Source organism: Papio anubis, chromosome 4 (genome assembly GCF_008728515.1).
Source record: "Papio anubis isolate 15944 chromosome 4, Panubis1.0, whole genome shotgun sequence".
NCBI lineage: Eukaryota > Metazoa > Chordata > Mammalia > Primates > Cercopithecidae > Papio > Papio anubis.
In genome coordinates this window covers 152475149-152547237 of record NC_044979.1, presented here as the reverse complement: position 1 = coordinate 152547237, position 72089 = coordinate 152475149, and the positions used below count along the sequence as shown (strand labels likewise).

Here is a 72089-nt window from a genome sequence, read left to right as displayed (position 1 = left end):
CAACACTGCAGTCTTGGCTCACTGCAACCTCCACTTTCCAGGTTCAAGCAATTCTTCAGCCTCAGCCTCCCAAGTAGCTGGGATTACAGGTGACCACCATACCTGGCTAATTTTTGTGTTTTTAGTAGAGATGGGATTTTACCATATTAGCCAGGCTGGTCTCGAACTCCTGACCTCAAGTGATCCACCCACCTTGGCCTCCCAAAGTGCTGGGATTACAGGCATGAGCCACCACACCCAGCCTTAAGTGTTTTTCTTGAGAGAGGATTTGTATTAGCTCCAGACAGGATCCTAGGGACACTCTTATTCCAGGAAAATGTTTAAAATACCCTATTGGTGCTACGTTATAGATTATGTTGTTCATGAGGAAGGACTTGTAGTTACCAATTCTTTTTTCTTTTTTTTTTTTTTTTTAGATGGAGTCTCGCTTTGTTGCCCAGGCTAGAGTGCAGTGGTGCTATCTTGGCTCATTGCAACCTCTGTCTCCCACGTTCAAGCAATTCTCCCACCTCAGCCTCCTGAGTAGCTACACCACTACACCCAGCTAAATTTTTGTATTTTTAGTAGAGATGGGGTCTTACCATGTTGGCCAGGCTGGTCTTGAACTCCTGACCTCAGATGATCCGCCCACCTCAGCCTTCCAAAGTGCTGGGATTACATGCATGAGCCACCACACCCGGCCTGTAGTTACCAATTCTTAGATGAGGTTCATGACTCTCTTCAATAGCCTTGTAAGTAGGGGAATACAACCCATGCAGTGTACATCAGCTGTATGGAGAAGTCAAACCACAGTTTCCTTTACTGATAATCCCCCAGGGTTGGTTGGTTTGTTTGTTTGCTTGTTTATTTATTTATTTGAGACAGAGTTTCACTTTGTCACCCAGGCTGGATTGCAGTGGCATGATCTTATCTCACTACAACCTCCGCCTCCCAGGTTCAAGCAATTCTCATGCCTCAGCCTCCCAAGTAGCTGGGCTTACAGGCACCTGCTACCATGTCCAGCTGATATTTTGTATTTTAGTAGAGACGGGGTTTCACCATGTTGGCCAGGCTGGTCTGGAACTCCTGAGCTCAGGCAATCCGCCCACCTAAGCCTCCCGAAGTGCTGGGATTACAGGTGTGAGCCACCGCGCCCGGCCCAGGTTCTGGTTTTACTAAGCTTGCTCCATTCAGTTTGTTGAATTACTTCATTAATATTGTATTCAGTTGCTTTTGTGGAATTCTGTAGTGTCAGGGTAGAATAAATAAATTGTCAAGGATGTCCTCAGCAAGTTTTCCTCAAAATATCTGAGATAGGGCATTTCCAAGGCCACATTCTGACTTTCAAGGGCCTTAAGTACTCTTATCTTTGTGAACCCCTCCCACTATTACAATTAATAATAATTGTTTTTACAACAGTGTTGGTATAAAGACAAATTTAATTCAAGCTGGATCATATCATTATTTCTTCTCATTTTAAAAGAAATTAAAACATTTTCATGGGCCCTGGATAAGTTGGCCCTGGGTTTTGAGTGTCTCACCCTCCCTTCATCTCTACTTAAGCTGTATTGGTGAAAGGAAAGAAAAGAGTGAACTACTGGGCACGGTGGCTCACTCCTGTAATTCTAGCACTTTGGGAGGTTGAGGTGGGTGAATCACCTGAGGTCAGGAGTTTGAGAACAGCCTGGCCGACATGGTGAAACCCCGTCTGTACTAAAAATACAAAAATTAGCCGGGATGGTGGCGTGTATCTTTAATCCCAGTTTCTCAGTAGGCTGAGGCAGGAGAATTGCTTGAACCCGGGAGGCAGAAGTTGCAGTGAGCCAAAATCGCACCACTGCACTCCAGCCTGGGCAACAGAGCAAGATTCCATCTTAAAATTAAAAAAAAAGAGGAATGAACCTATATAAATTTTCATCTCATCCCTGTTTCCATTTCACTTATTTTGCCAAAGTTCCCATTCTTATAGTATCCTCATCTCTAGTCCTTTTTCTCTACCTTTCTTCTTAGGCCAAAACATTTCACAAACTACCAAACCTGCCCTGTACTAAAAATAAGAAAAAGATAAGAAGTTTACCCAGGAATAAAAATCTATTGCTTGTTTTATTTAAGCTTTTCCTTATCTTTGTGATCATGTTTGTATTTTGGTGTAGAGATGCTTCTGGTTGCGTGTTTGAATGAAAAGAAAGAAGACTAACAGAATAACGACTAATTTGTATTCTTTTTCTGAGATTTTACACTAACTTTGGTGGTGTGCTTTAGGAAAAAAATTCAAAGAAAGAATTATAATGGCTGGTGTTTGTGACATACACACCCACAGGGCATTTTGAGATTAGATGGCTCAATGTTTGCATAGTGCTGTGGGCATTATAGATCAAAGATGCTGGGCTTCACCCAATGTTAAACCCATTTAATTTATACCCAGGTCATAACTTTAAATATTACGGAAGTGTATGGCACCTCATATACTTTATATTTTCCTGGTTTCTTGTTGGCTGGGGACAGCTTTTTGTCTGATACATAATAACAATGCTTTATGTTTATAGGCAGTATAACATCTTTTCATCCAAGGAGTTCAAAGAACTCAGCAATTATGACTCATTGTTCCTTAAAATACTTTTATAAAACCAGAGGTGACAAGCATTGAGGTAAACTTGTTATAAGTAGGGAAACTAGAGTCATGGAAACATTAAAGGACTAACCAGATATTTTGGGAATCAGAGATGGAATTCAGAATAAGTCCCCCTTCCTTTGATTAGAACGAAACGAGTGCACCCTCATTTCCTCCTCATGAAGGTATTGATTCAAGGACTTCAGTTGCATTTATGATAAAGATAATACTTAACTTTGAAGGGTTTACATTTACCTGCCTCTCTAAGTTCATCTCAATGTCCCTGTCCCCGCTGTGACTGTTTCCTTTGCAGATGCTGTTCCCTTTGCCTGGAATATTTGACCTTCTCAAGCGGGTATCTCCTAGTCATCCTTATTATTTCAGATCAAGCATCCTTTCCTAAGTGACCTCTCTGATTACATTTGATTTAATTTGTATTATAACTCTCTCTTCCTTTCTTCGCCATTGTGGTGTGTGCTTGACTCCACTTCTCGCCACGGTTTCTCACAACTTTCAGGATTAAGCGATTCCTGGCAAAGAAACAAAAGCAAAATTATCCCATTCCCCAGTAGATTCGGATGAAAATTGGAAATAAAATCAGGGACAACTCCAAAAGGAGACATTGGAGAAGAACCAAGCTGGGTCTGTAAGGAATTGCACTGAGATGGCACACATATTTATGCTGTCTCAAGGTCATGACCATGTTGCCATATCAAGCTGAAAATGTCACCACTATCTGAACAGTTGGTCATGTTTTATTGGGAATATTTTTTTTTTCTCTCTGAATCTATTATGAACGCGCTGGTTGACTTGGTCCAGTAATAAATATGTGAGACCTTTCATTCCAAAATATAAAAATAATAATAATTTGCAATATATTTCTCAAAGCACCGGGCACCTCCCCTTGAGAGCACTTTCTACAGTTGCAGTTTCAAACTTGAATATGTTATTTGTTTGATTGTTTGATTCGTGCCTATCCCACTCACCCAACTGTAGGCTCTGGGAGGGCAGGGAGCATGTGGGTTTTTCCTTACTGTTGTAGCTCCAGCATCTAGTTTAGTGTTTGGTGCTAAATATAGGCTCAAACATATTTGTTGACTGAATACATTTAGATTTTAGAAAAAGTGTTCTTTCTTTAAAAGAACAGAGAGAGAGAGAGAGAAAGGGACTTGCTTTGTTGCCCAGGCTGGTCTTGAACTGCTGGCCTCGAGTGATCCTCTCCCACCTCGGCCTCCCACAGTATTGAGATTACAAGCATGAGCCACCATGCCCGGCCAAAAGTGTTCTTTATTTCTTCCTTTCTTTCTTTCTTTCCTTTCCTTCCTTCCTTCCTTCCTTCCTTCCTTCCTTCCTTCCTTCCTTCCTTCCTTCCTTCCTTTCCCTCTCTCTCTCTTTCTTTCTCCCTCCCTCCCTTCCTTCCTCCCTTCCTTCCTTCCTTTCTTTCTCTCTCTCTCTCTCTCTCTTTCCCTTCCTTTCTTTCTTCCTTCCTTCCTTCAAGCTCTGCCACCCAGGTTCACACTATTCTCCTGCCTCAGCCTCCTGAGTAGCTGGAGCTACAGGCGCCCACCACCACGCCCGGCTAATTTCTTGTATTTTTAGTAGAGATGGGGTTTCACCGTGTTAGCCAGGATGGTCTCGATCTCTTGACCTCGTGATCCGCCCGCCTCGGCCTCCCAAAGTGCTGGGATTACAGGCATGAGCCACCATGCTGGCTTCTTTTTTTTTTTTCAAGATGGAGTCTCGCTCTGTCGCCCAGGCTGGAGTGCAGCGGCACAATCCCAGCTGACTGCAACCTCTGCTTCCTGGGTTCACCCCATTCTCCTGCCTCAGCCTCCTGAGTAGCTGGGATTACAGGCACCTGCCACCATGTGCGGCTAATTTTTGTATTTTTAGTAGAGACGGGGTTTCACCACATTGGCCAGGCTGGTCTTGAACTCCTGACCTGTGATCTGCCAGCCTCGGCCTCTCAAAGTGTTGGGATTACAGGCGTGAGCCACCGCGCCCAGCTGAGTGTTCTTTAAAAATTTGCACCCAAATTCTGCAACTTCAACTCAGAATTATAATTAGGGAGAAAATGATTGGCATTCTAAATTATTATTCTAAAAACTGCTTGAACAGCATAGAATGCCTTAGCAACTTAAAATATAGTAATTAAAACTTGAGTAAGATAAGAGACAAATTAGGAAGGCAGTGAGAGGGGAGAGCTCAGAAAAACTGTGATTAAGGGGATCTACCACAATTAATACAAAATTTGACTCTGGTTATTGGAAATCTGAGATTGGACAGGAAAGCCAAGGGATTATTTCTGTAGCAACAGTCCCCACTTGAATCCAAGAGGCAGACTCCTCTCCATGCATCTTTTTGGCTCCGGGTGAGGGGGTACTCACTAAAGATTTTTCTAGGGCACCTGAAGAGAGAGAAGACTGAATGCATAGGCTTCATTTGAATGAAGACTGACAGCTCTACTGTCTATTTCCTGGCCTCATTGAGGGGCTCACATCTGAGACTCCTGGAGAATTGCTGCCAGGCTGCCCGCAAATCCTTGTACTGCCCAGGTGCTCAAATGTGACAGAATGAGCAAGAATCCCTCTTCTGAAGTCAGGCTTTTTGATTTAGCAGAGAACAATCTAAAATTTGCTTTTTCTGTTTGTTTTTCTTTCCTTTTAAACAGGGGCCTATCATAATCCTATCTGTGTTTTGGAAAGAAAACTCTAGAGGCAGTGCCAAGGATGGATCTGAAGAGAGCAGAAAAAACAAAAGGGAAATTATTGAAGTTGTTTTCATAGTCACAGTAAAAACTGGTGGGGTCTGAACTCAGGTTGTTACAGTGATCTGAGAGGCTTAGGAGATATTTTGGAGGGATGACTAGCAAAATTTGAGCCCAGCTGGATATGGGCAGTGCGGAACAAGAAACAAAGCTGTTTCAGGTTTCTAGGTTTGGCAATCAATGTAAAAAGGTGCTACTAATTTAATAGGGATAGTGGACAAGCAGGTTTAGTGGAGTACAAATGTTGGGTTTTCAGTGCCTGAGAGACATCCATGTGAAGATGCCAGAAAGAGCCGACCTGGCTGGAGATCTAGATTTTGGAACCTAGATTGTACTCCTTTGAGGAATTTGTTTGTTTTTTTTATTTGGACATAAAACTAAGTGCATCTTCTCATAGCAGCTATGCTGTAAATGAATGTAGTTAATTTACCAAGGAAGCCTCCAAACACCCATTTAGCCTCCAGTGTTCTTGATAGAGCGTGGTGAAATATTTATAAGAATGTTTCCAGGGGGACTTGGACTCACCGGGCCAAGTCAGTACTCCAGTAAAGCATCTTTCCTTGCTCAGACAAGAATTAGGAGTGAAACCTTATTCTCCTTCCTAACAAAGGAGCATAGATGGTTTAAGGGCAAAGTGCAGATTCTTTGGTGTTGAACTAATACTGTTTGCAGTTTTAGGGAGATAGAGCTACATTTTCGTGTTGCAAAGTGAGAGAGAGAATTGGCAGATGTTTCAGGAAAGGATAAGTATCTAGCTTAGGTAGAGGCTGAGAGTAATGCAGTGGAAAGTTGGAGTGAATGAACAGCAGGAGTGGTAATTCAGCAAGAATAGGATGCCTGGGAACCACAGATCCCCAGCAGCCTTGGTGACCTTATTAATGAGTTTGGGAAGATACCAGCCACACATTCTACTAATCAGGAATGAAGAAGAGAAGGAAGGTGAGGTGGAGTGGGTATCCAGGAGCAATAGCAGTGGGCAGGGAAAAGTGGTTCTTTGGATACTAGATGACTCCCTGTTAGGACAGCCGTAGGTAGGTATGTTGATTTAATGTAGGATTGCTGGTAGCAAAAACATTATCTCAACTCACAACTCAAACTCTAAAGGACAAGGAAAATTACACATTTCTGATAAAGGAGAAACTCTACTATTATGCAAATGGACATGTTGTTCAGGTGATCTTACCTATCCCTACTTTTATAGCTTTAAAAGTCAGTTAAGCCAAGCTCAAAGATATGTGCCTTATGTCCCAGCTACTAGGGAGTCTGAGACAGAAGGATTCCTTGAGCCTAGGAGTGCAGTTCAAGTTCATCCTGTGCAACACAGCAAGACCCCATCTCTTTAAAAAAAAAAAAAAAAAGTCAGTTAAATGTTTCTTATTCAAAAACACTTGACAGATACAGTTAGATGGAATAAGTTGTAGTATCCAATAATAGAATAGGGAAATTATAGTTAACCATAATTTATTATATATTTCAAAATAGCTAGAAGAATTGTTATGTTCCCAACACAAAGAGAAGATATATATTTGAGGTGATGGATACCCCAATTACCCTAATTTGATCATTTCACATAGTATACATGTATCAAAATATCACATGTACCCCCAAAATAGGTACAACTATTATATATTATTTTTTAAAGGACTTGAAAGGCTTATGAAGTCTCTCATTATTAAAAAGCATTCTTGTTACCATTAGGCATTATGATTTCGCTTTCATGAAAACTTTATAAACATAAACGGTGGTTGATTTTGTCCTTTTTTGTTTGTTTCCATTTCCCTGGCAGTGCTATTGCTAAGCAATGAAGAAAAGGAAGGAATATAGGAGGTATCGCTAAAGAGAGACTGATTTCTGTGGGGTCAGTGAGTCACCCAAACTTCAGACATGGCAGGAGATGCTGGGTGCGGGTGGCAGTTGACCCTTTGTAGAAACTTAAGAAAAATGAGAAAAGAACACTTAAACATATTTGATATGTATTGATTCAAAAAATATTTAGGTAGTTGCAATTTATAGCATTTTCATTTTTATGTTATTCAGATGGAGATTAAATATTCTCTGGCTTGACCGAGTAGAAATGTATTCGGCGCATATGTTGGACTGTTAACATGATAGGAATTTTCCAGACTGTGTCTTGTAGATGTGTTAGGCCACATCTTTTTTGAGTTCCTTATTCTAGTATTATATATTTCCTGCTTCCTTGCCTAAGGAGAGAAATGGACTTTGTGTGAATAATCTCGGAGTCTCCCCTATGGGTCTCAACACATGGCTTCTGGTTTCCTGAAATTCTTTTTGTGTAGTTGCTCTATCATGCGAGAAAATTGCTTAATGGACAGGAGAAAAATCCAATGGACAAACATTGGCAACTCAAACAGAAACTCAGATGACAACTCAAAATGGATAATTAGGTTTGGTCTGTAGAACTGCAGAAATCCATCTGCTAAACAACATGCCTGCGGTCCCCAGAGTCCAGCTCCGAAAACCCAAATAGTCTTTTAAGAAGGATGAGTGCCAAATAAAGGGAGAAAGAAGGAAAGCTCTCAAACCAAAACAAACAAACAAACAACAAATAAACCAAATCAGATTGTAATCTTCAACAAAACAGTTAGTGAAACGTTTAGCCTCCATGAGACCCAGGTCAGCTCCTTTTTCATTCATTTTATTTTCCCCCAAGGCCTCGAAGAGCTCCTGAGATTTTTTTAAAGAAACTATGCTGGGCCCAAAAACCTAAAATCGTAGGAAGAGTAATGTATTTTCTTTATAAGCTACCTCTAGTGTGGTGCAGAGTATAGTGAGTTTAAATACAAAGTAGGGGCCAGGCGCGGTGGCTCAAGCCTGTAATCCCAGCACTTTGGGAGGCCGAGACGGGCGGATCACAAGGTCAGGAGATCGAGACCATCCTGGCTAACACGGCGAAACCCCGTCTCTACTAAAAACACAAAAAATTAGCCGAGCGAGGTGGCGGCGCCTGTGGTCCCAGCTACTCAGGAGGCTGAGGCAGGAGAATGGCGGGAACCCGGGAGGCGGAGCTTGCAGTGAGCTGAGATCTGGCCACTGTACTCCAGCCTGGGCGACAGAGCGAGACTCCGTCTCAAAAAAAAAAAAAAAAAAAAAAAAATACAAAGTAGGGTCTGATTTACCATTAAAGAAGGGATCAGTGAAATACAGGTAGATTTCCAAAGATGGATATAAAACTGGTCTCACTTAGCAGATATTGTGAATTTAGTATTGATTGAATACAGATGAACCAATTGATAGCCAGAATGGATAATCTATAAGAGAACCAATAGGATAGTCATTTTTTTTTTTTTTTTTAATTTTTATTTTTTGAGACGGAGTCTCGCGCTGTGTCACCCAGGCTGGAGTGCAGTGGCGCGATCTCGGCTCACTGCAAGCTCCGCCTCCCAGGTTCAGGCCATTCTCCTGCCTCAGCCTCCGAGTAGCTGGGACTACAGGCGCCCGCCACCACGCCCGGCTAGTTTTTTGTATTTTTAGTAGAGACGGGGTTTCACCATGTTAGCCAGGATGGTCTCGATCTCCTGACCTCGTGATCCGCCCGCCTCGGCCTCCCAAAGTGCTGGGATTACAGGCTTGAGCCACCGCGCCCGGCCTAGGATAGTCATTTAACTTGGGCTGAGAACTTTCCCCAGAAGGTGACCCTAAGGTACAGATTTGGGTGCAGAGTAGAAGGTGATCTCAAGCACAAGTAGGAGGATAGGGAAGTAAAACAACCAGGAAAAAAGCCAATAGAGGGTATGTTGATGGCAGGTTGATCCTGTGGATATTGGGTCAATCCCAATGGGAGATCCTGAAAGATGATATAGAGTAGGTCTTGGAGTTGTCCCATCTGAGGGGTGAGGAGCTGGGGTGTTTATTCACCAACTTCCGTCTGTCAATGGTTGAAGGCTTTTCCTGGAGGTATTAACTCCCAAATTTTCTCCATCTGTCTCTTAGGGGTCTAGTGCACTCCTGCAGCTAAAGAAAGTCCTCAGGCAGTCAGTCATTGGTGCTTGCCCACAGGAAATATGGACATAGTAAAAGCAGAATGGATATGGACTAGGCACTGCTGCATGGAATCTGCTATATGGTTAAGTGTTTTTTTGGTGGCTATCAGTCACTTGGAGAATTTGATTAAAGTTAAAGATCCTTAGGCAGCCATTGATTGGAAAAAAATGATAAAGCTGAGAATCTTCTCACTAGGAAAAGTAAGTGCACATACGTTGTTGTTGCTATTGTTGTTGTCTTGTTTTGTTTTTTTTGAGACAGAGTCTCACTCTGTTACCTGGGCTGGAGTGCAGTGGCATGATTTTGGCTCACTACAGCCTTGACCTCCTGGTCTCAGGTGATCCTCCCACTTCAGCCTCCTGAGTAGCCAGGACTATAGGCACACGCCACCATACCCAACTAATTTTTGTATTTTTTGTAGAAATGAGGTTTCGCCCTGTTTCCCAGGCTAGTCTCAAACTCCTGGGCCCAAGTGATCTGCCCACCTCAGCCCCCCAAAGTGCTGGGATTACAGCCATGAGCCACTGCACCCAGCCTATAAATGCTTATGTGTACATGATTTTGTGTTCAATTTACTGGGATTTCCACCTGAAGTGATGAAGAGTCTGTGTCTTTGAGGATTTATGCTGATCTATGGAAAAATTTTACTTTGTCTTAGCATATTACAAGGTGATATGGTTTGGATGTCTGTCTCCTCCAAATCTCATGTTCATGTTGAGATGTAATCGTCTGTGTTGAAGGTGGGGCCTGGTGGGAGGTGATTTGATCCTCGGGGAAGATCCCTCATGAATGGCTTAACACCCTTCCCTTGGTGATAAGTGAATTCTCACTCAGTTCAAGTGAGAGCTGGTTGTTTAAAGGAGCCTGGTTCCTCCTCTCTCTCTTTCTCCCTCTCTCACCATGTGGTGTGCCTTCACCTTTGGCCATAATTGTAAGCTTCCTGGGGCCCTCACCTGACATACCTGCTGGCACCATGCTTCCTGAATAGCCTGCAGAGCCATAAGCCAAAGTAAACCACTTTTCTTTATAAATTACCCAGCCTCAGGTCTTTATAGCAATGCAAAAACTGGCTAATACAGAATGTGAGTACAGGGTGTTTGGGACCAGCCAGGAAATTATCAAACTTGGACAGAAGGTATTATGAGATTCAGATGATAGACTCCATGGTTATATTGAAACACTGTTTTTGATGGAAGAATGGATGATGTTTTTGGCAGGACCCAGAGGTGTGAAGGAGAGAGACCCAGGTGTTCATTCGTGTGGCAGGTGGTAGAAAACTAAAATATCACTGGAAAAGTTTTGTGCCAGAGAAAGACCTAGAGACTGAAGAATAGTATCTTTCCAAATTGTGTAAATTGTGAACCCTGCTTTGATACTGGTAAGGCCATCTAAAATTTCTGTAGGAATAGCACGAATTCTGTGTTATTTTAGTTTATTTCTTTTTTGAGTAGGTGATGCAATTATGTAGCTCCAACTTCAGTAGATGTAAAAGGATTTAAAAGTAAAAAATTGGCCGGGCGCGGTGGCTCAAGCCTGTAATCTCAGCACTTTGGGAGGCCGAGACGGGTGGATCACGAGGTCAGGAGATTGAGACCATCCTGGCTAACACGGTGAAACCCCGTCTCTACTAAAAAATACAAAAAACTAGCCGGGCGAGGTGGCGGGCGCCTGTAGTCCCAGCTACTCAGGAGGCTGAGGCAGGAGAATGGTGGGAACCCGGGAGGCGGAGCTTGCAGTGAGCTTAGATCCGGCCACTGCACTCCAGCCTGGGCGACAGAGCGAGACTCCGTCTCAAAAAAAAAAAAAAAAAAAAAGTAAAAAATTTTAGCTGAGCACAGTGACTGATGCCTGTAATCCCAGCACTTTGGGAGGCCAAGGCAGGTGAATCACTTGAGGCCAGGAGTTCCAGACCAGTCAAGGTAACATGGCAAAACCCTGTCTCTAAAGAAAAAATAAAAAAGGAAAAAATTTTTTCTTATGCCTGACTGCCAGTCACCTAGACTTTCTCTAGAAGCAATAACAGTTATCAGCTTGTAGCATAGAAGTATGATGGCCATGGGAGGAAGATTCCCAGTACCTAGTAAAATGAACCATTATTGAAACAATACCTGCAAGTGCTATGATGTCATCATGACCTTGGGACAAAGGCAGCATCATAAAACCAGTAAATACAGTCCACCGTACCTGCCCAGGTAAAGCAGGAGTCTTTTTGGTTTACTGGTAAGATTTCTGGGCTGGCATATGCCTTGCCTGTTGCAGCATGCAGATGTTCTCTATCTGGTGGCTCAGGAATTCCTGGATATCGTTTGTGGCTTGGCTGTATCTTAACACCTAATGACCCACTGGTGGAGATTACGGTACCAGGTCCCTGGGTCCTGGTATAACCTCATGGGCTAGACAGGCAGGAGTCTGGTTCAACTGCTTAGGTAAAACCTTTTTTAAATCAGGAGCTGTCTAAGGGAGATATCATAAAACAACCTTTGAAGATATAAGAATTCTGTGTTTTTGTTTCTCAAGAGGACCTGCTAATCCTCTTGGAGATCAATTAGTGGTGAATAAGTGAAGGAGAATTCCTCACTCTCTTGAAGGAGAATTCCTAACTCTCTTGAAGGAGAATTCCTCACTCTCTTAAAGGAATATAAGTGGTGGCAAAGTGTTTGGCCTACATTGTTCCCATGTGGTGCCTGAGTCACCAGAGGTGAGCAGTGGGAAATAGGAGCTATGGCTTATGCACCAGAAGTCCTAATTTGAGGGTTCGAGGAATCTAGGTGTTTCAGAAAATTAAGCTGGAAAATACTTGAAATTGTTTATATTTCTTGACTGATTAAATAAATTACAGTAAAAAAAAAAAAAAAACCACGCCCACACAGGAATCAGGAGGAATAACTGTCCATGATTCAGCTCCTTATAACTGTCCGTGATTCAGCTTCTTGATAATCTGCCAGTGCTTGTGGTTCCTGGTAAGTCTGTTTTAACCACAGCCTGACTTCCCCTGACTACCAGCACCAAGTCCCTAAGGCCGACCTGATGGCCAAGGAGTTTTAGCCTTTGGTTAGGAACATGAGTGTGTGTGTGTGCTTGTGTGTGTGTAACAAGTTGGATAGTTCTGAGTTATTTAGGAAGAAGTGTACACACCGGAATAGAAAGAGAGACTATGAACAAATTTTAGTTCAGGACTTTCTAGAAACTGATGTCAAGATAGGATTTGAAGTGTGAGAAATTTCTTGGAGAAAACACTTGTGAAGGAAAATTGAGCGGAAAAAAGGAGGGTTGAGAGAGCTTCAGACGCAACACTGATCTCATCCCTGGGAAGGAGAGAGGGGAGGAAGGAAGAGTGAGTAGGAAGAGTCTTAGACTGCCATGCAGTTCTAAGAAAGTTTTGTCCAGGTTGACGGGGAGTCCTCAAGCCATAGTCACCAGGTAAAAAATGGGTCTGCCTTTGTTTCTCTGCCACACTTGGCCACCGGCCATGAGCAGCCCATGAGAAGCTTAATCTCAGTACCCACGCATAGGGGATACAGAACATAACACCTGGGGTCGTCCCACGGGGTCTGCGCAGACAAGGTGCTTTTACAATTTTGCATATCTGCAATCAATTTTTGTAGGAGTTTGGAGTATTTTAGGAGGTAGAGGAGGTGAAATGAAATTGCAATAACAACAGCCACAATACTCTGCATGTATACATGCACCAAGCCTTTCCTAAGAACTACACATGTATGAAATGATGTCATGCTTACAGTAGCATTGGGAAATGATACTTTACGCAGGGCTTTCTCAATTCCAAATGACAGAAACTCAGCTAAAATTAACTTGAGTAAAAAAAAAATGTATAGAAATTATCTGCTCGTGGAATAACCAAAATGTCTCAGAGCTAGGATTAGAGGGAGGCCAAATAAGGTAAACTCATGCAAGTGCAGACTAAGATCCTGTTTTCATTTAAAAATTAGCTGGGCGCAGTGGCTCATGCCTGTAATCCCAGCACTTTGGGAGGCCAAGGTGGGCGGATCACGAGGTCAGGAGTTCAAGACCAGCCTGGCCAACACAGTGAAATCCCGTCTCTACTAAAAATAGAGAAACGTAGCCGGGCGTGGTGACAGGCGTCTCTACTAAAAATAGAAAAACTTAGCCGGGCGTGGTGGCAGCCTCCCAGCTACTTGGGAGGCTGAGGCAGCAGAACTGCTTGAACCCAGGAGGCAGAGGTTGCAGTGAGCTGATATTGCACATTGCACAGCCTGGGCGAGACTCCATCTCCAAAAAAAAATGCGAGACTCCATCTCCAAAAAAAAAAAAAACTGGCCGGGCGCGGTGGCTCAAGCCTGTAATCCCAGCACTTTGGGAGGCCGAGATGGGCGGATCACGAGGTCAGGAGATCGAGACCATCCTGGCTAACACGGTGAAACCCCGTCTCTACTAAGAAATACAAAAAATAGCCGGGCGAGGTGGCAGCGCCTGTAGTCCCAGCTACTCGGGAGGCTGAGGCCGGAGAATGGCGTGAACCCGGGAGACGGAGCTTGCAGTGAGCTGAGATCCGGCCACTGCACTCCAGCCTGGGCGACAGCGCGAGACTCCGTCTCAAAAAAAAAAAAAAAAAAAAAAAAAAAAATTAGTATTTTACCATTTGACCCAGCAATCCCATTACTGAGTATATACCCAAAGGAATATAAATCATTCAATTATAAAGATACAGGCATGCGTATATTCATTGCAGCACTATCCACAATAGCAAAGACTGGGAACCAACCCAAATGCCCATCAATGATAGACTGGATAAGGAAAATGTGGTACATACGCATCATGGAATACTATGCAGCCATGAAAAGGAACGAGATCATGTCCTTTGCAGGAATGTGGGCGAATCTGGAAGCCTCCTCCTCAGCAAATTAACACAGAAACAGAAAACCAAACACTGCATGTTCTCACTTATAAGTGGGAGCTGAACAATGAGAACACATGGATACAGGGAGGAGAACCACACACACTGGGGCTTGTCAAGGGAGGGTGAGTTTTGGGAGAGAACATTAGGGAAAAGAGCTAATGCATCCTGGGCTTAATACCTAGGTGATGAGTTATTAGGTGCAGAAAACCACCATGGCACACATTTACCTATGTAACAAACCTGTGCATGTGCCCCGGAACTTAAAAAAATAATAATAACATGTATTTTTTAAATTAGTACTTTTGGGCCAGGCATGGTGGTTCACGCCTGTAATCCTAGCACTTTGGGAGGCTGAGGCAGACAGATCACCTGAGGTCAGGAGTTCGAGACCAGCCTGGTCAACATGGCAAAACCCTGTCTCTACTAAAAATACAGAAAAATTAGCCGGGCATGGTGGCGCATGCCTGTAATCCCAGCTACTCTGGAGTCTGAGGCATGAGAATCACTTGAACCCAGGCAGCGGAGGTTACAATGTGCCGAAATCGCACCACTGCACTCCAGCCTGGGTGACAGAGACGCAGGACTCTGTCTAAAAAAAAATTAAAATAGGCCGGGCGCGGTGGCTCAAGCCTGTAATCCCAGCACTTTGGGAGGCTGAGACGGGCAGATCACGAGGTCAGGAGATCGAGACCATCCTGGCTAATACAATGAAACCCCGTCTCTACTAAAAAATACAAAAAAACTAGCTGGGCGAGGTGGCGGGCGCCTGTAGTCCCAGCTACTCGGGAGGCTGAGGCAGGAGAATGGCCTGAACCCGGGAGGCGGAGCTTGCAGTGAGCTGATATCGCCCCACCACCCCCAACCAGGGAGAAAAGAGTGACACCCCATCTCAAAAAAAAAAAAAAAAAAATTAAAATTAAATAAATAAATAATAGTATTTTTTTCCTCGTGGATTTTTTTGGGCATTAATTTTGATTCTTAAAAGTATTATTGGAAATATCTTCTATGTTCATGTTCTGACAAATAAGAGGGAATAATATGTTTTATTGAATTAAAGAATTAAAATATTTTTATTATAAGAAAGAAAATATTACATTTTCTTTTATTACTGAGGTTTCTCTGCATCCCTTTAAAATTTGCCCCTTAAATTAATGCCTCACTTACTTCACCCTAGTCCCGGCCCTGCTTCAGGCCTAGCTGAATCCAGAGGTTCAAAGGATCACATCGTGACTCAGCTCCTTTGGCTCTGCTTTTATTTGGTTTGGCTGTATGTTAGGCAGGTGCTTTCTACATGTGGCTTTTAATACTCGCAGTCTTAGATGGAGAGAGGCTGTTTCTCTTCCAAGCGTGCCGCTTATTGATCTTTAAAAAATATTCTGCTTGAATCCATCTGAAACCTACGATACTCTAGAGGAATTTTTGAATGATAGGGTACCCTCTCATCCAGGAAGATGTGGAGTTTCTGGATTAATCCTCATTCCTTTATTTTTGGAAACTCAAAATTTTTTTTTAAGCGAGCCTCCATCTCAAAAAAAAAAAAATTTTTTTTAAATCGTGTTTATAGTTTTTAAAATTCTCATTAGAAGGTAGAAATAGTTTTATCAATAACTAGGTTTTCATATTGACTAGGCGAAAAATACAAAATGTCCTTCATTGAGGCAGCTTTTTATGAAATGTTAACATTTTTCTCTTTGTGAAATGATACATCAAGAACATCTTGTTAAATGGGAAAAAAGCAAGATACAAAACTGTTTATCATATAACACAATTTGTGTGAAATATGTGTTTGTGTGTATGTATGTTAAAATTCATTTTTTTTTTCTGGAAAGATATAGAAAGAAACTGATAACAGTGATTGCTTCTGAGGAAGAGAGTTGTGTGGCTGGGAGATGAGGAGACAAGAACTAAATTTTCACTGTATATCCTTTTCTATCTTTTGAATTTGTATATGCATGCATTGCCTGTTTAAAAAATAAATAACTTTTTATGTAGTTACTCTGTTTTTCACAACAAATATGTGATGGACACTATTATAGATATGAGGGAACAAGCAAGTTTTTTGTGCTCCTGGAGTAAATCACCAGGCCTTAATTTAATCGATTTAGTAGAAAATGAAATTCATTCCAAGATCCCTAGTGTGTAATATAGTCAAATAGCATGGCTACGTTTGAATGATCAGTATTGACATGGAAGGTGGTTTTCATTTTTTCACTTCTGACTTCCTTTATTCAAAATGAGACCCAGCAGAGGTACAGAGTCAGGCATGCTGGAGTTTTGACAAATGTGCTGAGATTAAAGAGACAGCAAGTAGTGTTGGTTGATAATGGCAGTCTCTCCCCAGTAGTAAATGCAAAGTAGAATTCATTACTGACCTCTGCCCCTAACAATAAATGCGGGTTGTTTAATCAACAATGTTAAGGACTGTTCATACATTGGTATCCAAAATTTCTGGGAGTACACAGATTTTTATGAACACCTATTTTCTGGGGACCAAAGAGTTAACCAAGTGCCTCTGGTTGTCATTTAGGAGTGACTCTCATAGTTCTGAGGAAGCCTAAGTGCCTCCATACATTTGCAGGATCCTTAGCTACTACTCCAGGAGGCAGTAGGTGGTCAGGAGGATGGTAACAGGTCACAGAATGCTAGGCAAGATGACAGCAATGTATGCTCCTCCAATTAGGAGACATGGAGAAGCAGCAGAAAGAACAGTGGCTCCGTGACAGTGAGTAGCATTACCTCCTGTTTGTTCCTGTGCTAAACCCCAGAGTCTGAAGAGCTTCCGTGTCAATATTAGTAGCCGATGGAAGGATTTATGGATGCACAGGAACCGTGGGGCCAAATAGTTATCCCACTACCAGAGGTAGGAGAAGGAACCCATCCGTAAAATAAGAAACTGTTCTGCCGCTAATGTGGCTAGATTTGGTTCTGATAATTTCTTCCCTAGACTATGTATCTTAGAAGTCTGGAAGAAACAGCTTCTCTACTTCCGTTTTTATCTTTTTCAATATCTTGGGCTTTACTAGTATGAAAACAATTACCGTTGGTAGGTTGGTTATTCAAGTCTTTCTGGACTAGTTAGGTAAAATGCTTGATTAGTATATTTACATCAGTGTTTTCTACTCTTTATTTTTATGGTTTTAAATCACCATCGGTGGTTTTCTAATATCTATGATTCTAAGTCGTAGAAGTTAAAAAGAGAGAAGAGCCAAAAGACCAATCTTTCTCATTTGTTTTGCAAATAACACTAAAATTAAGGGGGTAAAAAGAGCTACTAATCTATCCTTATTGAAAGACAAATGATTTTGCTAAAATTAGTTGACAGTTTGGAAAAATAAATTTATTTGGTTCATGTTACAACAGCATAACCAAATAGATTAAAGAACTTAAAAAGAACTTAAAAAATGAAGTAATAGAATAACTAGAAGAATCTGTATGTGTGTGTGTATTTGACATTTGATCATATTTATATGACCAAATGTGAAGGTTTGAGTGTATGCTGCTGCCAATGTCAGAAAAATATGTTGCTTCCAAGTGCAGGGGAGGACTCTGTAGGGCAGGAATGCCTATAGGTCAAAAAGAAAGGACAAATGGTTACACACACACACACACACACACACACACACACACACAGCCAGAAAAAACCTTTACTATTTTTCCTTTGTAATTGTGTTTGACATGTTTGACATACAGATGTTTTAAATTGTTTGTGCTGTTAAACTTATCAATCATTTCCTTTATGTTTTCTTCCTTTTGTTTTATGGGTAAAAGTGCCTATACGGGTACTTGCGGAAAATTTATCCACACTTATGATTTGTGTACATTTCCACAAGTATGTTATATTTCAATAAAATTTCAGCACTTAAAAATAATTTTGGGCTGGGCATGGTGGCTCACGCCTGTAATCCTAGCACTTTGGGAGGCCGAGGTGGGTGGATCACCTGAGGTTGGGAGTTCGAAACCAGCCTGACCAACATGGAGAAACCCCGTCTCTACTAAAAATACAAAATTAGCCGGGCGTGGTGGCTCATTCCTGTAATTCCAGCTAGTCGGGAGGCTGAGGCAGGAGAATCACTTGAACCCGGGTGGCAGGGGTTACAGTGAGCTGAGATCGTGCCATTGCACTCCAGCTTGGGCAACAAGAAGGAAACTCCATCTCTAATAATAATAACAATAATAATAATAATAATTTTGATTTGAAATTGTGATATTCCTTAATTCTCATTTGTAGTTTTCAAAAAATAACATTTTTAAAAAATATAAAAATTGTTCATGTTTTGATTTTTCATGTTCCATTAATTTCCATTTTTTGATGAAAGTAATAATCAAATTTTGTATACTTTGTACACATTCATCATCAAATTTTGTACACTTTGAATATAATTACATTTTATTATTTATGTATTTATTTTGTTTTTTTGAGACAAGGTCTCACTATGTCTCCCAGGCTGCTCTCAAATTCCTGGGCTCAAGCAATCCTCCTGCCTCGCCCTCCCAAAGTGCTAGAATTACAGGCATTAACCACCACACCCAGCCACATTTTATTTTTTAATTCCAATTTCTTTACTGTCTATAGATCGCAAATTATCAGAAAATCGTAAAGGCAACAATGAAATTTGTGTTTAATTGCAATGAGGATCAATGAGGATGATAAAAATTAATTGCTATAAATAATAACATTTATAAATTAAACATCTCTGTTTTTGAAACAGCAGACAGAGGATGGTACCCTGTTTTTCTCCCTTTCTCTTCCTCTAGTTTGTTGTATGCATAGGGAAAAAATAGGATAATGAGGAAATAATCTCTTTAATTTCAAACAATATCAGCTTTGCCCTCATCAACCAGAACTTTTAAATTGAATTAATTTTAAGAGCTTGATTTACCAAAAATATAATCCCCCACTTCACTTATTTACATTCCTCTTTCTAAAATGAATACTATAGAAAAGAATGAAAAGGAAGCTTAGTGGGGGCCAATTCAAATAACACCTGTAAGGAGGCATGTATGATATACAAACAACAGGAAGTGGATTATACATAGGTCACATTTTGGTGCATTATTTTTCTTAGCATTCTTGGAACCCACTGTAATCCACATCTACATAAATCTGTCAACGATACTCCTGGTAGGAATGTAATTTGGGAAGGGTTTATGGAAAATATGCAAGGTATATTCAGAGCATTGTAAGTAATAAGGGTAGCAATTGGGTAGCTAATTTATAATGAGTTCTTCTTTCCTGTTGTCACTACTGTTTTATTTAAATTATTTCATTTAATCCTTTTTTTTTTTCCTTTTTTTTTTGAGACGGAGTCTCGCTCTGTTGCCCAGGCTGGAGTGCAGTGGCACAATCTCGGCTCACTGCAAACTCCGCCTCCTGGGTTCATGCCATTCTCCTGCCTCAGCCTCCCGAGTAGCAGGGATTACAGGTGTGCGCCGCCATACCCAACTAATTTTTGTATTTTTAGTAGAGACGGGGTTTCACCATGTTGGCCAGGCCAGTCTTGAACTCCTGACCTTGTGATCTGCCTGCCTCGGCGTCCCGAAGTGCTGGGATTACAGGCATGAACCACCGAGCCTGGCATTATTTCATTTAATTCTTACTCTAGGGAAAGGTACTATTATTTTCTCCAGTTTAGAGAAAACCAAAGCCAAAGATACTAAGTATTTTGTATCGAGTTTCACAGCTAGTAAATGGAGGTGAGGTTCAAACCCAAACAATCTTATTGTGAAACTTTCACTTTTGAGGATTAAATTAGGCCCTAGGGTCTGGCCTTGCTTCCGATGCTGCCTCTGACATTTATTAATTGTGTGACTTCAGGAAATGATACTTTCTCAGCCTAGATTTTCTCATTTGTAAAATGACAGTAGCATCTTAGGTTTACGTGATCATTAAAAGAGATAATGTAGGTAAAGTTCTTTGTAAAATATCTAGTACTAGAGTAAGTGCTCAATAAATGTTACTTATAACTATATTATTATTTTAAACTGCTTTTTATACTACTTTAAACATATTCATGCTCATTGATCTAGTAAATCAACATTTTGGAATCTATTCTGAGGAAATAATCAAACATGGATATGCAGACAAATGTATGTACAAGGATGTTCTCTGAATTTCTATAAAAATGAGATTTTAGAAAAAAATTAACTATGTAGCAAGGGGGAAATAATTAAATAAATGACTCCATATGATGGACTGTTAGCTGACATGAGTCCATGCAAGGTGGTCCATGCCTATAATTCCAGCACTTTGGGAGGCCGAGATGGGAGGATCACTTGAGCCTAGGAGTTTGAGACCAGCCTGGGTGATATAGCATGACCCTATCGCTACAGAAAATTTAAAAATTAGCCGGGTGTGGTGGTGCTCATCTGTAGTCCTAGCTACTAGGGAGGCTGAGGCAGGAGGATCCCTTGAGCCCAGGAGTTCAAGGCTGTAGTGAGCCACGATTGTGCCACTATACTCCAGCCTTGGCCCCAGAATGAGACCCTCTCTCAAAAAAATAAATAAATAAATAACTTCTCTATAAATGGATTCATAATATACATTCTATTTCTACAATTATAATTTAAATTTACAATATGGCCAGGTGTGGTGGTTCACACCTGTAATCCCAGCACTTTGGGAGGCTGAAGTGGGCGGATCACCTGAGGTCGGGAGTTCGAGACCAGCCTGGCCAACATGGAGAAACCCTGTCTCTACTAGAAATACAAAATTAGCCAGGCATGTCAGCATGCACCTATAGTCCCAGCTACTCAGGAGGCTGAGGCAGGAGAATCACTTGAACCTGGGAGGCAGAGGTTGTGGTGAGCTGAGATCACGCCATTGCACTCCAGCCTGGGCAACAAGAATGAAACTCCGTATCAAAAAAAAATTAAAAAAAAAAAAAACAATAGAAAAGAAACAAGTGAAATGGAAGAAATTCATTTGAATTTGAAATTCAAAATCAGAGCATATTTTCTCAAGTCAATGGTAGGTGAAGTAGGAAAAAAATATCAGAGCATATTTCTTTACCAAAAGAGATAGTATTTCCTAAAAGATTTATCTTAACAATGAATTTGTGGAACATATAGAAGAATTGGAGTCAGTGTGTTTATTTAATAAAATCTTTGCAGTTTACCTGTTAATTAACAGTCTTCTAGAAAAAGATCGAAGACCTTAGCATTCCTGTAATTCCTCTTAACTTTGTTATTCACATTATTATTATTTGTATATTGTATAATTTTTAACTTTTATTTTCTACTCTATTGATACAAACTAGAAATTTTAATAAATTTCCATAGGAACTTAGTGTCATTTCTCCAATTTAAAAGAGTCAATGCTCACTGCCAGTTATTTTACTATAATTTCTGTTTCTGAATGCTTCACTTTGATTAATCTCTTAATCAGCTGGTCTTCCTCAACAAGTAATTCTTTGTTTTTTCCTTTTAGACACAGGGTCTTAGTCTGTTGCACACTGGAGTGCAGTACCACAATTATGTCTCATTGCAGGCTTGACTTCCCAGGCTCAAGCAATCCTCCTGCCTTGGCCTCCCAAAGTGCTAGGATTACAGGCAGGAGCCACAATGTCTGGCCTAGTTCTTTTAATGAATCTTGCATTGCGTAACTTTTTTTTTTTTGAGACAGAGTTCTGCTCTTGTCTTCCAGGCTATAGTACAAATGGTGTGATCTCGGCTCACTGCAACCTCTGCCTTCTGGGTTCAAGTGATACTTCTGCCTCAGCCTCCCGAGTAGCTAGGATTACAGGCACCTGCCACCACTCCCAGCTAATTTTATATTTTTAGTAGAGATGGAGTTTCGCTACACTGGCCAGGCTGGTGTTGAACTCCTGATCTCAGGTGATCCACCTGCCTTGGCCTCCCAAGGTGCTGGGATTACAGGTGTGAGCCACTGCGCCTGGCGCCTAACATTTTGTATTTATGAAAATACACACTTCTGCTCTTGAATAACAACTCGTCTGAATATGTTATTCCTGGATCACAGTGTGTATGTTTAATATTTTGGGGCCACATGCTATTTCCCTTTTAGAGGATTGTTTTAGTTATCCATTGCTGTGAAACAAATTACTGGAAATTTTAGCCTCTTAACACAACAAATCTTTATTATGATATGCGGAGGGTCAGGAATCTGGCAGCAGCTCAGCTTCAAAGTCTGCCTCAGGATCTCTCATGATACTGCATTCAAGCTGTGGGCTACAGCTGTAGTCATGTCAAGGGCCGACCAGAACTAGAACTTCCACTTCCAAGATGGCTCACTCATGTGGTAGTTGTTGCAAGTTGGTTTCTCGTTGGCTGTTTGTGAAATATTTCAGTTCCTTATCATGTTGACCTTTGCAGAGCAGCTGGGTTATGCCAGGGTAACTGGTCCGGGGGAGAATGAAGTGAACCAGGACAGAGGCTACAGTGTCTTTTTTTTTTTTTTTGGGGATGGAGTTTCACTCTTGTTGCCCACGCTGGAAGGCAATGGCGCCATCTCGGCTCACCGCAACCTCTGCCTCCCAGGTTCAAGCGATTCTCCTGTCTCAGCCTCCCGAGTAGCTGGGATTATAGGCATGTGCCACCATGCCCTGCTAATTTTTTGTATTTTTTTAGTACAGACAGGGTTTCTCCATGTTGATCAGGTCTCGAACTCCTGACCCTAGGTGATCCGCCCGCTTCGGCCTCCCAAAGTGCTAGGATTACAGGCATGAGCCACTCGCACTTGGCCTACAGTGTCTTTTATAACATAGTCCTGGGTGTGACATACCATCACTTCCACGGGATCAATTGGTCACACAGACCAATCCTGTTAAAATGAGGAAGATGACTACACAAGGATATAAACACCAGGAGGCAGGAATCATTGAAGGTCATTTTAGACTTTGGCTACCATTGCCCTTGTTTCCTTCTGGCATTGAGTATTGCCAGGAGAAGTCACATTAGGCCAAAGTTTTCTCCCTTTGGTGGCAGTTTATCTATAAAATCTAGATGCCGAGAAAAAAAGTCTTTATTCTTGAACCTCATTAGCTTGTCTGTGAGTTGAATGTTCGAAATCAAATTTTCTTCAAGGTGATATTTTATTCTGCAGATTCAGTTTTTGGCTCATTTCAGGGGTATTTCTTGAATTGTATCTTTGAATAAAACTTTCTTTACATTTGTTGAGTTTCCTTCAAGAACATCAGTTATACTTAGATTCTTTTCATATTGAATTCCTTTAATCTTTATCTTTTTCATTATGCTTTCATTATGACTATCTTCTTTTTTTTTTTTTTTTTTTTGAGACAGTCTCGCTCTGTCGCCCATGCTGGAGTGCAATGGCGCGATCTCGGCTCACTGCAAGCTCCGCCTCCCGGGTTCCCGCCATTCTCCTGCCTCAGCCTCCCAAGTAGCTGAGACTACAGGCGCTGCCACCACGCCTGGCTAGTTTTTTGTATTTTTTAGTAGAAACGGAGTTTCACCGTGTTACCCAGGATGGTCTCGATCTCCTGACCTCGTGATCTGCCCGTCTTGGCCTCCCAAAGTGCTGGGATTACAGGCTTGAGCCACCGCGCTCGGCCATGACTATCTTCTTATTTACCATCAATTGAAAAGTTTTGTACTAATATTGTTTTGGTCCTCATTTTATTTTCTTTAGGACTGCAATATTTTACTTGTTTTCAGAATATCATTATGTTATTTGATCATTTTATCTGAGAGATTTTCTCAGCTCATGTTTTTGTTAAGCTATCTTATAGTATAAAACAATCGTTAAAATACTTTCTTCTATTCTGTAATACACGGCCCCAGATATCTCCCAGTATTTGGTTAAACTAAAGGGAAAATATATATAAACAATATTAAATAGCACTTTATAACTTTCAATTCTCACAAGTCTGAGGCACTTGGAAAAGAAGTGCTTTTTTTCCTCTGCCCTTGTGAACATGACAGGGTAATGGATGATACTTAAATAACCAAGTAACTCCGTAGCCCCTCCAGTTCTGACATGTAAGTAGGAATTCAGAAAAGACAACCTGGGTACAGATTTAGTGAAAGAAAATTGTCATTAATGTCTAATACCTTTTTTACCTTTACATTCTTCTTACAACACATTTTTATAGATTATTCAAATTTTTTTGTTGGTATTTTGCCGTACTAAATATTGTTTAAAATAAGTAAAACCAACAGGAGGTTTTGGGATATCATTTTAATTCCTAAATATTAGACATGTAGTTGATTTTTACTTTGTCCATTTTATGTCCATGTGCAATTTTAAATATATATAGTATATATTTCCATAATTGTTTTAGGCATATAAACAGATATGTATACATATTTTAAAACACTCACACATACACGTATCTTGGAGCATATTAGAGATACTTTCTAACACCTGCTTTTTTCACTTATTGGTATTGAAAAATTTTCATATCAGAACATATTTATTCAATTGTTTTAAAAAGTATCAGGATTTAGTTACCCTGTTCTCTGCAGACATTTGTTTCCATTTATGCATATATGCTGTATGGCAGCAACACTTATCTTTGTTCATATATCTATGTGTGCAGACATGGAAGTAGGTCTATAGGACAAAGTCTTAGGAGGAATTCATGAAATTCTGAATGTACGTTAGGTGTGATTTGTGAGGCACCATTCTCTAAGACGGACTTTACCTGTGTCCTTTGAAAGTGGGTGTATTAGTCTGTTTCCATCACTATAAAGGAATGCCTGAGACTGGGTAATTTATAAAGGCAAGAGGTTTATTTTGGCTCACGGTTCTGCAGGCTGTACAGTAAGCATGATGCTGGCATCTGCTTCTGGTAACGGCCTCAGGAAGCTTACAATCATCGTGGAAGCTGAAGAGGGAGTTGATGTATCACATGGCAAGAGAGAGAGAGAGAGAGAGAGAGAGAGAGCAAGAGAGGAGGAAGTGCCAGACTGCTTTAACCAACCAGCTTCCATGAACTAACAGAATGAGAATTCATTCATTACCATCTGGAGGGCACCAAGTCGTTCCTAAGGGATCTACCCCTGTGACCAAAATGTCTCCGGCCAGGCCCCACCTCCAACACTGGGGATCACACTTCAACAGGAGACTTGGAGGAGACACACACCAAACCATATTAGTGGGCAACTCAGATTTTAGTGGCGTTTATCATATTTGGGGCCCTTCTTAACAACACCTGGAAGTCTCTGAAAATTGTGGGTCTTTTTCTATCTTTTTATATGATATTGTTAAATTGGTCATTCAAAAAGACACAAAAAATTACTACTGTACTGCAATTCTGTAATTAATAAACTAGGTACAATTTATTATACCGCCTGGATATTGGTGGCATCCCACTCAGTTTACCCCAGGAATGAGCCACATATGGACCTGTGCAGAAGATGGTTTTTTTGTTTGTTCGTTTGTTTGTTTTGAGATGGAGTCTCGTGCTGTCGCTCAGGCTGGAATGCAGTCGCACGATCTCAGCTCACTGCAACCTCTGCCTCCCAGGTTCAAGCGATTCTCTTGCCTCAGCCTCCTGAGTAGCTGGGATTACAGGTGCCCGCCACCATGCCTGGCTAATTTTTGTATTTTTAGTAGAGACGAGGTTTCACCATGTTGGTCAAGCTGGTGTTGAACTCCTGACCTCGTGATCTGCCCGCCTCAGCCTCCCACAGTGCTCGGATTACAGGTGTGAGCCATGGCGCCAGGTCAGAAGATGTTTTTTAGCACAGCACAGGTTCCGCCATTCATGTTATTCAGGAGCAGTCTAGATCCTAAAGTGAGGGGCTGCAATTAAAGACTGAGTAAAAACTGGCAGAGCAGTTTGCTGCATGGAACACTGCTGAGAGTGGGATCTTCTGCTTGTTTCTTACAGATAATAGCAATATTAGTACTTTGCTTAGCTTATAATAAGCATTCAGTCAGTGTTAACTAAGCATTTTATGTGCATTATATCATCTGTCATTACCACAATCCTATGAGGTAGGGCTGTGAAAATCCCATTTGATAAATACACAAACCTTTGTCACAGATAATATACCTAGTGAATGGCAAAGTTGGAATTTGAACCCTGGCCGTCTGACTTCATAGATCGGACAAAGGACATGTTTTCGTCTACATCAGACATTGGCCCCAAAATGGCACATCTCTGCACGTTCAACAGCAGTGGCAGCATTTTCAGCAAACACTGGCATCACAGCTGCTGCTTTGCAGACTGGAAGTGATCTGAGTCATATCTAATAATAAGAACTAGACCCAGTTGCTCATGAAAAATAGTCTCTAGTCCCTCCTAGAACAATTCTGGAAGGCTATGGGAAAACCAGAGTTCCCAGAGGATAGAAGGAGCAGATCTGGGGTTATACACATTTGTGGCTGCCTTTGCCCATAGTTTTGCCCAAGGCCTGGCTTTCCTAAGGGTACATATGTACACAGGTACAGCTCCTGATGCATGTGAAAACCAAGACACGTAGACCATACGTGACTACAAGGGTGTTGACTCTCAACACTTTCTCAGTCGGGTATTGGAAAAACTCATAGCTGAAATAAGACAAACAGCTCTGTACTTGTTCCCTTTATTGTCCTGGCTCTGATTCACCTGCTGATCCTTTGAAACTCTCATACCAGTTTATATCCCAGGCTGAGCCATACAGCTTCAAACCAGGTTGGGAATTTCCTGATATGGGGTTAAATATAGAAACTGTGTAGAATTCTCAGATTCTGTCTACAGCTGTTCAAGGTTCAGTGAAACACTCACTACATCATGCCTAATTATCTATATATATCTGCATCTATTTGTTACAGTTCACTCTGTGTGCTTGGCAGGATTCCTCTTTTACACTCAGCAAAAGGTCTTTTCCTTTTCACTGATAGAGAATTTTTAGTTTCGATTTTTTTGATGTCTTGCTTTTGAAAGAATGTTCCAGGGCTGAGTGCTTTATGAGGGCTCTTTCCTACTATGTAAAAGCAGTTTACTTCAAAGTTATTTGGGGAATTATTCAATGTCAGTACCTTACGTCTATACCAGCTCTATTATTTATAATTATTACATAGCCTGACGCAAGAAACACATTTGCATGCCAACAGAAAATTATTAGCAATGAGGATTTGGAGTTTGATTGGTTTAGGTTCTAATCCAAAACCCTGTTCTTCCGAACCTTGGACAAACTAACTTCTCTAATAACTCAATTTTCTTTACTTTAAAGTTACGATTAAATGACAAACTGCAACAATTCCAAAAAGATCCCCCCCTTTCTTTTACGTGTTGGAAATACTTACAAAAAGACTGTTCTATATTTTATTTATGTATTAAGATCTTTTCTTGGCTGGGCGCGGGGGCTCACGCACGCCTGTAATCCCAGCACTTTGGGAGGCCAAGGCGGATGGATCACCTGAGGTCAGGAGTTCGAGACCAGCCTGGTCAAAATGGAGAAACCCCGTCTCTACTGAAAGTACAAAAATTAGCCAGGTGTGGTGGCACATGCCTGTAATCCCAGCTACTCGGGAGGCTGAGGCAGGAGAATAGCTTGAACCCGGGGTGGGCCAGAGGTTGCAGTGAGCCAATATTGTGCCACTGCACTCCAGCCTGGGTGACAGAGCGAGATTCCATCTCAAAAACAACAGCAGCAACAACAACAAAACTTGCCTCTTTGGGGAAAGTAGTGTTGGAAAATAAAATTTTCGAGGCTGTTAGAAAACTTTAGCTTCCCTGAAATTTACAAATCTTTGTGTTCTTTGAGTACCAGTTGCTTCTGACAAAAGTTTTAAAATTTAAATTTACTCGGAGATTTTATTATCAGGTAATTTTCAGTCTGGCAATGATTTTCTCAAAACATAGACTTCTTGAATATTTTGGCATTTAAAAAAATACATGAGAATATGAGGTGGTTTTCGTTTGTTTGTTTGTTTTGTTTTTTGATGATACCTTGCTCTGTCACCCAGGATGGAGTGCCGTGGCACGATCTCAGCTCACTGCAACCTCCGCCTCCCGGGTTCAAGCGATTTTCCTGCCTCAGCCTCCTGAGTAGCTGGGATTATAAGCACCCACCACCATGCCTGGCTAATTTTTGTATTTTTAGTAGAGATGGGGTTTCACCACGTCAGCCAGGCTGGTCTTGAACTCCTAACCTGAGGTGATCTGCCTGCCTCGGCCTCCAAAGGTGCTGGGATTACAGGTGTGAGCCACTGCACTCAGCCTGAGAAATTTATTTAAAAGACAGAGACGGGCCGGGGGAGTGGCTTACACCTGTAATCCCAGCACTTTGGGAGGCCGAGAGGAGCGGATCACCTGAGGACGGAGTTTGAGACCAGCCTAACTGACATGGAGAAACCCCGTCTCTACTAAAAATACAAAATTAGCCAGGAGTGGTGGTGCCTGCCTGTAATCCCAGTTACTTGGGGGGCTGAGGCAGGAGAATCGCTTGGATCCAGGAGGTGGAGGTTGCGGTGAGCCGAGATCACGCCATTGCACTCCAGCCTGGACAACAGGAGCAAAACTCTTGAACCCAAAGGAAAAAAACAAAACAAAACAGAGATGGTGATTTAAGAACTAATGGCAGGTTGAGTGTGGTGGCTTACACCTGTAATCCCAACATTTTGGGAGGCAAAGGCAGTAGGAACACTTTAGCTCAGGAGTTTGAGATTAGCCTGGGCAACAAAGTGAAATGTCATCTCTGCTAAAAATCAAAATTACCTGGGCGTGGTGGCACGTGCCTGTAGTCTCAGCTACTCAGGAGGCTGAGGCAGGAGGGTCGCTTGAGCCCAGGAGTTAGAGGCTGCAGTGAGCTATGATCATGCCACTGCACTCCAGCCTGGACAACAGAGCAAGACCCTATCTAAAAAAAAAAAAGAAAGAAAAGAAAAGAAACAAGAAAAAAAGAAAGAAAGCACTAATAGCAGATATATTTTTATTGTGGTAATATATACATAACATAACATTTAGCCTGGGCAGCATAGGAGACCCCATTTCTACAAACAATCACTAAAACAAAGAAACCCAGCCAGTGGTACAGGCCTTAGTCCCGGCTACTTGGGAGGCTGAGGTAAGAGGATCACTTGAGCCCAGGAAGTTGAGGCTGCAGTGAGCTATGATTGAACCACTGTACTCTAGCCTGGGTGACAGAATGCAACTCTACCTCTAAAAAAATATATACCACATAAAATCTACCATATACCGTTTTAATCATTTTTTTTTTTTTTTGAGACGGAGTCTCGCTCTGCCGCCCAGGCTGGAGTGCAGTGGCCAGATCTCAGCTCACTGCAAGCTCCGCCTCCCGGGTTCACGCCATTCTCCTGCCTCAGCCTCCCGAGTAGTTGGGACTACAGGCGCCCGCCACCGCGCCCGGCTATTTTTTCGTATTTTTTAGTAGAGACGGGGTTTCACCGTGTTAGCCAGGATGGTCTCGATCTCCTGACCTCGTGATCCGCCCGTCTCGGCCTCCCAAAGTGCTGGGATTACAGGCTTGAGCCACCGCGCCCGGCCGTTTTAATCATTTTTAAATCTGTGGTTCAGTGGCAAGTGGCATTAAGTACATTCACATTGTTATGCAACCATCACCACCATCTATCCTCAGAACTTATTTTGTCTTCTCAAACTGAAATTCCACACCCGTTAAACAATAATTCCTCGTGTCTCCCTTCCCCTAGCCCCTGGCAACTATTTGATTTTCTAATGGCAGATAATTTTAAAGACAAAGCAAATGATGGTGTTTCCATAGCTGGTGGCAAGACTTGTATTTCTGCCCCAGGTCTGTGTCATTTCTAAACTATCCCACTGAAATATTAATTCAGTTTCTTCACAAGGATATTGCAGAGGAATGCCCAGTTTGACCGGATCACCTGGGACCAGTGAGTGCTGGGCAGCCCCCAGTCCCTTGGTAGGTACTGTCAGGGGCTGGGCCACCTGACTGCAACCCCACCAACTTCTGCTGCTTTTGAGAAATCAGTCCTGGACAGGTGCAGTGCCTCACACCTATAATCCCAATGGCTTGAGGCCAAGAGTTCAATACCAGCCTGGGCAACATAGAAAGACCCCATTTCTACAGAAAATTTAAAAATTAGCCAGGCAGGTTAGGCATGGTGGCTCACACCTGTAATCGCCACACTTTGGCAGGCCAAGGTGGGAGGATCATTTGAGACCATCCTGGGCAACATGGTGAAACACAATCTCTACAAAAAATACAAAAATTAGCTGGGCATGGTGGCATGCACCTGTAGTCTCAGCTACTTGGGAGGCTGAGGTGGGAGGATCACTGGAGCCCGGGAGGGCAAGGCTGCAGCGAACTGTGATGGAGCCACTACACTCCAGCCTGGGTGATAGAAAGAAACCCAGCCTAAAACAAAACAAAAAAACTGGCATAGTGGTGTGCATCTGTAGCCCCAGCTACTGGGGAGGCTGAGGTGGGAGGATAGCTTAAGCCTAGGAGTTTGAGGCTGCAGTGAGCTATAATCATTGCCTGAGGGGCACAGTGAGCTACTGTCTCAAGAATAAGTAAATACATACATACATACATACATAAATGAAAGAAAAGAAAAAGAAAAAAACAGAGTCAATCAGTCTCAGTCTTGGTATCTTGTCAGCCTCCGACTCTTTCAAGCCTTGAATTTCAGGCGGAGGACTCCAGCGGGTTTAATACCCATCTGCCAATGTCAGCTCAGTTTCCATTCCACCAGGAATTTACTATTCAGCAACCCAACCCTGTTTCCTTCAGCCCAAACAATGACCTAGTAAAGACATACCAGACCTTGGGTGCGTATCTGTAAAATGAAGAGGGTGAATTAGGTAATCTCAAAGATATTTTGCAGCCCTGAAGTTGCTACTCTCTGTTTAAGAAAAACAAATAGTGATCGTAATGTAATAGGCTAGATAAGATTTTTCTGTAAAAACTCCCTCTCTTACTAGCATTTGTCATGTTGTGATGTAAATACAAATGCTGAAAGCATTATGTTTGGTTTGAAAGTTCAACTACTGGTCAGCAAAGGGTTAATTGTAAGTCAACACAGGATTGGGGGTTTGGAAACGTAAGAATTCAGAAGAAAAGATAATCCGTTAGTCAGTACAAAGAATTTCATATCCTGAATATAATCCTGAAAAAATTGAATATCTAGGGGCCTTTGACAGACTATTTTTTTTTCTTTTTTTTTTTTTGAGACGGAGTCTCGCTCTGTCGCCCAGGCTGGAGTGCAGTGGCCGGATCTCAGCTCACTGCAAGCTCCGCCTCCCGGGTTTACGCCATTGACTTTTTTTTTTTCTTTGCATGAAACAGTTCTGACTTTTACTCTAATGCAGCCTTAGTCTGGTTGAAGGCAAGTAGCTTGCTATTTGATAGGGCTATTTGCATTTCAAAGCTAATCGGTATTAAATAATCGGTTGGCAAAAGAAGAGTAAGAAGGTCATTGTGTGTATTTTATTATTGTGTAAACTTGGGAAAACAAGTTGAGAGTCTGAGAAAGCTCAAATTCTAACAGATAAGAAAGTGTTTTGTGTAAAAGGCTTCTTAATGAGTGAGTTACTCTTCATTTCTCTGACTTCCGGAGAGTCAGGAGGATCACGTGACAGCTAGGCTTTATAAGGAAGTAAAAACAACTGGTGAAGAGAAAAACCATTTATTTTCAATACTGAAGGTAAAAGAACTTCTTAAATATTTCGCTTTTATTCTTCTGTAACTTTTGAGAACATTTAATAGTTTTAATTAATTAATATTTAATATTAAAGTATACTATTTTATTGGCCAATTCATATCAAACTTGATTATAACTCAAATTCAGTGGTTGTTAACCCTGGCACGTTAGAATCACCAAGAGAAAGGAAAAATATTGATGCTGGTTCCTGCCCCAGAGAGTTGATATAATTAATTTGGGGTGTGGTCTGGTCATCAGTATTTTCTAATAATTCCCAGGGGATTCTCCTGGGTTGAAAGTTGAGAACCGTCCGGGCGCAGTGGCTCATGCCCGTAATCCCAGCACTTTGGGAGGCTGAGACAGGTGGATCACAAGGTCAGGAGTTCGAGACCAACCTGGCCAAGATGGTGAAACCCCATCTCTACAAAAAATACAAAAATTACCCAGTTGTGGTGGTGGACGCCTGTAATCCCAGCTACTCGTGAGGCTGAGGCAGGAGAATCGCTTGAACCCAGGAGGCAGAGGTTGCAGTGAGCCAAGATCGTGCCACTGCACTCCAGCCTGGGTGACAGAGCAAGACTATCTCAAAAAAAAAAAAAAAAAAAGAGAAGAAAGCTGAGAACTATTATCCATTATTATAATTTATATCGTGAGCATATCCTTCTCTGCAAAATAAGACCTCAATGACTCTCCCGCTGTTTATAGTATGGTCTTGAATTTTAAATGCAACTTTAAATTGGTTTAAAAAAATAAATAAAAATTAGAGGTGCAGCGACTCCCGCCTGTATAATGCCAGCACTTTGAGAGGCCAAGACAGGAGGATTGCTTGAGCCCAGGAGTTTGAGTCCAGCCTGGGCAACATAGTGAGACCCTGTCTCTACAAAAATTAAGAAATTAGCCAGTCATGGTAGCCTGTGCCTGTGGTCCCAGCTACTTGGGAGGCTGACATGGTAGGACTGCCTGAGCCCAGAAAGTTGAGGCTTTAGTGAGTCACTGCACTCCAGCCTGGATAACAGAATGAGGCCAAAAAAGAAAAAATTAGAGCACATACCAAAGTATATGTGTGTGTATATATGCATATATGTGTGTGTGTGTATATATATATACATATATATACACATATTATTACACACATATGTATTGAAATTGTTTAGATGTGTTCTTTTTACCAATATGTTATCTGTATTACAAAACAGAAAAAAAGATATTTATAAAACTATGAATACTTAATAAATAATTTCTTCCTATACTCCTTATCATCCTTTTAGCCACTTCACTTTGGAAACAACTGTTCAATAGGATAAAGAATACATTCCAGGCTGGGCACGGTGGCTCATGCCTGTAATCCCAGCACTTTAGGAAGCCGAGGTGGGTGGATCACTTGAGGTCCCAAGTTTGAGACCAGCCTGGCCAACATGGTGAAACCCCATCTCTACTAAAATAGAAAAATTAGCTAAACGTGGTGGTGCATGCCTGTAATCCCAGCTACTTGGGAGGCTGAGGCATGAGAATCACTTGGGCCTGGGATGTGGAAGTTGCAGTGAGCCAAGATCGTGCCACTGGCACTCCAGCCTGAGCAATAGAGCTAGACTCTGTCTCAAAAAATAAAATAAATAAATAAATTCCATATCATGGAGTTCAAAATTTTCTCTAGACAAAATTTCATCTCCTTTTATTGTTTTTTATTGTTTTTTATTTTTTTGTTGCTTTTTTTTTTTTTTTTTTTTCTTTTTTGAGACAGAGTCTCACTTTATTACCCAGGCTGGAGTGCAGTGGTGTGATCTCGGCTCACTGCAACCTCTGCCTCCCGGGTTCAATCAGTTCTCTGCTTCAGCCTCCCAAGTAGCTGGAATCACAGGCATCTGCCACCACACCCGGCTAATTTTTGTATTTTTAGAAGAGACGGGTTTCACCATCTTGGCCAGGCTGGTCTTGAACTCCTGACCTTGTGATCCACCTGCTTCGGCCTCCCAAAGTGCTGGAATTAAAGGCGTGAGGCACTGCATCCAGCCCGTTGCTGATGTTTTTAAATCATCATGATATATTTTACTATCTTATGTCCACTTTCTCAAGGACTATGAGATAAGAACTTGCAGGTAGAAAGTTTATCCAGCAGTGAAGGACATAGGATTGGGCAAAAGTAATGCATTTCCAACAAAGCCCTTAGCCCGTCTCACAAAGAGATAAGAGCTAGGCTGATCCTTGAGGTGAGGGGGTGAGGCTCCATATTCCCACCCCTCACCCAGACATTCAGTAGTTATTCGATGTGGGCTGCCCCTGGGTAAGGTGGTTCTCTTTCATCCTGGAGAGCCATTATCACCAACAGTCATTGGGGAAACAAATACCTCATTCTGAAGAGGGGCTCTGGGATGCTCACCATGCATCCTTGTATTCCACTGCATTCCTTGCATTCAAGGGCTTAGCACAGGCTGTTCCTTACTCTGGAATATTTTACCCAAAATTTCACAGGCTGGGCTTCTGGTCTGGAAAAGCTCTCTCAAAAGATGGATAGCATTTAGATAGATGGTAAACTCGATTAGCAGTGAGCTGATCTGTTATACTTTTCTATCTTTCACACTGCTTAATACATACTAGGTCCTCAGTTCTAAAAATATGTGTTTATATTATTATATATTAATTACATATATATGAGTAATTTCAATTAACATGCTGAGCAAGGCCAGGTGCGGTGGCTCACGCCTGTAATCACAACACTTTGGGAGGCCGAGGTGGGCGGATCGCCTGAGGTCAGGAGTTCGAGACCAGCCTGGCCAACATGGTGAAACCCCAGCTCTACGAAAAATACAAAAATTAGCTGGGCGTGGTAGCAGGTACCTGTAATCCCAGCTACTTGGGAGGCTGAGACACAAGAATCACTTGAGGCAGACGTTGCAATGAGCCAAGATTGCGCCACTGCACTACAGCCTGGGCAACAGAGCGAGACCGTCTCAAAAAACACCGAAACCAAAACAAACAAACAAAAATGACCATGCTGAGTGTATAAATCGAATAGCTAGAGAAGACTGGACAAAGATTTCAGGCTGGTAGCAGAGCTGGAGGGAAACAGAGGTGGCAGAACTCAAGACATGCTGGGGGTCAGAAAGAAAGTCCATTTGGTGGGAGAAGAGTGCGCTTTTACAGGAACAAAGTGGCCAAGAGGATTAGCAACAGAAGGTAGGTCTGGAGATTCTTGTAGACTTTAAATAATATATTTTAGGTTGTTCGTTGTATGAAATGAAGAACACATAAGATCTTGCTAAGGAAACACACTTCTAAGCATTGTTACTTCCAATCCCAGGACTTACATGGTTAAGTCTGAATTCCTCAACCAGACTTCCTTTCTTAAATGTTTCAAGTCTCTCTTCATCCCTTAATCTTCTTGTTTTCCCGTTCCTCTGACATCCCCACGTGGTCACTACACACCCTAGCAAATCCCCCAGTTGGAATTAATCTTCCCATATTCTCAAGGTACTCTGTTTCACCCATGGCTATAAACCCTGTTAGTTTGCCAGTTGACTGAGTTCTTTGAGTAGATGTCATCGCAGGCACCAGACTGCGTGCACACAGAGAGCGTGAGCAGTGTCTTACTCATCTTTGTCCACGCTCCTTCCAGCACTCAGTAGAGAGTGGTATTCAGGGAAGGTCATTTGAAATAGTGATTTCTTATTATAAACCAGTGAAAAGGCTGAACGTTGTTTCCTCTTATAAACTGACATTAATACATATTGCAAGTAGGCCAACATAAAAAAACTGCTTAATGGATGGTAAAAGGCACAGTTATATAAATTCCTCTGCTTGAAGAATTATTTCTACCTGAATCACAAGGTGTTTTCCATCTAACAAAAGGAGTTGTGTTGAGTCTTCGAAATGTTTGACAGGGGTGAAAAAAATTATGAGAAAGGTCAGTCACTATTAGGAAAAAAAGTTTTCCTACTGAGAAGAGAACCTGTCACAACTAGATTTTATGACCTTCCTGGCTTGGTTCTATTAAAGAAACACAAATTTTCTCTTGTCATAGTTTGATTTTTTTTTTTTTTCTTTGAGATGGAGTCTCGCTCTGCCGCCCAGGCTGGAGTGCCAGTGGCGCAATCTCAGCTCACTGCAAGCTCCGCCTCCCGGGTTCACGCCATTCTCCTGCCTCAGCCTCCCGAGTAGCTGGGACTACAGGCGCTGCCACCACGCTGGGCTAATATTTTGTATTTTTAGTAGAGACGGGGTTTCACCGTGTTACCCAGGATGGTCTCGATCTCCTGACCTCATGATCCACCCACCTTGGCCTCCCAAAGTGCTGGGAATACAGGCGTGAGCCACCGTGCCCGGCCAGTTTGATTTTTTTCTTTTTTAAGTGAAGGAATGGTTAGGATAATTATACATGGCATTTTGTGGATTACAAAGGTCATATTGTCAGCTGTGTTGGGTGCAGGACTGGACTTTATCCCTTTAGCTGATAAGCATTATCAACATTTACAAGACAGAAACCTTATATAGACAGTCAGTATTTGTATTGCCTAGTTCTGTGCCGTGCTTACGTTTGATTACTAAGTGTGCTTTCATATCAGGAGCAGAGAGTCTCTGGACATGGAGGAAGCCACTAGACAAGGCCAATAAAAACATAAACCTGGGCTATTTTTAATGAATAACCAATAGGTATGAATGAGTAACAAGTGAACAGTAATCTGGCCGGGCGCAGTGAGTCATGTTTGTAATTCCAGCACTTTGGGAGGCTGAGACTGGCAGATCACCGGAGGTCAGGAGTTCAAGACCAGCCTGGCCAACATGGTGAAACCTCGTCTCTACTAAAAATACAAAAAAATTAGCTGGGCATGGTGGCGTGTGCCTGCAGTCCTAGCTACTTGGGAGGCTGAGGCAGGAGAATTGATTGAACCTGGGAGGCGGAGGTTGCAGTGAGCTGAGGTCATGCCACTGTACTCTAGCCTGGGTAACAGAGCGAGACTCCATCTCAAAACAAGCAAACATACAAGCAAACGAATAAATATACAGTAGTGTACTTGAAAGTGGAAAAATGTTTCTTAATCCCCCCGGAGGGCTTTGGATAGGTGACTATGTCATACATACCCTTCTATGTCCCTCAGTAAATATACCCCGGAAGGGAATGCCCCCTCCAGAGGTCAACTCCAGAGACTATACGGAGAATGGTGCCCTTACGAGCTGGAGAACATGGCAGCCCTAGAAGGCATTCAATAATAATTTCTTTTTTCTTTTTGCGATAGGATCTTGCTCTGTCACTCAGGCTAGAGTGCAGTGACACGATCATGGCTCACTGTAGCCTTGACATTCCAGGCCCAAGTGATCCTCCTACCTCAGCATAAGTTTCTTTTTCTTTTTTTTTTTTTTAATTTGTAGAGACAGAGTCTCCCTGTGTTACGCAGGCTGGTCTCAAACTCTTAGACTTGAGCCATCTTCCCCCTTGGCCTCCCAAAGTGCTGGGATTACAAGCATGAGTCACCGTGCCCAGCCAATAATGATGTTTTGAATGAAGGAATGAATTAATTAACAGGTCCATCTCTGGAAACAAAGGCAGAAGAGGTTGACAAAAGCCATTTTTGCAACCAGGACCTTTATTATAATATTAGTCTAAACAGTGGGGCCCATAAATAAGCATGACAATGCTATATTTACCATATCAGACACCCTTGAAAATGTGCGTCCGCAGACAGATCAGCTAAGAAAGAATAATTCTACATACAATCACTTGCAGATATGTTTCCTGATGGAAATACCAGGGACAAAGCTAACGTCAATATCAAGTCCAGAAAATGATTTTTGAATGTTGGTAGTTTCCCTCTTCACATTCTGCTCTCTTCACTCTCCTATCCCTGAAGCACAGATGCTGTCCTTTAGTTTGAGTAAGTAAGAAGTGCCAGTGAGTCATATTAGCTATTTTTAATGCACAGACATGTGAGGGATCTGTTTGATGGAGGACTTGCTTGCCAGCAATTGAGTTTGAGAAAGACCAGGGCTTCAAGCCAGATTCTGGAGTGAGGCAGAAATGGGGACTAGACAGAAAAGATTGTAGGCTTTTCAGACTAGAACTGAGAAAGTGCAGATGCAAAACTAGGGTTTAATTTGAGGAGTCATTTAGAGTAGGTGTTGATTTAGGAAGATCTAAAAGACGTAGAATTAATGGAAAGGTTAATGATGGGCCTCTTGAAGTGAGCGAATGATGACAGATTATGGGATACACTTAGCTCCTAATTATTATGTATTTTAATACCTAGGTGCTATAAAGTGGTAACTAAAAATAAATGGTCATATATTTTTAAATAGTAGATTTCTTCCCTTCCCTAAATTTTTAACCTTGTTTCATGAACACAAACCTAATGGTAAAGGTAAAGGAACCTCACACCAAGCAGCAGACAAAGAGACTGTATTAATTCTTTGGTTCACAAGTAGGGAAGTATTGATTGAGATTAGAGAATTATTTGTTTGCTTATGTATGGTATTAATTTATATATTTGGTTTCTTGCCTTACAGATAATTTAGGCAGAAATGGCAGCTACCTACCTTAAGACAACAAACCCACAATCTATAACATTCTCCCACCCAGCAATCTCACATACCTGGAACCCAGATGGGAAACTAGAATAACCCCCCAAACCTTTACCCATATAAATAGGCGTTATAACATTCATGCATTAAGTCAGTCAGTACTTTTCAACCGTAATAAACCACTCGAGCCCTTGCTCATTATTTGTTTACTTTAATTTTAGACATAATGATAATAAGCTTGGTTATCAGGGTTTATTTAGCCCAGAGGAGACCACAGGAGCACGTGGCTGCACATTGCCTTGGCATGAACAATTATACAAGGCTTTTCACATCCATCATTAGCTGCTCAAGGCAGACACAGCAATAGCATCAAGAAGTGTCAGTTGAGTGCCTGACAGCCCCAAGAAGACAGAATAATTCTAAACAGTAGGCAGATAAACCACAAAAATAGACTAGTCTGTAGCCATGGTTAGGAAGAAAGAGAAAGACATATGTCACTATTTTCAGATGGCATCTCTATCCAGACTCAGAACCCCACGAGCATAAAGAGGTTGTCCAGTCCAGGCTCCTGGTTAGCACACAGTTCACATCAGCAGTTCTCTTTTGGGTGGTCAGACAGTTCTGCTGATGTTTTGGCAAGGAATCTGTGATGATTAATTTTATATGTGATACATTTTCTTTTCTTTTCTTTTCTTTTTTACCAACACTCCTGATTTGGAACGGATTTTTTTTTTTTTTTTGAGACAGGCTTTCACTCAGTAACCCAGGCTGGAGTGCAGTAGCATAATCACAGCTCTCTGTAGCCTCAATCTCCCAAGCTCAAGCAATCCTTCCATCTCAGCCTCCCTAAGAGCAGGGACTACAGGTGTGCACCACCACCCCCTGCTAATTTTTATATCTCTTTGTAGAAATGGTGTTCCTCCTTGTTGTCGAAGCTGGTCTTGAACCCCTGGGCTCAAGCAATCTACCTGTCTCAGCCTCCCAAAATGTTGGGATTGCAGGTGTGAGCTACTGTACTGGGCTAATTTTACTTTCTATAACTTGGCTGGATCATGATAACCAGATATGTGATCAAACATTATTCTGAATGTTTCTGTGAGCATGTTTGTGGATGATACTGACATTCAAGCTGGTGGACTTTGAATGAAACAGGTTACTATTCCTTTTTTTATTTGTGAGACAGGCTGATTTGGTTTGGCTTTGTGTCCCCACTCAAATCTCATCTCCAACTGTAATCCCACATGTTGAGGGTGGGACCTGGTAGGAGGTGATTGGATCATGGTGGTGGTTTCCCCCATGCTGTTCTTGTGATAGTGAGTTCTCGTGAGATCTGATGGTTTAAAAGTGTGGCACTTCCTCTCATTCTCTGTCTCTTCTGCCACCTTATGAGGAAGGTGCTTGCTTCTCCTTTACCTTCCACGATGATTGTAAGTTTCCTGAGATCTCCCCAGCCATGCAGAACTGTGAGTCAATTAAACCTCTTTTCTTTATAAAATATGCAGTCCCAGGTAGTTCTTTCTCCACACCCACCCCCTCTCCCGCCCACCCACACACACACCCTCTCAGACAGAGTCTTGCTCTGTTGCCCAGGGTGTAATGCAGTGGCGTGATCTCAGCTCACTGCAACCTCCACCTCCCAGGTTCAAGCAATTCTCTTGCCTCAGCCTCCTGAGTAAGTGGGATTACAGGAGCATGCCACCACACCCGGCTAATTTTTGTATTTGTATTTGTATTTTCTTTTCTTTTATTTATTTATTTTTTGAAATGGAGTCTTGCTCTGTGACCCAGGCTGGAGTGGAGTGGTGCGATCTCGGCTCACTGCAAACTCCACCTCCCGGGTTTACGCCATTCTCCTGCCTCAGCCTCCCGAGCAGCTGGGACTACAGGCGCCCGCCACTACACCCAGCTAATTTTTTGTACTTTTAGTAGAGGATGGAGTTTCACCGTGTTAGCCAGGATGGTCTCGATCTCCTGACCTTGTGATCTGCCTGCCTTGGCCTCCCAAAGTGCTGGGATTACAGGCGTGAGCCACCATGCCCAGCCAATTTTTGTATTTTTAGTAGAGACGGGGTTTCACCATGTTGGCCAGGCTGGTCTTGAACTGCTGACTTCATGATCTGCCCATCTTGGCCTCCCAAAGTGCTGGGATTACAGGCATGAGCCACTGCGCCCAGCCCCAGGTAGTTCTTTATAGCAGTGTGAAGATGGACTGATACACAGGGGCTCTTACTCTGTTACCCACGCTGGAGTGCAGTGGCACAATCTCAGCTCACTGCAGCTGCGACCTCCTGGAATCAAGCGATCCTCCCACCTCAGCCTTGTAAGTAGCTGGGACCACAGGCATGTGCCTCCATGCCCAGCTAAATTTTGTATTTTTTGTATAGATGGGGTTTTGCCACGTTGCCCAGGATGGTCTCGAACTCCTGAGCTCAAGGGATTCACCTGCCTTGGCCTCCCAAAGTACTGGAATTACAGGTGTGAGCCATCAAGCCTGGCCCAGATTACTCTTCCTAATGTGGGTGAGTCTCATCCAATCAGTTGTCGGCTTGAATAGAACGAGCTCCCTGCCACACAAGGGAATCTGTAGCAGATGACCTTGGGACTTGAACTGCAACATCAACTCTTTCCTGGCTGTTCAGCCAGCTGATCTCCTCTGCAGATTTTGGACTTGCCAACCTCCATAATTGTGTAAGCCAATTTCTTATAAACAAGTTACCTTATGTATACACACATCCTATTGATTCTGTTTCTCTGGAGAACCCTGCCTAATACAAAAATCCCTTTCCAAATTAGGACATGATACATTGCATAGCTCTGGACGTATCATTAAGTAAAAATTCATACTGAAAAAAAATGTTCTTTGTAGCATTATTTATAATAGCAACAAATTGAAATTAGCCTAGATATACATCAATAAGGAATTGAATAAATGAATTATAAAACTACTGTGACTCCATAGAAAGCTATTGAGATACAACTGTATAAAATGGTGGTAGTGATATAAAAACATAACCAAGGTGGATTGTTAGAGGAAAAAAAGCAATTTGTAGTGAAGTACACATAATCGGATCCCACTTATGTAGAAATTTATATAGTTGGAAAAAAGTACAATAAAAATAGCTAACACTATGTGCATTCACTTCATTCATTCAATTCAACAAAGATTTATTGCATGCTGTGCTGGGTGACAGGCACTCAGCAGTAAATTACACCAGTGGTTTTGCCCCCAGAGGACATTTGGCCATGTCTATAAATATTTTTTGTTGTAGGTAGAAGTGGGCAGAAGCCAGAGATGCTGCTACACAACCCACAGTGCGCAGGACACCAGCCCCTCTTTCCACTGCTGGAAATTACTCAGTAGTACAGAGGTTGAAAAACCCTAAATCAGGCCGGGCGCGGTGGCTCACGCCTGTAATCCCAGCACTTTGGGAGGCTGAGATGGGCGGATCACAAGGTCAGGAGATAGAGACCATCCTGGCTAACACGGTGAAACCCCGTCTCTACTAAAAATAAAATAAAAAAAAAAGTGCGTCCATCTCTTCCTTATATGAACTATTGTGAAGACTAGGGATAAAGTTAGTAAAGAGCCTGGATCTATCTGAAACACTCTTGTGAAGTGTTAACTATTATTTTTACTGTTTTCACCCATATTCTTGCATATGTTTAGTGTCTTACAGGAAGAGGTTAAAAAGTGAAGGGGTGGGGGCAATAGGGAGCAGGGAGAATATAGTAAAGGTAATAAATAGAAGATAGGAAAGGGTAGTCCAAAAACAAGTGTCGGTTCCAGAACTTGCTTCCTAGTAAAGCAAGGTCCTCAGGCCATCTTTTCTGAACTTTGATTCCACCATATTTTCAGTTTGTGAACAGTGATTTAAATCAGTCCATTTTAGCTGTCAAACTCATACCATTTGAGAAGATTCATAACCCCAGAGAGAACTCTTAGAAAGGAGGGATTAACATGGCAAACACATGCGCAAACTCCAGATGGCTGAGCTGAGACATGCTTGGGGGAAAGTCTCTCTCCTGACTGGGGAGGAAATGTTATATGGGAGGAAAACTAGAGTCTTTTGTGATAAAGGACGGTCAGTCATAGGGTCACAAAGCCTGTCCTATAAATCATTCAACTTAAAAAGCATTTGGGACCCACGAAAAGTTTTTTTGTATGTTTTTCAGACGAAGTTTCGCTCATTGTTGCTGAGGCAGGACTACGAATGGCTCACCGCGCCTGGCCCAAAACCAAGTAACGTATTGCATGGGCCGGGAATCGAACCCGGGCCTCCCGCGTGGCAGGCGAGAATTCTACCACTGAACCACCCATGCACCAACCCAGATGTTGAGGAAAAGCAATAACATCATCGGAACGTGACTAGAAGATGCTCTTTGTAGCTAGAAAGATAATAGATAAGGGAGAAAGAAGATGATAATATTTTGGTCACTTGGCTGGGCATGGTGGCTCATGCCTGTAATCTCAGCACTTTGGGAGGCCGAGTGGGGAGGATTGCTTGAGCCCAGGAGTTCGAGACCAGCCTGGGCAACACAGGAGACTCTTGTCTCTACAAAAAACTGAAAAAAAAAAAAAAAAAAAGGAAGAAGAGAAAATGAGCCAGGCATGGTGGCAACGCGTGCCTGTAGTCCTAGCTACTCAGGAGCCTGAGGAGGGAAGATTGCTTGAGCCTGGGGGGTCAAGGCTGCAGTGAGCTGTGGTCATGCCACTTGCATTCCAGTCTAGGTGACAGAGTGAGATTCTGCCTCAAAAGAGTGAAATTCTGCCTCAACAACAACAAAAAAGTTGGTCACTTGAAGTACTGCTACTTACTGATTCATGATACAATTAAATGTTGCCTCTCCAGATTGTTTGGGGGAATTGGGGTTTTTTTTGGAGAATAAAGTGCTCCAGATAGCTGTGTGACTACCTCTTGAATAAACACCAATTTTTTTTTAAAAAAATGAATTCATTTATATGAAAATATAAATTGAATTAAATGCTATTTATATTAAATGCTTTCCTGTCTTCTTAAGTAGAATGTGCTGAATAATACCTCACTCAGTAGAGTAAGGTATTAGGTGCAGAGGACTCAGCACCGTGATAGCCATTGCGGATTACTGCAGTAGTGAACTGTGATTCAGTGATGTGGGACACACTGTCAAGGAAGTGAATACAATAAGAGCTCCACATACACAAAGTTCAGAAAAAAACAAAGCAAGGGAGGCTGTTTGCTTTCTAACTACTCGTTTCAGCCCTGGACTCTGGTGTACTCTCCAGATGCCCCACTTCAGGAAGGATATTGGCAAAGTGGAGTATTCTAGCTAAGAAAAGAAGCTAGGATGGTAAAGGCTGTTGAAACAAGGTTCAGCCAGCAAAATGTCTGAAAGCGTTAGAGAAGCTTAACTTAGAAAGAGAAAACTTATGTATAAATATTTAAATGCTGGTGGTATTGTCTTGTGACGATGCCTTGGATAGAAACCTGTAAATATCAACCTGGTCTCTACTAAAACTACAAAAATTAGCCAGGCATGGTGGTGCAAGCCGGTGGTCCCAGCTACTCGGGAGGCTGAGGCAGGAGAATCGCTTGAACCTGGGAGGCGGAGGCTGCAATGAGCCGAGATAGTGCCATTGCACTCCAGCCTGGGCAACAGAGCGAGACTCTGTCTCAAAAAAAAAAAAAAAAAAGAAAGAAAGAAAGAAAGACAGACAGACACAGAGAGAGAGAGACACAGAGAGAGAGAGAGAGAACTGTAAATATCTAAATATCTAATAGAATACTAAGACTAATTGGTAAAAATCATTATAAAAAAGCAGATTTGGGGCCGGGCACAGTCGCCCATACCTGTAATCCCAGCACTTTGGGAGGCCGAGGCGGGCGGATCACCTGAGGTTGGGAGTTCGAGACCACCCTGACTAACATGGAAAAACCCTGTCTCTACTAAAAAACCAAAATTAGCCGGGTGTGGTGGCACATGCGTGTAATCCCAGCTACTTGGGAGGCTGAGGCAGGAGAATCGTTTAAACCCAGGAGGCAGAGGTTGTGGTGAGCCGGAGATGGCGCCATTGCACTCCAGCCTGGGCAATAAGAGTGAAACTCCGACTCAAAAAAAAAAAAAAAAAAAAAAAAAAAACCGGATTTTGATTCAATATGAAAGAAACTCCTCTTTATAATTAATTTTGGTTCATAATTTGTGTGCAAGATCTTACTTGGTTTCGCAGGTAACGGAATAATGAGCGAACAGAAGTCCCAAACTCAAGAGAGACATTAACCTAGGGTAGCTGGAATGGAGAGTGCATGAGGCGAGGAGGAATGAGAGTTGGAGAAGCAAATGGGACTAGATCATGGAGGGCCTGGAAAGGTAGGATTGTTTTAAATAAGAAACTGGAAGTGATAAATCATTTAAAAATATTTTTAACTCACACTTTAATTACAAAACTAGTATAAAAGTAAAATAAGTTTATTAAAAATTTAAATATATCAAAATATATTATGTGAAAGTGAAAGTTCACCCTAACCCCAATTTCCAGATTTACCTGTGAGTCGTTTAACCTGTGTCTTTTTTTGAGACAGAGTTTCACTCTTGCCCAGGCTGGAGTGCAGTGGCGCCATCTCGGCTCACTGCAGCCTCCGCCTCCCGGGTTCAAGCAATTCTTCTGCTTCAGTCTCCTGAGTAGCCGGGATTATAGGCGCCCACCACCACGCCTGGCTAATTTTTTTTAGCTGAGACGGGGTTTCGCATGTTGGCCAGGCTGGTCTCGAACTGCTGGCCTCAGGTAATCCACCCACCTTGGCCTCCCAAAGTGCTGGGATTACAGGCATGAGTCACTGTGCCCGGCCTGTTTCTTTTTTTTTTTTTTTAGATGGAGTCTCACTTTGTCACCCAGGCTGGAGTGCAGTGGCACAATCTCAGCTCACAGAAACCTCAGCCTCCCAGGTTCAAGTATCTGGGATTACAGGTGCGTGCCACCATGCCAGGTTTTGTGTTTTTAGTAGAGACAGGGTTTCACCATATTGGCCAGGGTGGTCTCGAACTCCTGATCTCAAGTGATTCACCAGCCTCCACCTCCCAAAGTGCTGGGATTACAGGTGTGAGTCACCGCACCCAGCCCCTGCCCTGTGTCTTTAGGTAAATTTTGTTGCTATGTGTTCCGTATCTATAAAATGAGGTCATAATAGTGCCTACCCAATAGGGGCAACATGAGAATTAAATTAATTACTGCTAACTCCATAAAGGCAGGGATTTTGTTTGATTTAGGGTTTTTCTTTTTTCTTTTTCTTTCTTTTTTTTTTTTTTTTGAGACGGAGTCTTGCTCTGTCGCCCAGGCTGGAAGGCAGTGGTGCAATCTCAGCTCACTGCAAGCTCCGCCTCCCAGGTTCCCGCCATTCTCCTGCCTCAGCCTCCCGAGTAGCTGGGACCACAGGCGCCGCCACCGCGCCCGGCTAATTGTTTGTGTTTTCAGTAGAGAGCGGGTTTCACCGTGTTAGCCAGGATGGTCTCTATCTCCTGACCTCGTGCTCCACCCGCCTCTGCCTCCCAAAGTGCTGGGATTACAGGTGTGAGCCACCGCGCCCAGCCTGGATACACTTATTTTAAAGATATAAAATTGGCTGTTTAGTAATTATTCAGGTCCCTAAATTTATTAAAGGGGAAACAAAAAAAAAAAAATTGTAACCCATCATTAGATATCACTGTACCTGTGGGGAGAATGGAAGAGGGACATTTGTGGATGGATATGTGCAAAAAAAGAAAAAAAAATTCAAGAGCCATTGATGATTCTTTTAGGAAAAAAAAATGGAAGAATTCTGAATTAAGGTGAAAGGGCCAAGAAGTGTTGGGAGTGACTTTCCCTGACTAATACTGAGTCAGATTTACTTTGAAGTTGGAGCCATTAGACTTTTGAAAACCTATAGAAAAGAGAGTGGATGGTAGATAGGCAGCTAAAAAGTCTTTGGTGCTTTATTTTTGTATGGGCTTACTATTACGATTATTGGGAAGTCATATTTGGGTGGGAATATTTCTATATCCAATAGTTTATATTTGGGTGGGCTGACATTTAGATTTAATCTACAGTATTATTACTATACAGCTTTGAGATCTGAGTTTGTGAAGCACATGGTTCATAACATAAAAAAGAGTGATTTGATGTCTCACAATTTTCATTATGAGAACTTGGATGAACAATATCTACAGTAATTTCTAAGTCTCACACCATTCTAGCCACACCCAGCCTGGGCAACAGAGTGAGACCCCATCTTCAAAAATACATAAATAAATAAATAAGTAAAAGAAGAATGAAGAAAAGAAAAATGGAGATTTATTTGTATATGTGTGTGCAAAAATCAGGAAATTAAGACAAAATATTCTGAAAGTATGAATCACAGAATTATATTACTTGACATATGATCAGGATCACAAACTGAGATAAGAAAATTGTATTTTGAAAGATTCATGCTAAAAAAGTTGGGAAACTGTATAAATGATTACAGCATGAAATTTAAGAAAATAATAAGGCAAGCAGTTTTATCCTGGATAAAACATTTTTTGGTGGCGTGGTGGGGGTTGGGGGGTGTTCTGGTGAAGACTAGGGAAACTGCTAGACAAATTCTAAAAGACCTGAGCTGTAACATATTTATTTATTTATTTGGATTTGAGTCTTGGTCGGGAGTGGTGGCTCACACCTGTAATCCCAGCACTTTAGGAGGCCAAGGCGGGCAGCAGATCACCTGAGGTCAGGAGTTCCAGACCAGCCTGGCCACAGTGAAACCCCATCTGTACTAAAATTACAAAAATTAGCTAGGTATGGTGGCGTATGCCTGTAATCCTAGTTACTTGGGAGGCTGAGGCAGGAGAATCGCTTGAACCCGGGAGACAGAGGTTATAGTCAGCCGTGATCGCACCACTACACTCCACCAGCATGGGTGACAGAGGGAGACTCAGTTTCAAAAAAAAAAAAAAAAAAAAGATTTGAGTCTCACCATGTTGACTAGGCTGGTCTCAAACTTCTGGCCTCAAGCAACCTTCCTACAGGCGTGAGCTACTGCTCCTGGAAAGACTATATTTCTTTAAGTCATAGAATTTAAAGACCATCTGGAAATAAAGTTGGCTTGGAGGGAGGATGAAGAGATTGGAGCTGTTCATGGAAAACAAAACACCACCACATTTTCCCCCTTGCTCTTCTGCCAATAAATATTAGTTGACCTCCTGCATTGGTTCTCCCTCCTTGCCACCCCCAATTTATTTATTTTGATATTCTAAATGTGTGAGTAAACCTGAGAAAAATTTGACCTCATGAAACAATGTAATTTCCATTCTCAGTTCCTCTGAACCAGGGAGCCGTCTATATTCTCATTTTCAGAAGTAAGATTTGCAGAGAACTGCAAATCCATGCTCGTTACCAGTGTAAAATTTATACAGATAGGAAACTACAAGTACATAGAGTTGTTGTTAAGTTCAGCTCTGTCTGATTTAGAAATGAATCTCGTGTTTGGATAATCTAGTCTTAGCTCACTCTATTTATTCAGCCAACTTATTTCCTGCACAGATCCCTCCTTTGCCTGCCAACTGTAATCATGTTTTTCTTTTCGTGTTAGTTCCCACTACTCCTATTTGAAGTACCACCACATACAGCTTGCAGTTGCTTTACTTTCAGTCTAGTTGGTAAGCCAATTCTTCCCAATCTCTTGATTTTCTGATCATTCCTTCCATCATGAATCTACGATCTGATGGAAAGAGAACATTTTGCGTTGAGTAACTTTAGTTATTTTTAGTATATCCCTTACTCACTCTCCTAAGTGATGTCACCTCTCATATGGCCTCATCAGGAAAATGAAGGAGTAGGATTAGATAGGGTGTCCTTAATTCTGGGTGCATATTAGAAGTATTTGGGGAACTTTAAAAAATACTACTTAGCCGGGCCTGCTGGGTTATGCCTGTAATCCCAGCACTTTGGGAGGCCAAGGCAGGTGGATTGCTTGAGCTCAGGAGTTTGTCACCAGCCTGAGCAACATAGGGAGCCCCTGTCTCTACACACACACGCGTGCGCACACACACACAGCTACTCCTTCACCACATAAAACAAGCATAATCAAATTTTCTTAGCATAAGACCTGGGCATTGTTGGCATTTTATTAAAAGCTCAGCCAGAGTTAGAAATCACAGGATGAATGATTTTCATGTACCTTTCCAACTTTATGATTCCCTTATTCTCTTTTTTAAATTTTTTTTTTTTTTTTTTGAGACGGAGTCTTGCTCTGTTGCCCAGGCTGGAGCGCAGTGGCCGGATCTCAGCTCACTGCAAGCTCTGCCTCCGGCTCCCACCACTTCAAGGCTAGCCTCCCGAGTGCTGGGACTACAGGCCGCCCCACCCCAGCTGTTTTTTGTGGCTTTAGTAGAGGTTTCACCGCAGTTAGCCAGGATGGTTCCCGCATCTCCCTGACCTCGTGATCCTCCGCCTCAGCCTCCCAAAGTGCTGGGATTACAGGCTTGGTCACCCGCCTTTTTGGAAAAAATTTTGCTGGAACGGGGTCTCCTGTGTTGCCCAGACTGGGATCAAACTTCCGGGCTCAAGTGATCCTCCTGCCTCAGCCTCCCAAAGTATTGGGATTTCAGTCATGAGCCACTGAGCCCGGTCGATTCTTTTTTTTTTCTTTTGAGATATTCTTGCTCTGTCACCCAGGTTGGAGTGCAATGATGCAATCTCGGCTCACTGCAACCTCCGCCTCCTTGGTTCAAGTGATTCTCCTACCTCATCCTCCTGAGTAGCTGGGATTACAGGCGCCCACCACTACGCCTGGCTGATTTTTGTATTTTTAATAGAGACGGTGTTTCAGCATGTTAGGCTGGTCTCGAACTCTTGACCTCATGTGATCTGCCGGCCTCGGCCTTCCAAAGTGGTGGGATTATAGGCATGAGCCACCATGCCCGGCCCCTTAATATTATACTTACTGGCTTGCACTGTTTTTCCTCTGTAATTTTTGTAGACACTAAAGAAGATGGGCTTTCTTGATGTGATTCATTAACAGTTTGAATATGACTATTAATATCATACCTATTACATATGATATTAGTGATGTTATGTGACATGTGACATTTTAACCACAAGGGTATTAAGAAAAATAAATACAGTAGAGAGCAGAGCTTGTGCGCACATTTCTTAAGATGTTAAAAAAAAAAAAACTTAATGTTTTTTCCATGACATCTTTAATGCTTCCATATGCGAAATGCTGAATGTACAAGTAAGATGCCTTCCATGGTGTCTCTCCTGAGGGAGACAGTCAAGAAAACCAGTGATTCAGAGAGGTGTGCATGAGATGCGATGGCAGCAAAAGAAGAGCCAGCTGTCTCAGACTGGGACACGGGATGATTTCCACAATCCTTTGTCTGAAACTGAGCACTGTACACGTATCTAGAGGAAAAGGGGGTGGAAATTGAAGGGTAATGAGACAGGAATAATACAGGGTGATGGTGGGAGAATAGAAAGTTCTAGGCAGCCGTTTCACAGGACTAGCAAAAAGGAAACTGTTGAAATAGCTGCATAAACTAGGGGCTGAGACTTTGCAAACCAGGGTGTAGACCCAGCTGGCTGAGGCTGACTGGACCCAACATGGTGCTGGATTTGACCTGGGTCTCCCAAGGACTTCACTGCACGTTCGTCAACATACTAAATCACATACCCACCAATGCCATGAGACTTCTGGGAACATCCATATGTGGTGTAAAAATGGGTGGCACCACAGTTCCAAGAAATCTTCACCTTTTTTCCAGAAATCTTCATGAATATTTCACCCTTTGGCTAAAGAGACTCAGAAAGGTAGCAGCCCCAAACCCCGTTGGGAGTGACTCTCTTGAGTACACCTGAACTCCACTTTCATGGAGATTCACTTTGCAGTAAATCTTCATACAGTCACTCTTTTCTGGATTCCTTCTATGATGGTGTCAAGTGCCTGGACACTGGCAAGGGTCAAGGTACCTCCAGTATTTGGGGACCTCCCCTAGCCCACTGATATCGTGGGTTGACAGGGAAGATGTCCTCTGAGAAGTGCAAGGAGTTCAATGAAATGTGGGCAGTTTGGGATGACAAGGATACAGAGGTTATGGAAGGGGCATATTGCGAAGGAGCTTATTTGAAATTCATTTACCAGACATTCTCTCTTCACCTTCCTATAGCTTAATGGAATTGCTCAACCTCATCTTTTACAAGAACCAGTATGACATTAATTAAATGTTTTCAGAAGTGTATACTACTTAAATAAATTAAAACAAAAATAAACTCTTTGGGAAAGAAAATAACTCAAAACATGCTTATAATAGACTCCTGATTTGGTGAAACTTTTATTCATGTTGTAAGATTTTTAAAATTTGTTTTCATGTTTCTTTGACCCAATATAATTATTATACTAGAGCTTAACTTCTTATCTCAAAATATAATTCCTTATTTTTCCTATTCTAGGAACTATTTGGCTACACTATTTTTCTTTATGGTCATTGGTATTAGAAGTACAAGGGTGCTTTCTACATATGTATGTTTCTGCTTAAAATGAATAGCCCTTGATCACGTTGCATGATGTCTGCCTTCTCCATCACTCTGTAATTTCTCCCTCTCATCTTCTGTATCTGCAAAAAATAAATCTATGGTAATTTTCATCACTCATTAAGCTCATACTGATTTCTGCCTCTCCTGGAATTTATGGTACTGGATGTATTTTAATTTTTAAATAAAAGTGCCCCAAATTATTTTGTATTATTTTCTAACTATCTTATTAATTTGGCTATCTACATGATAGTACTATAATAATGGTTAGGATATTAAGACACAAGAAGCAAGAAAGTCTTTTTAAAATTAATTAATTTTATTATTTTATTTTATTTTATTTTTATTTTTTATGAGATAGGGTCTTGTTCTGTTGCCCAGGGTGATCCCAAACTCCTGAGCTCAAGCAATTCTTCCACCTTGGCCTCCCAAACTGTTGGGATTTCAGGCATGAGCCACCATGCCCTACCAAGAAAATCTTAAAGATTAAAAAATAGAACGACTAAGGCCGGGCACAGTGGCTCACGCCTGTAATCCCAGCACTTTGGGAGGCCAAGACAAGCGGATCACGAGGTCAGGAGATCGAGACCATCCTGGCTAACACGGTGAAACTCCATCTCTAACAAAAAAAAAAAAAAAAAAAAAAAATTAGCCGGGTGAGGTGGCGGGCGCCTGTAGTCTCAGCTACTCAGGAGGCTAAGGCAGGAGAATGGTGTGAACCCAGGAGGTGGAGCTTGCAGTGAGCCGAGATCACACCACTGCACTCCAGCCTGAGCGACAGAGCCAGTTCAATAAATAGACCTGTACTGTTTTTGTGTTAGAAATGACTTGTAGATTGGTACAATAGAATGAACAGCCCATAAACATGTCTAAGTTTATTTAAGTGTTTAAAAAGAAGATAATTCAAATTCAGTATGGGTCAGTAGACTGGTATCTCAAAGGATTTTGACAAATCCAGTATTTCTTCCTAGTTTAAAAATAAAAGCAAACGAAGCAAATATACAGATAAGAAACTTAAACCATCACTAAATAGGAATAAATGTAAACTCTTTGAAATTAAAATTGTGTGTGTATGTGTGTATATGTTTAAACTATATGTCAAAATCAGTGTTGTTTTTCATGGAAGCATTAAAAGTTTTTGCAATGGAAGACAAAGAAGTCCATCATCACTACTAGTACTCCTAATTTAGAGGCACTACTCAATGTAATTAGACGTGAGAAAGTAATAAGAGGTATGAATACTCGAAAGAAGGTGACACGATTATTGTTTGCAGATAACAATAATATATCAATTAAAACAGAAGAAACAATGAGATCAATCAGTAAGGTAGTTGACTTCACACACACAAAAATATCTAAATCAATACTTTTTCTATATATAAAGAAGAGTTGATTAGAAAATATAGTGGAGTAAAGTTACCAACTGCAGTAGCAACCAGAGAAGAAAAAATTATTAGAAAAAGAGCTGAGCATGATGCCACACATCTGTAATCCCAGCTACTCAGGAGGCTGAAGTGGGAGGATTGCCTGAGCCTAGGAGTTTGAGACCAGCTTGGGCAACATAGCACAAGACTGTCTCGAACAAAACCCAAAACCAAAACCAAAACAAGCAAACAACAAACAGAAAGATAAGAAACAAACAAACAAACAAACAAACAACTAGAAAGAAAATTGACAAGAAATGGGCAGAAACTAGGTGAAGAAAAGTTTACACTCTTGAAGGATTTAACAGAAAAGGATCTGAAGAAATATTCTAATACAAACTGCTGGAGCTGGGCATGATATCTCAAAGGGCATGTTTAAAACAAGTTTAGATGATTGCTAAATTTTCTTCTAAGAAGGGCAGTTTCTGGTAACTGGAAGCTCCTTTGTTTGGCTGAGCATCAAGACAAGTTTGAGGAAGCAAGTTGGGGAGAAGAACTGATTTGTTTGCAAACCTCCCTCTACCCCAGTCCCAGATACAACAGGTAATGAGTAAGAACAGGCATGTCTGTGAGGGAGTTTTTTCTGTGAGATGTGTTTTGCAAAACCTGTTTTCCACCTTCTCTATGAAAACTCCAGTTATGTTTACATGTTCACTAAGGTTTTTACATTAGAGGATTATTCAGGAGCTTCAAAGACAGGCTGAGTTCACATGTCCTGGTAGTTACAATGTAAGGGATGAACACAAAGACAGCTATGCATGGTCATGGTGTTCCCTCCTGGTCCCTCAAATTAGGAGACACCTGAAATCTGGGTTTGTTAATTAATTAATTCTTATTTATTTAGTTTTGAGACAGAGTGCCGCTCTATCGCCCAGGCTGGCGTGCAATGGTCTGATCTCAGCTCACTGCAACCTCTGCCTCCCCGGTTCATGCGATTTTCCTGCCTCAGCCTCCTGAGTAGCTGGGATTACAGGCATGTGCTGCCACACCTGGCTAATTTTGTGTTTTTAATAGAGACGAGGTTTCACCATGTTGGCTAGGCTGGTCTTGAACTCCTGACCTCATGATCCACCCGCTTCAGCCTCCCAAAGTGTTGGGATTACAGGTGTGAGCCACCACACCTGGCCGGAAGACTGTTTATTGTAGAATTAATTGTCATTGTAGAAGTTGAAAAGAACTTAAGCAATCAATGGTAGGGTATTAGTTAAATAAGTTATAATACATCCACTTAAGAGAATACTATGTACCCATTAACAATGACGTGGTGTGCTGGGCACAGTGGCTCAAGCCTGTAGTCACAGCACTTTGGGAGGCCAAGGTGGGAGGATCACTTGAGCACAGGAGTTGGAGACCAGCCTGGGCAACATGGTGAAACCCTGTCTCTACCAAAAATACAAAAAATTAGCTAGGCATGGTGGCACACCTGTGATCCCAGCTATTCAGGAGGCTGAGGTGGGAGGATTGCTTGAGCCCAGGAGAAAGAGTTTGCAGTGAACCGAGATCGCGCCACTGCACTCCAGCCTGAGCATCACAGCGAGATCCTGTCTCAAAACAACAACAACAACAACAACAACAACAAAAGCACCCAAAAAAAACAACCAATGATATGGTAAATATTTATTTACTGACAGTGATTTGTTGTTAAGTAAGAAAGACATTTTTTACAATGAAATATAATTTATGATATTTTGGTGGGAAAAATTTATCCATCTGTATCAGGTCCTGTATAGATCAGGTTCCATGGAACCGTAGTCTATAAAGGTATGCATGTGTAGGAGGTGGAATTATGGGGGATTGGAGTGCTTTCTATGCTTCTCTATGTTTTCTGTTTTTTAAATGAAGTAAACTTGTATGATGATGATGAGGGTGAAACAAGCAAGATAAGTGTGCCCATCAGATCTTTTAGGGTTCTAATATTTTACTACTCTTTGAAAGATATTTGTTTTATGTTTTCTCTTTATCTTAGTTCATAACTTTAAGTTCTACTCATTTAAAAGGAGGCAAGAGTTTCTCGCCCTCTCCCTCGGGGAGCTACATCTTTCCTTGTATTTTTTGGCATGAACAAGTTGTAGGAAGGGCGGATCAGTGCCTTCCTGCAGACTCCAGCAGTGTTTCAGGTAAGAACATTACCGTCTTGGCACCCGTTCCAACACAATCACCCAGGGCAATTCTAGTCCCAAAAACTTTCTCAATGTGTGTGGGTATATAGCATTCTGGGAAGTGACCTAATCACACAGGGACATAAATATGGGAAAAGACATTAGAGACTATTACAAGGTGGGGGGTGGGAGGGTTGAAAAACCTATTGTATGGTATGCTTACTACCTGGGTGATGGAATTCTAACCCCAAACCTCAGCATCATTGCAATATTCCCATGTAACAAACCTGCACGTGTACCTCCGTATCTAAAATAAAAGTTGAAGTTTAAAAAAAAAGGAAAAAGAAAGCCAAACATGACTGGGCTGGGTGGTTCATGCCTGTAATCCCAGCACTTTGGAAGGCTGAAGCGACAGGATTGCTTGAGGCCAGGAGTTCAAGACCAGCCTGGGCAACATAGTGAGACCTCATCTCTACTAAAAATAAAACTTAAAAGTTTAGCAGACGGTGGTGGCACGTACCTGTAGTCCTAACTACCTGGGAGGCTGAGGCAGGAGGATTGGTTGAGTCCAGGAGATCAAGGCTGCAGTGAGCTGTGGTCGCACCACTGTACTCCAGCCTAGGTGATAGAATGAGACTCTGTATCAAAAAGAAGAAAAGGAAAAAAAAAGAAAGCTAAACATGAGCTGTTAGGCATGGCTGCACACACACACACACACACACACACACACATTTTCAGACTTTTTTCAGACCCTTTCAGACTGCTTTCAGCCTTGAAACCAGGCCAGTATACCAACATGGGGTGTTACATCATTTTTCTTGCTACTTTTCTATGTATTTTGCAGGCTGAATCAGCGTTCGTAGATACTCTTCTGTTTCAATACAAGTAATATAGTCTTTAAGATACCTTTTAATATGCACGTTGAAAAGATGGAATGTATGACGCTGAGATTACAGGGACTGAGAAAGGCAGAGTATGTGAATCAGGTAGGCCAGCTCTCTGACTATGTAATTTGACATTTTAAATGAGTAGCACATCTTTTAACCAACAAAGTTATGGGGTAGCCTAGAAAGAGAAACCACTTGAATTTTAAATATAGGATGCAGAGAGGAGGACAGAATCTTCCTGTGAACTATCGTAGCAGCATCTGGTTCTTTTGAGGTACTTTGAATGTGTTGGAGCTTAGAAACAGATACTCCAAAAGATGGTACTTTGACATGCTGAACTGAAGAAGCAGCCTCGAGGTCTCTTGGGCCTCCTCCCCCTCCTGTCTCTTAATCCTCGGTGCAGGATGAAGTTGTCCCCTGAAATTCCTTATTTGTCTACATTTTGGACCTGACAATGAAGAAAACAATTACTTCTGGCCGCTTCCCTGAGTTTTCATTAACTGAACTCACGGGAAGAAAGACTGAATTCTATCAACATGCCTGGACAGACTGGTCACAAACCATTGTCTGCTCTGCCGGCCCAAAATACTTTATCCCAGGCCACTGTATGTTCTCCAAGCCCATTGAAATCCCTTAAAAATCGATCGTCTGCACGTCTCTATCTGTCTTTCCCTTAAGAAGTGTATACAGCCATCTGTACCTCACTGGGATATTGGACAATCATTCTGTGATTCTCCCTCATGCACACTAACACACCTGTAAGCCATTTCGCCTATTAATCTGCCTTTCGTCAGTTGATTTTTCGGTAAGCCTTCAGAGGGCAAAGGGTAAGTTTTTCCTTGATCCCAGCAAATGTATAGTAGAATGTATGCTATAAAAGACACGACAGTCCCTTTGTCATGGACGACATTTCTTTCTTGTGGGTGTGCCAACTCGTGCAGATGAGAATTTTATAAATGTGTGTGAATCAGACTGTTATAGTAACATTAAACTGCTAAAGAACTTTACCTACTTTCCGGATTTGCTAGTAAATAATTTGGCTAATTTTTTTTTTTCAGTCTAAAGAAAGATAGCTAATAAGCTACATGAATCGGCCCAGTGGATAAAGTAATTTTTCTTAATGCCTGATTACTAGTTTCTGAGAGTAGGATTTCTAGAGAAGGAGTTTTTGGGGGAGATAGGAACAGAGGCTGATCAATTTCTTTCTTTATGCTTTGACCTCCTCTTAGAAAAATGCTGGCTGCTACAAAAGTTTCTATCTTAATATTTTTCTGCAAGTTTGTTATTATCATTTATGAACTCCCCATTTCCTACAGAGGAAGGAAAAAATAGACAGAACTGAGTGATAAACTAGACAAAGGGAGTGGCTTAGTAGGACCCGGCTTCTTCCTTTTGTGTTTCCAGTATTTGTCTACTGTTAAGGAAATCAGTATGTGGCACATAACTGGGGCAAAGGATTCAACACTCAGCACTTCAAGCAAGAAGTCATCATCATTAGCATTACTGTGGCAGCTACAAGGAGACGCCCAACGATTTACTGCGAATGAGATGAACTGGATACACTGACTCCCAGCTGGATTTTTACGATTTCTGTCCACTTTCTGAGGGCTATCAAAATAATTTTTAATTCCCTTCCAGACCATCCCAGCTTCTACAATGACTCTTTCTCTCTACAACAAGCTAAATTTAATTTCATTATGATTTGCCAAAGGTTAATTGAGAAAAGTAACAGCCAAGAATTAAGAAAGTAGGTATAACGTAAAAGAGGGAAAAAAATCATTTATTTTGAATGGTGGCCTGACCAAGCAACATGGCTCCAGAGTGGAATGAAAGAGATAAAAATAGGAAGACAATTGGGTGGAGCAGAAAAAAACCAGGAGCAATAGAAACAGATAGATGAGAATGTGTTTCTAGAGCCCATGATGTTTCTGAAATTGAAGTGATAAACATATTGCATACCCTTTGCTCTAGAGACCTTTCAAAAAACAGAATTCCTTTTCTCAAGCATTGAGCTCTCTCCATCTTTAGAGTCTTTCCAGTCTGTTTCACACGGTGTCAGAAGAAGGTTGCATCAAAAGTTGATAGAATTACTGTAATTCCCTCCATGACAGTAGTAAAGTTGGATCTTGCTGATTAGAGCAAAACACAAAAGCTCACTTCCAGAGAACTGTGATCTTCTCATAAAACAGTTGGCATTGCCTGAAAGGGAAGTATTGTTGGCAGGTAAGCCAACGTCCTAGGGCCTGGGACTCAGCCAGCATCTCATATGACAACCATGCTGCCGATCCACTTTTGTTTGTTTTCCCAGACAAAAATGATTGCAACACACTTCAGGGCCAACGCAAAAACTCTGCCTTTGTAATATATAGACTTGCTGTCAATAATTAGATGTTCTAAATTGCTACACTAGACAATGAGGTCCAACTTAAAAAAAAAAGTACAAAAACCCAGTTAAAAACTCAATTGGCCAAGAGGTTATTTCTGCAATGCTTTTGTAAAATGATCACCAGTGTTTTTTGTTTTTTTTTTTGGGGGGGGGATTGAGTAGATGAAATGTGTCCAGAGAATTAAAAAAATCATACTTCTGTAAATATTTTCTTAACTTCCTTTGCCAGGCAGCTCTGGTTTAGTGGGACATACACTAGCTTAAGTTTGAAAACACTTGGATACTAACTGTGCTACTTTGGAGCAAGCCATTTAATCTCCCTGAGCCCCAGAACATTCATCTATGCGGTAAGGATAGTAATACTTCAACTGACCACCTCGAGGTATGATTAAATATCCGATGATATATTGTACATGAAAGCATTTATCAACTGCAAGCCATGATACTAATGTGAGGATTGTAGAGTTGCCTTTGTTTGCCTCAGAGCAGATTTAATTCTGGGGTGCTGGAGAGAAGTAGGAGAGGTTCAGCTCCAGCCCTGTCTCATATCCCCACGTCTGAGAGGCTGGAAGATAAAGGAGTGGATCTTGAGTTGGCAACTCCCATTTCTCCATCGGTAGAAAGAAAAGACTGGTTTTCGGATTTCCCCCTACCCCATGAAGTAAGAGTCCCTTCCTCTAAATGTTAAAGACATTTATTAACTATCTAGATTTTCCTTGACTTCTGCTTCTTTATTTAGGCTATGTTGTTCAATAGGATAGCCACGAGTGATTTGTGGTTATTGAACCCAAGAAATACGGTTAATCAAAATTCAGATGTGCTGTTAGTGAAGAATACATGCCAGGTTTTGAAGATAATAGTCCAAAAATACCTGAAAGAATGTAAACTATCTCACTAATGTTTTTTAGTTGATTTCACATTGTAGAGATAATATTTTAGATATATCGGATTGTGTAAGATATGTTGTTAAAAATGAATTTTATCTGTTTCTTTTGACTTTTTCAAATGTTGCTACTATAGTTTAAAATTTTGTATTTTATATCACTTTATATGTCTTTTTTTTTTTTTTTCCTGAGACGGAGTCTTGCTCTATTGCCCAGGCTGGAGTGCAATGGTGTGATCTCGGCTCACTGCAACCTCTGTCTTCCAGGATCAAGCGATTCTCCTGCCTCAGCCTCCCGAGTAGCTGGGATTTACAAGTGAGTGCCACCACGCCCGGCTAATTTTTTGTATTTTCAGTAGAAATGGGGTTTTACCATGTTGAGCAAGCTGGTCTCAAACTCCTGACCTCAGGTGATCCACCTGCCTTGGCCTCTCAAAGTGCTGGGATTACACACATGAGCCAGTGCACCCGGTCTCACTTTATATTTCTATTGGATTCGGACAATCAGAGAGGAAGGAAAACCCCAGTCTCCAGTAGCCTTACTTCATGCCTCTTTCTTTCCATTTTTCAGTCTCTCTCCATGCTCATGCATTCCAGGTGTTGGGAAGTCAATTCTTTAGAGACAAACATCAATAAACCAAAGAAAGATCAATAGGAGGATCATTTCGTCACATTTATAGCACATGGCACCAAATAGACACTCAGCATTCACTCAATCAATCATGTATTTAATTAAAATGAAGAATAGAGAAATTTGGCATTATTATGTCTTGACAAAACAGATACACTAGGAACGAGTAATTTCTCTTTTCACTCTTATGAGTTCTGCAAAGGATGAGGTACTATGATTAGGCTATGTACTATACTGTGTATAGTCACTTATTAAAATCTTATTTTATATAATGGCTATTTGTAGGCATTTTTAAAACACTCCCTTCTAAAGGTCTAGATATCTTGAGGTCAGTAAACGTGCTTTGTATCCAATAAGTACTCAGTAAATGTTGTTGAATACAATGAATAAGATAAATGATATAATCAGTCTATCACTTTATCTTTCTAATCAAAATTAAAATTTGAAGCTAAAATGTTGTATGGTTGATTTGATGATGATATAGGCATTAAAACATGAGTCGTGCCTTAAGATATGCTTTGCTTTTATTTGATAAAACAATCTTATTAAAAATTTTTTTAAATAATAGAGACAGGGTCTCCATATGTTGCCCAGGCTGGTTTTGAATTCCTGGGCTCAAGCGATCCTCCTGCCTCAGACTCCGCAAGTGCTGGGATTACAGGTGTGAGCCACCACACCCAGCCAAACAAATCTTATTTTTAAGTCACTTCAAAAAGTAACCCATTTGAGAGTGAATAAATTCTTCCCAGATTAAATTCTGGCTGATGAAGAACACTTATTCCTAAAATAAAATCCCCACCCATTTTTGTCATCTCAGCCAACAACTAAAAATTGTCCCAGGAACCAACTGATTCACCCCATATGAAATAACAGAATAACAGAGAAGAACAATAATCCCATTAACCTGGTAGATCCGGAATGAAATGTAGCTGGAGGATGCAGCAGATTGGAGGTGGGAACAGTGAACACTCAGCGGGCTCCCAGCCTTGAAAACCCCTGGAGTCTCAACAGACTCAACCCATCTGGAAGGGAGGGCTTGGGGGAAGGGCTGAGCGTGGCTGCGGGGATCAAAGCTAAGCAGGGGAAAACAGCTAGAGCACTGTCTGCTCTTTGAGCAAAGATAATAGAGTGCTCTCTGTGGTGAAGAGAATGAACACACAGGAAGATTTAAAAACACAACAAACCCGGAGCCGATCAGATTCCTTTATTCCATACCTCAAACTCATCAGGCTTGTCCTCAATTCAGAATCTCTCCATATTGAATTACAGGGTTAGAAAAATAAAGGGCATCCCGTTGAGTGCTTTTCAAACAGTGGGTTGCCACTCCTTAGTGTGAGATAATCAATTCAGAAGGTGGAGGTTTGCATTTAGAAACTGAAATAAATTCGAATGGAAAATAGAAGGAATTGCATGGAAAAGGGATAAATACTGTTTCAAGAATTTTTTTGGTGCGTATGTGTTTGGTACAGGTAAAATGCATCTTATTGTGGGCATTAGCCAAACGGTGAAACTGAAAACCAATCAAGTCTATCTCCCTGCCGTATTATTCTGGGTTACTAAAATCAGTTCTTCAGACCTTCAGGAATAGGCTTTTTATAACACCCACAGCTGATTCTCTGTCGAGATATTCCTCCTGCATTCTAGAAATATAGACAATGTCACAGATTCAATGCAAACCCTCCTGACAATAGCTGCTGGATCAGGCCTTGTATTCTGAGGAAGCTAATACTGTTTGTCAGAATCTGAGGGCAGCCTCCCTTTAAAGACCCTAATTAAGGAGAGGGAATGAAGAAAAAAATGGTAATAGCATGCCTCAAATGTGAGGCTGCCTCTTGGCCACTATTCATTAGAAAGCCCACAAACTGTGGGCTCTATTTAAGGAATGTCTGGGTTGGTTTTGGGCGGGGGAAGCAAAACAGACCCATTCAAATGCTTCCCCTTTTACTCTCAACTCTGTTGTCAGCTTACTTTTCTCACCTTGATTTATTTCTTGAAATTTTAGTCAAATTCATTGACATTTTGCTTTATGATTTACAAAGCAGATGAGAGTGAATAGAGAAGGGACCTGACAGAGAAGAGAGCAGGACTATATAAAAGATTCTGGCAAGAGGTGAGAACATTCCTCGATCCACTGTAGAAAACCACCAGTGATCAAACAAACACACTGAATTCCGTTTCTAGGTCTCAAGGAATTAAGCATAACATTCAAAGTTGACTCGATAAAGGAAAGATTTATTATTATTATGATTATTTTGAGACAGAGTTTCGCTCTTGTCATCCAGGTTGGAGTGCAGTGGCCAGATCTCAGCTCACTGCAACCTTCGCCTCCCGGGTTCAAGCGATTCTTCCTCCTCAGCCTCCCTAGTAGCTGAGATTCCAGGCACTCGCCACCATGCCAGGCTAATCTTTATTTTTGTAGTAGAGAAAGGGTTTTGCCATGTTGGCCAGGCTGGTCTCGAACTCCTGACCTCAGGTGATCCACCCGTTTCGGCCTCCCAAAGTGCTGGGCTTACAGTCGTGAGCCACCGTGCCCGGTCAAGGAAAGATTGTTAATGACAGACTTCATTGCGTTCTGCAAAGCTGAAAGGCAAGGAAAGAATTGGGGGATGGAGGGAGGAATTCCCTAAAACAAGGCCCAGTAAAGTTGTATAAAAAGAAAAAGGCAGATATCTTTCTATCCAGACACAAAAGAAAGTTCTTAAGGTTTTACAACGGTATGGCCACTAACACAACATTTCAAAGAGGAGCAAACTTACTTATCGCCCCAAGAAATCAAAGTAAACCATGTGAAACCCAAGGGTAGGAAATCCTGCTGCTCAGATAAAGTATCCAGTGTGACACTGAAACAGCACTATTGCTTTCAGGCAGCCTGGCTTAACCTTGAGTAAAGCCTTTCTTGGGAGCTCGGCTCAGTGAAACAGACATTCTGTCAACTGTATCAGAGACAAGGATTTTAGCTGTAATTATGGTCTGCTAATCTGGTGTAGCTTTAGTTAAACAAACAGAATCAGCACATTATCATTAGGGAGGCAACATAGTCTCTCTCCCTTCCACAGAGCATTGCTCTAGGAGAGACTATTGAAAAGTTTGGCTGCTGTTACCAGTTTTACTTCTATCTAATCTTTTAGGAGCTCAGTTTCTCCAAATGAAGAAATGTGTGACACCCTCCCATCTCACAGGGTTGCTGAAAAAACTCAAAAAAGGCAGTGTTTAAACATGTCATAACTGGGCACTGAATGGTTCCTGATGAGTCTGTACTGTTCTGTCCTTCCTCTCCCACCATCTCTGGGAAACTGGCATGAAATGGGTCTCACTGTCCACTTTTTTGTCCTTTCTTCCCAGGCCCTTCTCTCCTCTGGTTAACCTGGTCTGAAGACTTGGAGACATCTGTCATATTTTAGATGCAGAGGAGCATTTCCAGCTTAAATGGTTGCTTTCAGAGTACTAATTCTTGGCCTCCCTCCCCCACTCCAGAAAAGAATCTCTTATGGTGGGAAATTCAGTTTGCTGAAAGCTGAATATTAACCATAATTTTGAGAGGTAGCTTAGCTAATATTTCCTTTGAATTATGCCATAACAGCAAAACTTGCCACATTTATGAGTCCTTTAATATGAAATTGTTTTCCTCCTTCCCTTCCTTCCCTTCCTTTCTCTTTTTCTCTTTTCTCCCCTCCTTCCCTCCCCTCCCTCCCTCCCTCCCTCTCTTCCTTCCTTCCTTCCTTCCTTCCTTCCTTCCTTCCTTCCTTCCTTCCTTCCTTCCTTCCTTCCTTCCTTTATATTTCTGCATGTCCACCATGTGCTAGGCTATCTCTAGCACAATCTCTCCTCCACACACTCACTTTAGTGAGAAATGTAAGTATAAAAATTGAAAACATATGTCATTATAAGTGTCAAAAGACAAAATTACAACAAATTTAGTTATAGATCAAAGATGGGCATCTATTTGGGATTTATGAATCAGGGCAGCCTTCATTCCACCAAATGTACTAAAAGCTCTCATGAGCAACTGCTGAACAGTGGGTTTTGTAAGGTGGGAACAAGGAAACAGAACAATAGGGAAAACAAAAAGCTTGACTGGTAAACATCAGGTTACTTCAGGTTACTTTTTTATTCGAGTTTAAGCAAAGGGAAAGGCTGGGCGCGGTGGCTCAAGCCTGTAATCCCAGCACTTTGGGAGGCTGAGACGGGCGGATCACGAGGTCAGGAGATCGAGACCATCCTGGCTAACACGTGAAACCCCATCTCTACTAAAAGATACAAAAAACTAGCCGGGCGAGGTGGCGGGGGCCTGTAGTCCCAGCTACACAGGAGGCTGAGGCAGGAGAACGGCGTAAACCCTGGAGGCAGAGCTTGCAGTGAGCTGAGATCCGGCCCCTGAATCCAGCCCGGGGAACAGGGGGGGGCCCCGGCTCCAAAAAAAAAAAAAAAAAAACCAAAGGGAAAATAGCTGACTCAGGTAGACTGACTCAGGTAGACTGGAATCTCCAGTTTTCAGGAAAAACTGATCTGTTTTGAGATCTATCGACTTCCTTAAAGTTTCATTCTGTTGGCGTGGCATTTAGCACAAGTGACTCCATTTTGGTTTGGTCTGGTCCCTTGGGGCCTAGTGCAGAAGCTCAGCCCAAAACAATAGTGTTCCATAATGCTGTTTAACGTTAGAGATGTTTGAAAGAGGTACTTCTGGCCAGGCCTTGGTGGGCCAGAAAATACTTTTTGGTGAGATCTGAATTGAATCTTCAAGGGTATGGGGGTCTAAAGTGCAGGCGAAGAGATACTGTAGACAGAGGACGGCAGAGGAGGAATGGAATGAGAAAAAAGATGATTTTCCAGAAACTATGTGTGATGTGACTGAGTAGCAAGGGATGGGGCTGAAGAAACAAGTAGAGTCATTCTCTTGTCTTGTGATCTTGCTTTTTATTCTAGAGATAAATGATTTTTTCCGCATAATTTTAGCAGCAGACATTTTTCCCAAATTAAATTTTATATGGCATTCCAGTCAGGTGTGGTGGCTTATGCCTGTAATCCCAGCACTTTGGGAGGCCGAGGCAGGCAGATCACCTGAGGCCAGGAGTTCAAGACCAGCCTGGCCAACATGGTGAAACCCCGTCTCTACTAATAATACAAAAAACTTAGCCGGGTGTGGTGGCATGTGGCTGTAATCCCAGCTACTCGGGAGGCTGAGGCACAAGAATCACTTGAACTCCGGAGGTGGAGGTTGCAGTGAGCAGAGATAGTGCCATTGCACTCCAGTCTGGGCAACAAAAGTGAAACTCCATCTCAAAAAAAAAAAAAAAAAAATTACGGCATTCCAACATTAAAAGATTTTCTTTTTTTACTTCTTTTTTTTTTTTTTTTTGAGACGGAGTCTCTCTGTCGCCCAGGCTGGAGTGCAGTGGTGCGATCTCGGCTCACTGCAAGCTCCGCCTCCCAGGTTCCCGCCATTCTCCTGCCTCAGCCTCCCGAGTAGCTGGGATACAGGCGTCGCCACCAAGCCCGGCTAATTTTTTTTGTATTTTTAGTAGAGACAGTGTTTCATCGTGTTAGCCAGGATGGTCTCAATCTCCTGACCTCGTGATCCGCCCCCCTCGGCCTCCCCCTCCCAGAGTGCTGGGATTACAGGTGTGAGCCACCCTGGCCAAAAAATATTCTTTTTAATCTAGATTTAGATTAAAAGGAATTAGGATAAGCTTATTTTATAAATTAAAACAATGAACATTATGATGTTTGTTTGAATGCACATTTGATATAGAGATTATGGATGGCAATTGTATCTTATACTAGCCTCAGCATTGCAATTCTTTTACATCTGAGTTTTGTTTCTTCTATAGTGGCAAGATAATTTTTACACAGATACATAGTTGCAAATGGTAACAACTTTAACATGAATTACCTAGAAACTCAGGATACTGTTCCATGGAAAGAGATGGCAGAGAAAGTTTTGTCCTCAGTTCTATACAAAAACAAAATTCCAATTTGGGTGACTAGGAGGATAATGGTATTGGCAACTAAAATGATTCCTCGCTAAAAAGAGAGGAAATTCCAAGAAAAAAAAATCATGAGTTCGATTTTGGGCATTTTGTGTTTAAGGTGCTTTATTTAGAAATATAGGAATCTTCCTATAACCATGGAAATAATTGGTTCACTAAAAACCAAAGATGAAATATTGTTCTTTTAGGATTGTATAACCTCATGTAACCTTTTCCTCTGACCTCCAGCCGTGGCCTACTTTTAGTGAAATTTTAATGGTTCATTTCAGAAACTCATCACTCTTGGAAATTCATGCAGCCACTCAGCCTGAGATTCAGAATTCTGCTGTTTCATCATTTCAGATTTCTTGACCTGGCTACAGATGCATCCAGGACAATGTCATTTTGTGTTTAGCAAAACTGAAATAACTCACAGACTCTTGTGTTCTTTTTGATTACTACACATATCTAAGCTAGGTCATGCTAGCATTCTTCTCTCTCGGTCAAGCTGAATTAAAATGTGTTTTAATGAATGACATGTTATAGAGCAAAATGTTCGTGTTGTTTCCCTAGCAGTATGGCACAACGATCATTCATTTATTCATTTACTTAACTATTCATCCGGTGGAAACATGCTGTATCCTTCCTTGATGAGGGTACATGACTATTAGTTTGCTAGGGCTGCCATAATAAAGTATCACAGATTGGGTGTCTTAAATAACAGAAATGTATTCCTCGCAGTTCTGGAGGCTGGAGGTCCAAGATTGAAGTCCCGGCAGGTTGGTTTCTTCTGAGACCTCTTTCCTTGGCTTGCTTGCTGCCTCTTCACATGGTCTTTTCTCTGTGCAGGCCTCCTGGGATCTCTTAGTGTGTGCAAATTTCCTTTTGTTATAAGGACACCAGTGAGACTGAATTAGAGCCCACCTTAATGGCCTCATTTTGACTTAATTACCTCTTTCATGACCTTACCTCCAATGACAGTCACATTTTAAGGTACTTGGGGTTAGGGCTTCAACATATGAATTTGGGGTGAGGGATGGGGGATGGGGGAAAGGAGGCACAATTTAGCTCATAACAACGATTAAATATTTTGTTTTGGTTCTTACAAAAAAAGCAATTCTGACCTCAGCAGATTTAAGCTTTCTTCATAGCATCATGATGTCTTCCATTTTCATTTGTATTTCCCTTCCTTCCTTCCTTCCTTCCTTTCTTCCTTCCTTCCTTTCTTCTTCCCTTCCCCCCTTCCCCCTTTCCTCCCTTCCTCCCTCCTTCCTTTCCTCCCTTCCACTCTCCCTCCCTCCCTCCCTCCCTCCCTCCCTCCTTTCCTTCCTTCCTTCCTTCCTTCCTTCCTTCCTTCCTCACTCCCTCCCTCCCTTCCTCCCTCCCTTCCTCCTTTCCTCCCTTCCTTTTTCTATGGCATCTCGCTCTGTAACCCAGGCTGGAGCGAGGTAGTGAGATTGTAGCTCACTGCAGCCTCTAACTTCCGAGCTCAAGCAATTCTCTGCCTCAGCCTCCTGAGTAGCTGGGACTACAGGCCTGTGCCACCATGGCCAGCTAATTTTCTTTCTCTCTTTCTCTTCTTCTTTCCTTTCCTTTCTTTTCTTTCTTTCTTTCTTTCTTTCTTTCTTTCTTTCTTTCTTTCTTTCTTTCTTTTCTTTCTTTTCTTTCTTTCTTTCTTTCTTTCTTTTCTTCCCTTCCTTCCTTCCTTTCCTTCTTTCTTTCTCTTTCTTTCTTTCTTTCTTTCTTTCTTTCTTTCTTTCTTTCTTCTTTCTTTCTTTCTTTTCTTTCCTTCCTTCCTTCCTTCCTTCCTTCCTTCCTTCCTTCCTTCTTCCTTCTTTCTTTCTTTCTTTCTTTCTTTCTTTCTTTCTTTCTTTCTTTCTTTCTTTCTTTTCTTTCTTTTTCTTTCCTTCCTTCCTTCCTTTCTTTTTCTTTTCTTTTCCTTTTTTTTTTTTGTGGAGACCGGGGACTTGCCATCTTGTCCATGATGGTCACAAACTCTTGGGCTCAAGTGCTACTCCTGTCTTGACCTCCCAAAGCACTGGGATTATAGGTGTGAGCCGCCTGCAGCCGGACTCAGTTGCATGTTGATGGAACTCGAATGGTGCCTCCCTCCCTGTTGGAAAAAGGAAGATAAATCTCTTCTGTGAGGTGTTATCGATAATGCAATACTTTTCAGCCTTTTTACTACCCCAACGCATAGGAGGCAAGTCACGCATCCACAATAAATGAAAGGCTCACTAAGAGCCTGAGCTGTGGATTCCCACAGATCTGAATGCAAACCTTCCCTTTACACCTTACTCCAAAGCGGTGTGACTTTGTCCGATGTCTTATGTCTCTGCACAAATACAGTCCACACTATTTTGTTTTTTGATTTTCATGAGTAAATAGTAAGTGTACATATTTATGGGGTACGTGAGATGTTTTGATCCAGGCATGCAATGTGTAATAATCACATCACGGAATATGGGGCCTCCATCCCCTCAAGCAGTTATCCTTTGTGTTACAAACAGACTATACTCTTTTAGTGATTTTTAAATGTACAATTAAATTGTTATTGATTATATTCACCCTGCTGTGCTATCAAACACTGGATCTTACTCATTCTTTCTAACTATGTTAAAAGTATGGAAAACACATCAAATTTGTGTGTTATCCTTGCACAGGAGCCATGCTAATCACCTCTGCACTGTTCCAATTTCCATGCATGTGTGCCATTCTACATTAGTAGAACGATCCCAACAATACCGTGGCTTAAGAAGAGAGACGTTAAAATTAGCCAGACATGGTGGCGTGTATCTGTAGTTCCAGCTACTTGGGATGTTGAGGCAGAAAATTGCTTGAACCAGGGAGGTGGAGGTTGCAGTGACCAAGACCGCGCCACTGCATTCCAGCCTGGGCGACAGAGCGAGACTCCATCTCAGAGAAAAAAAAAAAAAAAGGAAGAGAGATGTTTGTTTTTCTCTCCTGAAATAGTCCTCAGTGAAGCAGAACAGGGTAGGATGGACAGCTCAGTCCATCCTCAAAATATGGCTTCTATCGCTGGATCTATGAGGGCTGTTCTAGCTCCTGCCCTTATATCTGCTTCCCAGACAGCAGGAATGGTCAAAGGAACAAGAAAATACACCCTTATTTCTTTTAAAGGCAAGGCTTGTTAAATAAAAGCACTTATATCCCATTGGCAAAAAGTTACATGGTTGTATCCGGTTGCAAAGATGCTGGGAAAATGTAATTTATAACTCAATGTTCCTGGGCACAGCAAAAACCTGGGCGTTTCATTTTTTAAAATTTTATTTTATTTTATTTTATTTTGAGATGGCGTTTCACTCTGTCACCCAGGCTGGAGTGCAGTGGCACAATCTCAGCTCAATGCAACCTCCATCTCCTGGGTTCAAGCGATTCTCCTGCCTCAGCCCCCTGAGTAGCTAGGATTACAGGCACCCACCACCATGCCCAGCTAGTTTTTGTATTTTTAGTACAGACAGGGCTGCACCATGTTGGCCAGACTGGTCTCGAACTCCTGACCTCAGGTGATCTGCCTGCCTTGGCCTCCCAAAGTGCTGGGGTTACAAGAGCGAGCCACCGCGCCACTGTGCCTGGCCAGGGGTTTCATTGTTAAAGAAAGAGGAGAATGGCTAATATTGCTGTATGTCTTAGCTTGGGTTCCTGCATAGCAGGGTCTAAGACAAGGGACTTGGATGCAGGTAGTGTATCTGCATTTACCTATTGACTGATGATACCGACCCCAGGAAGCAGAAGTGAGGTATGAGAAGAGAGAGACAAGGAAGTGAGAAAGCCTATAAAGTGTGTGCTACTCGGTTGGAAACCATTAAGGAAAAATGAGGCTCACTTACACTGGGGATCAGCTGTGGAACTTCATAGAATGTGCTTCAGCGTTGTTCCACTGAAGGACAAGGAGGCTGGGGTATTAATCTGCTGACTTCCATGCACCATTACTTACTAACTCTCCTGCACTTCCAGGCTGTGCCCCTGCTTGGGTGTCCCCAAGGGACACCACAGCACCCACTGGAGGTGGGGCACTTGCGGCATGCATGCCACTGTTCACATGAGTGACACGAATGTCAGGTGGGCCTTAGGGATGGGGCAAAGGGCATCTTAAGCAGGTGCTTCTGGGTAGAACTAACTCTCTCTTTTTCCATACACACCCTACAGTGAGCATAATGGAGCCTGTGTCCCAGGGTTGGGTGGGGACTGGGAGAATGTTTTTAAGGCACCTGACGCAGATACTGGCATGTAGTAGGTGCCCAGTGATGTTGGCTCTCTTTCCTTCCACTTCTCCTCTGTCACCCTAACACACCACCTTAACACCAGGGTTGCGTGGGGACTGGGAGAATGTTTTTAAGGCACCTGAGCAGATACTGGCATAGAGTAGGCGCCCAGTGATGTTGGTTCTCTTTCCTTCCACTTCCCCTCTGTCACCCCACCACCACCTTTTAACACCCAATGCACCTGTTTATCTTATTCACATAAAGCCTCATTGCCTCCTCTGTCTTTCTGCCAGATATATGGCAGCAATAACTTAAGCTTTCATACTAGGGAAAAATATCTGCACATCATAGTTTTTTTTTTTTGCCTTTGTTTTTTTTTTTTTTTTGAGATCTGAGTCTCTGCTCTGTCGCTTCAGGCTGGAAGTGAAAAGGATCTGCTCATCAAGCTCTACTCTCCCAGGTTCCCTGCCATTCTCCTGCCTCAGCCTCCTGAACAGCTGGGGACAGGTCAGCCACTAAGCTCTGGCCATTTTTTTTGTAGTTTAGTAGAGACGGGTTTCACCAAGAAAGAGGATGGTCTTGATTCTGGACTTTGCTTCTCCACCCACCCCTCGGCCTCCCAAAGTGTCAAAGATGGCATGGCCAAAAGGCCCATAGTTTTCTTGAAATTCTCATGAAATATTTATTTCAGATTTCAGATTAATGACTGCACCAGACAGATGCAAAGGTCACATGTGTGATATGATAACCAGAATGAAAGTCTGTATCCGTAATGAGAAGACAATATTATGTGCTCTGTAATGCCTCTATGATACCTGTAACTGAGAAATTTAACCATTAAAAACAATGTGCCAGGGCTTCACGAAGTCTCTGTAGGTGCATAGGCGCTGGCATAAGAGTGGGCGCCAAGTCACATTCATTCATAAGTTCTCCAATCTTGCCTATATGAGAAAGACACTGTTCTAGAGGTTGTGATTAAGATATGGTCGCTTCAAATGTCAATTTGATAGTCTGTAGGAATGGGGGAATGATCCACCACAGGAGGATAACTACAAGTGCTATAAGTCTTTATGCCACTGAAAGGTTTGGATAGAAGTGGAGAGTTGGGCTCAGGTGGAGAATGAAAGAAAGAATTGAATTATATATAAATGATTATGTTTATCAGGGAAACAAAATGTTCACAGTCTTCGAGTATCTTCTTACAGGTGAATTATTTTAAATTTTATTTTAAGGCATCATCATACATACAGCCAAGCATGGTGGCTCACACCTGGAATCCCAGCACTTTGGGAGGTTGAGGTGGGCAGATTACTTGAGTCCAGGAGTTCAAGACCAGCCTGGGCAATATGGTGAAACCCTGTCTCTACAAAAAAAAAAAAAATACAAAAAGTATCCAGGCATGGTGGTACGTGATCTCAGCTATTCAGGAGGCTGAGGTTGGGGGTATTGCTTGAGCCAGGGAGGCAGAGGTTGCAATGAACTATGATTATGCCACTGCACTTCACTGTATTCCACTGCACTCCAGCCTGGGCAACAGAGTGATACTCCATCTTAAAAAAAAGAAAAAGAAAAAGAAAAATCATCAAACTATAAAATTAACTTATCAGCCAGGTGTGGTGGCTTATGCCCATAATCCCAGCACTTTGGGAGGCTAAGGCAGGCAGATCGCCTGAAGTCAGGAGTTCAGAACAGCCTGGCCAACATGGCGAAACCCCGTCTGTACTAAAAATACAAAAATTAGCCGGGTGTCACGGGCCTGTGGTCCCAGCTACTTAGGAGGCTGAGGTGGCGGGGGATTGCTTGAGCCAGGGAGGCAGAGGTTGCAGTAAAGTGTGATCGCACCACTACACTTCATTGCACTCCACTGCACTCTGGCCTGGGCAACAGAGTGAGAATCTGTCTCAGAGAAAAAAAAAAAAAAAAAAAGAAAGAAAGAAAAATCACCAAACTATAAAATTGACTTATTTTTTGGCATATCATTTTATGAATTTTTTTTCCACACCTGGGATTGCAGGCATGAGTCACCACACCTGGCCTTGTCTTATGAATTTTAACACAAGTATAGATTTATGTAACCATCACCACATTCAGTGTATAGGACTGTTCTACTACCTTACGACTCTTTCATGCTATATCTTTATAGTCATACCTCCTCTAACTCCTGGCAACCACTGATCTATTCTCTGTTACTATAGTTTTGTCTTTACAAGAAGAATGTCACATAAATGGAATCATACAGTATATCTTTTGAGGCTGGCTTAAAAAAAAAAAAACACCACACAGCTAATGCTTCTGGGATTCATGTACATTGTTAGGTATATTGATAGTTTGTTCTTTTTTATTTATATGGAGTCTTGCTCTGTCTCCGGGCTGGAGGCTGGAGTGCAGTGGCTTGATCTTGGCTCACAGCAACGTCCGTCTCCTGAGTTCAAGCAATTCTCCTGCCTCAGCCTCCTGTGTGTCTGAGATTATAGGCGCCCGCCACCACACCCTGCTAATTTTTTAATTTTAGTAGAGACTGGGTTTCATCATGTTAACCAGGCTGATCTCCAACTCCTGACCTCAGGTGATCCACCTGCCTCGGCCTCCCAAAGTGCTGGGATTACAGGCACGAGCCACTATGCCTGGCCAGTTTGTTCTGTTTTATTGTTCAGTGTATTCCAGTGTATGAATGCATTGCTTTGTTTATTCATTCATCCACTGATGGACGCTTGAATTTATTTCAGTTTCTGGCAATTATGAACAGAGCTGCTATAAAAGCAGACTACTAA

The 72089-nt window shown here is 41.9% G+C and overlaps 1 long non-coding RNA gene and 2 other non-coding genes across 3 annotated transcripts; all 3 read right to left on the bottom strand.

Moving 5' to 3' along the window:
- Nucleotides 1–42548: 42548 nt before the first annotated feature.
- On the bottom strand, nucleotides 42549–42619 carry TRNAG-GCC. The gene has a single exon. It is a non-coding gene; the product is annotated as a tRNA-Gly (tRNA).
- A 7990-nt stretch (nucleotides 42620–50609) lies between these two features.
- LOC108584934 lies at nucleotides 50610–60142 on the bottom strand. The gene is made up of 4 exons (XR_001900571.3): nucleotides 60031–60142; nucleotides 57186–57355; nucleotides 54860–54977; nucleotides 50610–50899 (listed from the first exon to the last, which is right to left on the bottom strand). It is a non-coding gene; the product is annotated as an uncharacterized LOC108584934 (long non-coding RNA).
- A 7568-nt stretch (nucleotides 60143–67710) lies between these two features.
- On the bottom strand, nucleotides 67711–67814 carry LOC116274727. Its single transcript, XR_004183508.1, has one exon. It is a non-coding gene; the product is annotated as a U6 spliceosomal RNA (small nuclear RNA).
- Nucleotides 67815–72089: the final 4275 nt, after the last annotated feature.